At 41.8% G+C, this 72089-nt stretch overlaps 1 protein-coding gene across 1 annotated transcript; it reads left to right on the top strand.

Moving 5' to 3' along the window:
* Positions 1 to 27516: 27516 nt before the first annotated feature.
* NDRG1 (N-myc downstream regulated 1) lies at positions 27517 to 67023 on the top strand. Its single transcript, XM_065054454.1, has 16 exons — positions 27517 to 27662; positions 41212 to 41290; positions 43927 to 43962; positions 50595 to 50700; positions 52292 to 52412; positions 54346 to 54408; positions 56084 to 56144; positions 56604 to 56690; positions 58232 to 58288; positions 59240 to 59343; positions 59723 to 59779; positions 60711 to 60762; positions 61537 to 61584; positions 63067 to 63102; positions 64439 to 64490; positions 65169 to 67023. The coding sequence occupies exons 2-16, from the start codon at positions 41228 to 41230 to the stop codon at positions 65432 to 65434; spliced, it is 1209 nt and encodes a 402-aa protein (XP_064910526.1). The 5' UTR covers positions 27517 to 27662; positions 41212 to 41227; the 3' UTR covers positions 65435 to 67023.
* The last annotated feature ends 5066 nt before the right edge of the window (positions 67024 to 72089 follow it).

Raw genomic sequence — 72089 nt, 5'->3', positions numbered from 1 at the left:
AAAATACTGCGGAGCATGAAAGTTTAGCGTGCTGTGCCACTGTGAAAGCCATGACCTGTGCACCTCACGTGACAGCATTGCTAAACGAGCTTTGGAAAAGAACATTTTTCTAGTGGCCTCTTCAAGAATGTGGGTGGCAAAACAGGGACAGTAATCAGCAACGTTAATTGCAGTCACACATCAGTTTTCATTGGCGTTTACTAACTTTCCATATAAAAGACATTGTTACGCTTGAAAGCTGAGGTCAAGTTAGCTAATCATTCATAGTGTGTTTACTTTCTCCCAGGATTGTCTAGCTGGAGTTGTACCTAGTGTTTTAAAGCTATTTCAAGCAAATACTCTAGAATTGAATTGTTTAATTGATTTAAAGATCTTTGTAGCTGACCTGCCAGTCAAAGTGATTCAGATAACTAGCTGGTGTGCTGCTTGGTAAATTAGACTCAACTCTGTGTTAAACTGATTGATTTGTGGAGGACCTCTGAGGAATTGATCTGCCTTTTTCTGAAACCTTGGTTTCAGTGAAATGATGTTACCATGTATTTAAAACCAGCTTCTAGGTCTGTTGCTAAAAATCATGGGACGGTGAGTCAGTGTTGGATGATTTATGGTTCTGTCACTGATTCACCGAAGATGAATGTCCATAACTACACCCAGCATGAACTGAATTGAAAGCTCAGACGCTGAAAGCAATCTAACCAAAGGGCCAGAGGGTTTGTCACTGGCTAATTAGGGTAAATTATAAGGCTATAGTTTTACAAGTCTGTTTTATAAGGCAATAGAGTTTCCAGTCGCTATCATTCTTGTTCAGAATGAAGTAATTCCTTTATAATTCTCTGCCCAAGGTTATCTAACTGTAAAATGGGTGAATAAATTATCCCAACAGAGAAATGTACAGGCAGGGCAAAGTGTTTCGAAATGAGTATTTTAGTCATTGTGTTACAGTCAGTTTGTTTTCTTTAAGTTACAGAATATGATTTCAACATATAAATGGGAGAAGTTAGGCTTTCATTCACAGTATGTCTGTTTATAAGGCAAATATAAAGTGGATTAAAAAACAAACAACTATAATTTGCATTCAACTATGTGACCTAGTACCAGACTCTGTAGTGAAGATAATAGATTATTCAGTTTTGTCAGTAAATTATACTTTTTCCACCTTCATTAACAACCCAGACTAGCTAATGTCACCTTGTCACGTGCCACCCAGAGGTATGAGTCGTGGGGAGAGGCGACTAAGGTTCATGGGTCCCCTTGGTTGGAAAAGAGCATACAGAATACTTAAGGTCTGTAAACAAAAGGCTTTTATTTTGCAGCTTGGCCCAATTGGCAAATGATTTGGTGGCAGAAGTATTTATGTTTTTGTAGATTCAACTGGTAAACATAAAAAGTTTGTGGCACATGTGGGGCTATAAGTCTTATGTTAATATATTATTTATAAAAAAGGGAAGCAAAACAATAGAAATATTAGGAAAGAAAGAAAAGAGAAAGATTTCACCATCCTTATGGTACTGCTTTGTGTATGATGGGGTTCGTAGCCTCAGGTCCAGTGACGTGTGGCATCCTCCGGTGTATTGTTCAGTTCATGTGGTAATGATGGTGGATGGAATGGTCCTCAGGATGGTGGGTGGGTGCCATCAGTGCCTGTACAGGAGGGTTCTTATAAGCCTCTGGATTGCCTGCTTGCATAATCTTTGGTCTTTCGTGCAGATGTTATTGGGGAGTGACTGCAAAAGACAGAAAAGTCCTGAAGGGTCTCGGGCCATCTGGAAGGGTCTTGGCTTTTCCCTTAGTGCCATGCTGGGCCTATCAGAAGACAGAGCTACGTGCTCTCCAACAGGTCCCCCACCTCCTGTGTCAGCCGGCCGGCCTTTGTCTGAGGCTCATTAGGTTGTCAGTGACATGCAAATCACAATTCACCTTATCACCTTATGTCCCATCTCCTGCTACTAGGGGTGTCCCATCTCCTGTGGCTGGATGAACTGGTTTTGCCATAATGCTTGAACAATTATCCTCTTCATTCTCTGAAACACCTTTTGCAAACAAAGTTAACCTTGTCCCAAAATTATCAGCCAGTTATTAACAGTCATTGAAGGCTGGAGAACTTCTGCCCCCAGGACACTTCCAGGAGCTCAGCACCAAACTTGGTGCTGCCCCTTCTAAGGGGAGAGCTTTAGTTGAGCTCAGGGGTTCCTGACCATCATTACAGCCGGACATCGCTTCAGGATCTGCTCCAGCTGCTGCTTGCCGCCCATCTTCCAAGTGCCTGGTGCTGCCCCCCAACACCCCACAGCCTAGTGTGAGGGGGGCAGAGCCCCCGGGGTGGGCAGAGGAGCCATGGGCAGCTGTAACTACAGTGGCACGGAGTCAGCTCTGCAAGACGGTGGGCGGCAAAACGGTGCCAGGGAGCTCCTGCATCTGCCTCTGCAGCTCTTCCATGTCTGGGGAGCTTGCTGCTGGCTTTCTGTAGCAAAGTCATCATTATTTTAATTTTTTAGGAGCACAGGTGCATGGCCGAGCCTTATGTGTCCAGTAAAATTAAATTCTTAGTCCCTGCCTTACTTTAACCCCTATATAACTTGCCTTCAGGGAGCTAGCTAGTTAGTCCCATCCATACTTCATTGTGCAACACCGCAGTTTCAAGCATTCCCAGACAGAGAATAGGGACAGGATCCACTTCACATTTGGTAGACGTGATTCTTGCCAGGACCCAAATAAGGACACCCTTTCTCATCACTTGAGGAATTCTTGTCACATGCTGTATTTTTGCTTGCTTCCATGTTAATAACTACTTGTGACTGTCCATATGTCCTGTATGGATCACTGTGATAGGTGGAGACATCCTTCCATGCCACAGAAGAGCACAGGGCTCTCTATACCAAAAGTCCCCGTTGGGATCCAGGGCAAGTGGAAGGGCAGGCTTCAGGACAAGGTGCCAGGCAACTAAATGAGTGCAGCTGAAACTTCACGTGCTTTCTTACTCAATATTGTGATAAGACCTTCCTTTATATGTTCTTGTTCAACCTTGACTGGTTGCCACTGCTGCTCTCAGGTTTTCCCAAGGCAGGGTGCGTGTTGCTGTTGATACCACTGCAGTGCTGACAGGTGACTTCTTATTTACAGCCTCTGTACTCGCCTGCTATTTCGCAAGCACCATTCACTGAACAAGTTCTGTGGTCAGGCTGATTCAGGAAGCAAAACATTACTACTACATGGATCTGTTTGTGTTTGCTACAGTCTTGAGTCAGCTCTGCCTCTCTGACGTGCTTTTCCATGCATCTTACTTTTAATGCCTTTTTCTCCTCCTGTTCTGCCCTCTCCCTCACAAAACTATCACGGAGACATTCAGAGAGGAAACCAAAACACAATGCTGATGTTGTAGGAATCCTTTATCACGATCAGTGGAAGGAAACCTACAGTGCTACCAGATCTGGCAATTGGCAGAAAAAAATGGGATTAAAATGCATCTCTGCCCTCAGATATTCCCTCAGGAATGCTCTGAAAAGCAAATTATATAGGACAGTCCCATGGGATTGTCCCTTGTGTTCACACTATGCAGGGAAATGGACTCCAAATTGCAATGGGAGAGGAGCTGAGGGCTCTATGCATTGTCGTTCCACTTCTTGAATCATTTTGACCACAAAGATAGAAAACACTTTGTTTTGCTCAAAAGAGGAGAAGGAAATCTTTGAAAAAGGCGAGTTTAGGCAAACTGTGCTAGTTTTAGTACCTGGTGCAGCACACAATGCAGGGCTTTGTGTACATCCCAAGGAGAAGAACATATGTGTATATTTAGATGGGAAATGAAAAAAAAATGCTCTGTCAACTGGCCAGGAGCTGGGATGTTTAGGGATTGGTTTCCTAAGTGGGTGTAATGGCATGAGACCAGTTAGGAGATAATTCAGACCAACACACAGAGCAAAGCTCTCTGGAAGAGATGTTCGCCCTGTACATATGATCTGTAGAGTAGATCTCAACTGAAACAGATCTCTCTGTGAAGTGTGTTTGGATAAGGAAATAATAAGCAAGAAAGGATGTCTTTTAGTTTTTGTTCTCCTGAAAACACTCCCTTGTAGGCAGAGGAAAGGTTGATAGGGACCCAGACAGAGATGTCCCTCCTTCTGGGATGCAGTTGTGTTAGTAGTTCCCCCTTCCAACTGCTTGTCACTGCCAATCTACTGGATGAGCCACTTGTGGGACTGTTGTTTATTTTACTCATGGAAAACCAGCTGGTTTATTTTCATTGTTCAACTTGTTGGTGTGAGCTAATTTTCACCAGTAGTTGACTGAAGAGTGCTCCCATAAATTGCCCTGCCTGTAGGGTGGTTGGCAGTCACTGATGGCCAGGATAGCAAGGGAAGAAAGGTGGGGACAGCAGACTCCAACAAGAAGAGCTCAAAAAGATGTAAAACCACCAGCCAAAGCCTAGAAACCCCATATTCCCTCACTTTATTCAACCACTAGAGCTCCCCAGAGCCTAGTGCCCCAAGATGTGAATTGTGCACCTAGATAATTGCTTCAGCAAGGGGAGAGAGATTCCTGACATCTAGAAACTAGATAGGTAGAGGGATACTCTACTTTCAGCTTGGGGCACAGTGGAAGGAAAGATGGGATATGCAGGCAGAAACTGTCTTCTAGAGTCTCATAACTCTTCTGCACAATTATTCCTTATAACAGTAGCACTGATATATCAATAATAATGGCAGACATCTGTTATATGTGAACACCTTTTGTATAGCACATTCCTTACCTGTCCAGAAAGTACCCTAAAATAAGTGACCAGACACTTCTGCAAGGGCTACTGCTCCAGTTCTCTTGAAGTTCGTGTCCAGAGACCCATATGAAACAGCCATCTGGCTCTTCATCCCCAGCACATAATGATAACTCCATTTCTCTTCTGCTTCAGGCAGATGAATCAAGAGTAGGACAGCCGTTCAGCAAACTCACACACCTCGTGTGCCTTTTGGATAGGCAGTCCTTGTTCTACACTTTTAGATCACATTTATGCACTGTTTAGGGAATCTTATCTCTGGATTTCATTTTGAGGACTGTGTATGTAAAGCCTAGAGTTTGGCATTCCTGAAGACAGGCCACTGTCTGGCCACAGGTCCTCTGAGAGTGGTTTGTTTTGTTACACGGTCACCTCTCATTGCATGATGAAATGTGCTTTTGCTGCCTTGTGTTCAACTATGGAGTTTTTAGACACTGGTTCCACCATGGAACATCATGTTTTTTAATGGGGAAAATAAGAGGATTCAGCTGAAAGTAGGGTATGACTCAGTGGGTGACTGCAGTCAATTACTTGTCACAATATTTCTGCTGTGCATAGAGCAGTCTTTGCCCCTGTGCAGCTGAAATATTAAACAGGCTAACAAGCCGCTCCTGGCTCTCCCGTACATAGAGGCACCCCTGCCCACCACCTCTCCCAGCAGTTAAACATGGTCAGGGAGGACTGGCTCCTTCATAGAGAGCCCACCATCAGGGAGGCCAACCTCTTCCCAGTGTGGCTGAATGAAGGAACCTCCTCCTTATCTTCTTCATAGCAGCAGGGTGTGTGCATATACTAAAAAAAAAAAAAAAAAAAAGGACAAAAAGGAGATATAAACTAAGTTGGCAGAAGCTTTCACAATTTTATAACTCTCTCAAGCAATCCTGCTTGCTTACAACCATCACCACATCAGTCACAGCATTGGATCACTGCAGGAGGTGGATGAGAACAACATGTCCTTCCATTTGCTGCCCACCTCAGGAATGGGCTTGGCTCCCTTACACTGCATGGAGCAGTGACAACCCCACTGGAAGGAAAGCACTGAGACTACTGATCCACCTGATTGCCAGTGGTGGCCCCCACCTTGTCTTTAACACCAATAGATGTTGAGGCTTCTGGGCCACAGCACCATTGCACTACTTACCTACTCAGTGCCTACACCACCAGCTAAAGTATCCATGAGAAAGGGTATTTTTAAACCCCCTGTCAACTGCTTTTCCTTCACAGGTTAACATGTTGCCAATTAAACTGTCTTGAATCAAAGCTGAGAAAAATATGTGTTCTGCATGTGTATCTAGCAAATAAGCCAAAAAAAAAAAAAATCTAGTCTGTTCCATCTTCTCCCTTGTGCCTTTGGGAATCTCTCCCTGATTTCCATGAATTTTCTCACAAACATTTGGAAGTCAGAAAGTCAGTCCTCTGAGGTTACATGGTTTGAGTAACCTGAGATGCTAAGGCCAGGTCTGTTAACCTAGCACATAAAGAAGGCCTTCATGTGCTGAGATGCTTTCCATAATTTTGAATTTATATTTGAATAGAAATTTTAGGCTGTTCTTACAAGGCTATGCACCTCAAACGTTTACATATGCAAAGCCCATGCTACCTGCCCGCCCTTGCTTCATTTTGAGACAACCTTTTTCCTTGCATCCCTCTCATACAACCTTCTGTGGCTGATACTAGATGGACAAGTTAATTGATAGGATTTGTCTTTCTGCCCTTAAAATCTACAGTGGGCAGCAGACAGCCAGTCATGTCACCTTGTGGAGCTGTATTTACATTACTAAATACTTACCTACTCTAGGAAGTGATCCTTGGCTCCTATCACAAGGTCCACTAGGGTGGTGATTTTAAAATAGGAAGCTGAGGGCACATCTCTGTGGGAATTCACAAGAGCCTGGGGGCTCAAAGACAGCAGGGATGATGACAAATGCAATGTAAGGCATCTGGTTCAGTCTCACTCTTACTACCAGTGGGGAAGGCTACCCGGGAGAGTTGTCACTCACACCACGTTGGGGTTGGTGTTGGGCAGAGCTGGCTGGATTGGTCCACAACAAATCCCATGAGAGAAGAAGTCATTTTGCAGTGTGGGCAGTCAGGGGTTCATTGCCTCGGTTTCCTCCCTGAATGTTTTTTATTTAACAGGGTAGACATAACCCCAGAGCATAGGCAGGAGAACCCGTTGTGTGGAGCCTGTTCTACAGTCCTCTGTTTCAGGGACAGAGAAGATACGGTTCTTGCTTTTTGAAAGAGGCTTTCCTGCTTAAAGAAATAACCTCTCACAGTTTTTAGCTGCAGAAACCAAGCATCAGGCATGGGGCCTATAGGCTACTAAAAAAAAGCCCACCCAGCTTGTGGAAGATGCCCTTCACCAAAAGCTTTTCCTTTCCTCCCTCTTCTGCAGCTGGTTGACAGAAGGCCCTAGAGATTAGCTGCGTTCCTATGAGCTATTTATACTGAAATATTTTGTGTTGAAAGATGTAAGCCCTTTGTTTCCTCTGTATGTACACAGTGATCCCTGAAGGCAAGCAAATCCTGCTTTGTTTTGGATTAGATATATTGTGAAGTGCCCTGACTGCACTTTTATGAGTCAGTCTCACCTTTACGTTTCCAGATGTCACCAGGCACTCTTGGATGTCTATGCAGCTTCCCAATTCCAGATTACTCCAGTTAAAACAAGTCTAATCCCCATTTGGGATGACGCTTCCAAAACATTTTCTCTGAAACAATATTTCTTGATAATTTTTCCAGGCGGAGAAAGCATTTAGCTCCCTGGTTGAGTAAAAAAGAAAAACCCTCTGGTAATATGATTGGCCAGTTTGGCTGGCTGATGCACTGGATTAGGCAATCCTCCGTGTAATGTAACCCTGATATCATAAAATAAAATGCATGGAGCTGTGTGGTATTTTCTGCTTCTGTGAACGGCAAGGAACTGTGTTTTCACACATCCCAGGTACATCATAGAATGATAGGTGAGAGGATCTGAAAAGGAAACAGAGAGATGAGAATGGTACAAAAAGCCAGGCAGGCAATATATGGATATATCTCACCTTGGACAACCCTCCCCTTCCTCGCTGCCCACAGCAGAATATCTCATCTGCTGGAGGTTGTCAGGGGAAGAGCAAGATCTGAGATGCAAGGGACACAGGGAACCTGGCACCCATGCCAAGGTGGGGCTTTTTCTCTATATCTCTGCATTGCAGAGAGCACTTGCAAAGATGGGGACCTGAACAACCAGCCAGTTCCACACCAAGCCAGCTTGATGGGACTGAAGACCCTCTGGCCAAAATTCCCACAGGCTCTCCAGCCCCATAAGAAAGGATTCTGCCATTGTGAAAAACCCAGAAGTATGGTGTCTGAATATTGCGCTTGGAAGAGAAGTCATCTGGAAATACAATGCGACCTTTCTTATCTCCAAATCAACACACTTCTCATCCTCTCCTCAGCTCTGCAGTGAATCTCACAGGACCAGTGGCAATAGGCACAAACCGAAAAACAGAGGGCTCCATCTCAGCATCAGGAAGCACTTTTTTACTGTGAGGGTGACTGAGCACTGGCACAGGTTGCCCAGGGAGGTGGTGGAGTCTCCTTCCCTAGAGACATCAAAAAAACCCCTATCTAGACATGGTTCTGGACAAGTTGCTCTGCTTGAGCAGGGGGTTGGACCAGATGACCTCCAAAGATCCCTTCCAACCTCCACTATTATCTGTGATTCTGTGAATCCACTAGAAAGGTCCCTTCCCAGAAAGCCTCCTGCAGCCTGCATGGTAGCAGAAGAGCTCAACGTTACAGTTTCTTAACAGGGAGACAGTTTTATGTGACCCAGTATGAGTCACCGGACTTGCAGGTCAATGGCCAAATTCTTCTTTTTGTTACACCCATTTAGTCCTGTGGGCTGCAGCAAGTGGGAGGGTAATGGAAATGGTCCAGATACATTTTATTAAGCAAAAATGCATTTTGGTCCCAGCTGTCTCAAAAGTGCTCAATAAACAAAGCCCACTTTAAAACAATGCTATGAAAAGGTCACTCAAATCTTTTCCCTTTGGAAGAGAATTAATTTAAACAAGACTTGATTAAGGAATAATACCATCCTAAAGGGGATTTTGCCTTTTCTTGGACAGTATAATTGGCACCAGTTGCTGAATCCTTCGTTGGTTGCACAATTTAGTGGTATAAACACAAAATGTTGTTATGTACTGGGCACTATTTACACTGCTAATTCCCCTGAAATTAGGTTTTTTGCTAAGTGCTTCCACACTTCACTGGCACTTTGTTTTTAAGAAGTTAAATGTGAAGACCTTTCTCTTCACCTTCACTTTGATTCAAGGATTTTATTTTCTGTTATTTGCAAGTTATCAGTACCACACTTATTAACCATGTTGCAACCTTAAAAAGTTTATTCAGTACAATTCAAAACATGCTGAGTATTTTTCCACTTTTTAATTATACCCTTTGGAGATCATATGTTGATTATTTTCTGGATTAAGACAGTAATACATACCAAATGCTCCCATCTCTCCCAAATAAAAAATCCCAACCAAACAAAAAACTTGTCTATGAATGAAGTTTCATTATATGGTCTTTATGAAGCTTTTTTAAGGCAAACATGTATGAAGAAGGATAGCAGCTGAATATGGTCTGCAGTGTAGTTTTATTCTGCATAGTCTCCTCTGTCTACCAGCCCTGATTGCTGGGATTGTGCCTGGCATTAAACATTTAACAGAGACCTTTTGTTGCTAACTGCATGGTTATGACAAATGGCAGATTGTTGAAGCTGTGTTATCAAAAGCCAATCAAGAGTGTGCCAGAAACTCTTGCTCCTTGTGCAGAATTCAAATGTGGAACAGGCATCGTATAGATTGGAGAAAGAGATAACTCATAAACACTAACCAAACAAAACCCTTAGAAAGAAAGAAGAGCAGGGGTGTACAACTGGAACTAGCAAATGTGCCACCAAGTGTGTTCTTGCTTTTGCTAGAAAAACCCTTAAAAGAGAGAACCTTTAAAAGCTGACTGCAGTGAGGTGAGCCCTGAGGATTTATGGAGGGTGAGTGTCGCATCTGCCTTCAAGGAGGTGAAAGCAAAGAGGAACAAATCCAAGGAATTCAGCTGAACTCGGAAAGCTACTGGAACGAATTATGAAATAGCCTGGGAGCACTTGGAAGATGATACAATGCTAAGGAACAGCCAGCACAGTTTTGTCAAGCATAAAACATGTTAAGGGAATTCAGTTTCTTCTCTGACACGATAACTCATTGTACAGGGTTCACATGACAAGGTTTTGGTAGTAGAGGGCTACAGGGGTGGCTTCTGTGATTAGCTGCTAGAAGCTCTAGAAGCTTCCCCCTGTCCGGTAGACCCAATGCCACTGACTCCAAGATGGATCCGCCACTGGCCAAGGCCAAGCTCATCAGCGGTGGTGACAGCACCTCTGTGATAATGTATTTAAGAAAGGGGAAAACAGCTGCACAACAGTGAGAATTTGTGAGAGAAACAGCTCTGCAGGCACCCAGGTCAATGAAGAAGGAGGGCAGGAGGTGCATCAGGTGCTGAAGCAGACTCCCCTGCAGCCCATGATGCAAACCATGGTGAGGCCAGCTGTCTCCTGTACCCATGGAGGTCCATGCTGGAGCAGAGATCCACCTGCAGACCATGGGGGACCCCATGCCTGAGGCTGAGGCTGTGACCCCATGGAGAGCCCATGCTGGAATAGGTTCCTGTCAGGATGTGTGGACTTGTGGAGAGATGAGCCCACACTAGAGCAGGTTTTCTGGCAGGACTTGTGATCTCATGGGGGACCCACACTGGAGTAGTCTGCTCCTGAAGGACTGCACCCTGTGGAAAGAACCAGCACTGAAGCAGGTCATGAAGGACTGTTTCCCATGGCTGAGACACCATGCTGGACCAGAGGAGGAGTTTAAGGAAGAAGGAGCAGCAGAGACAACCTGTGATGAACTGACAACCTCCATTCCCCTGCTTGAGGGGGAGGAGGTATAGGAGTCAGGAGTGAAGCTGAGCTTTGGAAGTAACGAGGATGGGAGGAAGGTGGTTTTAGTTTTACTTTTATTTCTCACTGTTCTACTCCTTTACTAATTAGCAATACATTAAATTAATCTTCCCCAAGTTGTGTCTGTTTTGCCCATGATGGTAATTAGTGAGTGATCTCCCTGTCCTTATCTCAAACTTCTCAGCTCATTTTCTCCTCCTGTCCACTTGAGGAGAGGGAATAAAACAGCAGCTTTGTGGGCACCTGGCAGCAAGACAAGGTCAATCCACCACACTCATCCAGCTGACGATGGGGAAGCGATTGACATAATTATTGCATTTGTAATGAAACTTTGGGTAAGACTTTTCTGTAACATTCTCATAAGGAAAGCAACAACATATGGTCTGGACAAAACTACTATAAAGTAACCATGAAATTCAGAGGTGTGACACAGAGCAGGGTGCAAGAATTGCTGCCCAGCAAGGGTGACACATCTAACAGCCCCTCCCAGCTAGCAATTTATATCACTGTAAAAAAGAATTCCAACCTGCATGAGCAACCAGCACCAACATGTACAGGCAGGTTCAACATTCAAAATGATCTTATTAAACAGAAGAAATGGCCTAAATTAATTAATTTAATAAAAACAGAGGAAGAAGAATTCATAGGCCAAATAGGAAGAGAAGCTCACAAGGAAGCAGTAGCACAGAATAGGATCTACAAACTGAATATGAAAAAGTATGATACTTGAGCAACTAGGCAAATGTCACCCTGGGACATGTCAGCAGGACTACTGTGAATCAGACACAGGAGGTAAACTTTGCTGTTCATTCGAGCAACAAATCTATAGAGAGACCCTTCAGCACCTCTGAATCCAGATTTCAGTGCCAGCTTTGGATACTGCATGCTAAAAAAGATGTAAAGAAAACAGAGACACATGAGTGAAGAACTATGAAGCTGGCAAGCACTTTAGGAAACAAGATTTATGAGGATACATTTTAAAAATAAAGTTTGTTTTGGTTTTCAAAATACTGAAAGCGGAAAACAAGCAATAGAAATGTCATAGAAATACACAGAGAAAGAAAGTAGCAAACCTACTAGCCTTTCTCTATATGGGAATGTTTTTAAGTGTTATGTATTAGAAAGAAAATTTGTTCTATGACTGCCTTCAGTCTTTGATAAGAAAGAACTAACAGGAAGAAAAAATAGAAAATAATTTCCTAAAATAATATATATCAGAAGACATTACCCAGAGAACCCCCAAACTCTATTGCTGGAGGATTTTAAAACAAGTTACCAAAAAAAAAAAAATAATAAGGGATAGCTACATTTACTTGATCCTTTTTCCAAATAAGGAAGCTGATTCCCATTTCAAGCCACTTTCAACTCTGATTTTATATAATTTGATATGAAAATACAGGTTCTGTTCTTTTCACTATAAGCTGCTTGGCAGCCTTCCCTCTTCAAGGTAAAAAAAATGAGTATTTGAAAATAGTGAGTATTTCTTTCCAACACTGGTTTCCTGTCAATAAAACATTGATTCTTACTCAAAGCCTGAGGCTAGTAGCTTATTTTCTCAAATGTATACAGTAAGTCTACTTCCAGTAGTATTTTCACCTAGTATCTCTTTTAATCCCTTTTTATGCAGCAGTGCAGTGTTTTAGGTACATCTTTTTTTGAAGTCTTGTGCTGTTCTAAATGACTACAAACACAAGAACCTGCCCAAGCTTCTCTAATCCTCTGTCTATAGGAAGCTGGCCCAAAACCTTTCTTCTAGTCTCTTGCAGGGTCACACCTCCTGTTTTCCAGGATGCCTGTGCCTCCCTTCTCCATGTGCTTCTGTGATGTTTATGCTATTTTTCTTCTCCAAATATTTACACCATCAGTAGGTTGAGTGCAAAGCAATAAATAAAAAAAGACATTGATCAGCTTCCAGCATTACTTGGTTTGCATCCACTTTGTACAGTGATATATACCCGTCTTCAACCCCAAGCCCTGGTCATCTTGGCTACCTGCTTCCTCAGTGAAGTTTTCTAGTTTTAAAACCACCTTAAATGCTGTTAAACTTTCTCAAAACCAGGACCTATTCCTTGCATTTATCCTTGAAGTGAGCAACAGTCTGAACAAGAAGTTGACTTTTGTGTCAACTAACAGATTTACCTTTTTTTTGTTTTTGTTTTTGTTTTTTTTTTTGTTTTGTTTTGTTTTGTTTGTTTTTTCTTGCTTCCTGTTACTATATCTATCCTTCCTATGATAAGGAAAACAGGGATCTGTCCCCAGCCAAAATAAAAAAGGATTGAACAAAGCATCTGATGCAACATTCAGTTTTTCCTCCTAACTGTGAGCACTTTAAATCTTTGGTTAATCATTCAGGCTAGGATAGATTTGTCATTCCTTTTCCACTTTTATAAGCAAACCTATATTAAGAAACTGATTTATGTTTAAGTATTTAAATGGAAACACATATCAATGACAACAATGAATCACCACTGCTATTCAACTGCAGGATAGACTTTGGGTGTCGCAGCATGAGCAAATGTTTATCAGAAAAAGGTATTTTAAACTAGTGGCTTATCCTAACCTTAAATATTTACCAGATCTGCAGATTTCGTATCACACCTCAGCGCCCTGGCTTAGCGCTTCTGCAGTACCAGGGAACATACTGAGGCCCCTTAAGATTATTCCAGGGAGGTTTGATACTTTGCCAGAAACTCGTGAGTACATAGCTGCTGGATGTTGGCAACGGGCATGTTGACGATGTGGCTCTAAAAATGTCTAGTTCAGTACTCTGCAGCAGCTGGGGAAAAAAAAAGGACACTTCTCCTTTTGGTGAACAAAGTTGTGTTTTGACAACCTTCTAAGAAGAGGTGCTGGCAGCTGCTAAACCGTACCAGTACTTATCATCAGCCACGTTCGTTTTTATTTTTGATTGTTTGTCTGTTTGTTTGGTTTCCCTTGGGCTTTTAGTGTGGTGCTGGCTCTGTGATATCATCCAGGCAGGGAGTACTCACTGTTGAGACAGCGGAGTCAGGCTCAGATTCCTGCATTAATTAAAGAGTGTGCAAAGTCCTCAGTGCTGCCCATCTTCAAAACTCAGAGTATTGAGTTCACAGAATCACAGAATCAAAGCATCCTCGTGACACTCACCTTTTATATATTTATAAACCTCATTAATGTTTATAAATATATAAAGGGTGACTGTCAGGAGGATGGAGCCAGGCTCTTCTTGGTAATAACCAATGATAAGACAAGTGGCAATGGTATAAACTGGAACACAGGAGGTTCCATTTAAATCTGAGAAGAAACTTCTTCAGGGTGAGGGTGACAGACACTGGAACAGGCTGCCCAGGGAGGTTGTGGAGTCTTCTCCTCTGCAGACATTCAAAACCCGCCTGGACACCTTCCTGTGTAACCTCATCTGGGTGTTCCTGCTCCGGCAGGGGGATTGGACTGAATGATCTTTCGAGGTCCCTTCCAATCCCTGACATTCTGTGATTCTGTGAGTACAAGTTACTCTGCAACACTGACAGTGGCTCGTCCCCAGCACCCAGACTGTCCTCTGAAGCCACTTGGATATATGTAAGGACCCACTCTCTGCAGTACCTTCCCTAGACCACCAATTCAGATAAGCTGCTCTTGTGAATTTGCATGAAGGAGGGTCCAAGACAAGGATGTGGATTCTCTCATCTAGAAAAAGCCCTGAAGGATTTAACTTCACTATGGGGCTGCTTTCCAAGGTAACAAATTTTGTCTGTTGAAGGTAAAATACATCAGATTCACTCATAACCCGATCAGTTAGTACACAAGCTTATCATCACATGAGATCTCGCCTGAGCTTATGAAGACATTGTAGATCAGAACTGGGTGGGCCTCCTGCAGAGACACCAGGAGTCCTTGGGACCTTTCCTGGAAAATCATCACACCCACAGAAGAAAGAGCTGAGATCTGTGTTTCGTGTCTCCATCTGGAGCTTTTGGCTTGACCAAGCCTGGAGTTAAGCTAAAAACACTGACTTGATGAAAGGTTAATAAATAACAGGTCTCAGCAGCTCAAGTCTGCTTTCAGCCTTTGTTTTGAGTTTCTAACAGTGACATAAAGGACCTAGAAAAATCCTTTCACCATTGAAAATAAACTGCTGTAAAGCAGCTCCACAGCTGCCCAGGGGGGTAAGATTTGTCCCTTCTCTCAGCCTGAATAAAATGCCACAGATAGAACATAAGATTAAACTTGGCTCTTGTGGGCTTTTGTGTCTTGGAACTAAGGACAATGATAAGCCAGTAGGAAGAATCAGAAAAAGAATCTAGTAAAAGTTTTTTGATTTTGTTCATGCTACATCATATTATTTTTTAAATAATGTTGCGCAATTTACTGTAATCCACAGTTTTAATACTTCTACAGTCAGTTTTATGCTTTCCACAATGTGTTAACTAGTTATGATCAAGACTTCCTTTCTGAGTTACGATTTTTTTCCAGGACTTGTTTCTATATAAGATGGCTCTGAAGTTCTGTCCAAATATGTCTTGAGATGTCATGCTTGAAAATTGACTGTAAAAACTGCAACGGATTTTTGTTCTCTTTCAAATTCTGATAACTTTTAAAGAGCTTCTTCTGAGATGAAAATAATTATGTGTGTGACAAACAAAGCAATAAATGCATTCCAGCAGGGAAAGCAAGCAAAACAGGAAATCTTACATTCAGTAATAAAAGTTCTTCATGTCATCCCTTATCAGCTCTCTCAGGGTCTTTCTGAGCTGAAGGGACATGAAGTGTTGTACAGGCAGTCTTTGCAGATACAGGGCTTCAGAGTTCCAAATGTTTTGTATTCAGTATGTTCATATTATTCTCTCTGGGTGAAGTCAGTATTAATCGTTCTGCTCAAATCTCTAATCTTGTGGCTGAGACGTGTTCATCACCAGAAGTGAGGCAATCCAGTGAAAGCTTCATGATACCAGGCACTGCTTTCTGGTGATGAGAGTATCTCTTTTTGCAAGGGTGCCTGGTACCACAGACCATGCGTAGGTGGATTACTACATTCAGGCTTTTCTACGAAGTGTATCTATGTGCAGTCAAAATCTATTCATCCCACAATACTAATACTTGTGCTAGGTCCAATACTCGCAATTACTGATAACCTTGAAGTACTCAAGACTTCAACTCTGGCCTTGGTCTCCTATCTAGAAAATGATAGGGAATGTCCTCACCATTTCGATAATGAGCATTTTTGCCACAAACTGTCTCTTGAGATTCATTTTTAGTAAACTGAAGCAAAGCAGGGTTCTTAACCTTAGCTCTACCCAGCAATATAATACTCATGCTGATGAATAATAATTAGCTGTGTTTGTAAAGCTTTGCTACGTGCTATTAAACACCTGTGGCCTTGTATGCGTAGATGATGCATCTCAGTGCTGGGTGATGAAAAGTTGAATTAAATCCTCAGTTATGCTGGCAGGCATTTGCAGAGTTCAATGAGGTAATAGGGTTAAAGGCAGACTTGCTGTCCAGCCTTTCTGAAAAGCTGCTTTTTCAATGTGATACTGTTGTTGAGCAGCTCACTGGACTGCGGATATGTCTGTACATGTATTTCACTACAAACTGTGGGAGGTCATGGCAACAGGGCTGTGATCACTGCTGGGCATTACCAGCTATGTAGTGTGCTATGCAGTAAAGAGAAATAATATGTCTGAGTACTATTATCTTCTACCAAGGCTATCTTAGGATAAAAGCTAGAATTGAGCATCCTAGCTAACACACACAACTAGGCATTGAAGACGCATTTTTTCTAGTTACTTTTAACTGTGTTTTTTGGTTTTTTCTTCTTACTCTGCCTGGCCTGTACTTATCATAAAATTGGCAAGCCTTAGGACTTTTTGCAACCTCTGTTCCTTGGATATCCCACAAGACAGGCCTGACAGTGTTCCAACAGTTGTGACATCCTTGTTTTTCTCAGTATATTCACCTTAATTCCTTCTGGCTTCAACTGGTGCTCCCCTGTCTGGTGTCTCTGAATCAAGATCTATTCACCAGTGAACTCTTCTCTTTCCAGTGACAAACGGAGCTGGGAATAGCTGATGTAGTCACACCCTACCAATAACCTTAATCAGTGTTTTCTGACCTAAAGCTCACCCTTAGCTGTAGGTCTGCCAATACTGATCACCTATTTGTTCAAAACAAAATATGATGTTTGCAGGTTTTAAGTGAGGTTGACCTGCTCACATTAAACCTCAGGTGCTTGCTCTGTTAGATACTTGTTCTGAGCATTAAGACATGGGTCTGCAACAACCATTTTTTTTCCCCAAAAATTGACTTTGATTTTTAATTATGAAAATTATTTTCTGATTTTTTTGGTAGGTTCTTGTTTGTTCAGTCTAACAATGACATTGAACGTTGTACTAGTCTCCTGTAGATAAAATCCTGGAATTTTCCACACTCGGAGCTAAACCTAGATCATTCCCCTCTCTTAATACCAAAAGTCCTTTTTTTTAATTTCCAGTATATGTATTTGATCCTGTTTTAGAAAAGCACTAAGTCTGTCTGCCCTTTGGGTATGGGATAACTCAATTTCCATTTAACTGAAATATTATAGTGACTCAGACCTTCTGCCTTTTTAATTTCTGCCTTGGGTTTTTAAAACTCTTAGCATGTATCCCACATCCAGCGGGACATGCTGCACTCACATTTCAGACCCCAAACTGATTGTTTTGGCTAGCTAGATGACGCCTCCAGAGTTCACCTTTTTAAGCAGTCTTGTCACCCTTCATTGTTCACTGTTTTATGGTGGTAATCCCAACATTGCTGGGATCAATGCTATGCCTTCCTGTGCTGGCTTTCCTTTGTGCCTGCTACTTCTACTGAGAAGAACTTAGTTTTATTTTCTTAGCTTTTTCTTAGTGTCTTGAATCTCAGCCTCCAAAGCCACACGTGGTAGCCCTTGCCTCATTATATTCTCTGCCACTACTGAAAAGGGTTTGGTTTCACCATCCCTGAAGTTTTCTTTAATGTAGATGTAGATTGCTATTATAACACCCCTGAGTCTCTCTTGCCAAGACTGAACAAGCCCAGATCCCTTATCTTGTCCTCAAATGTCATGTTCCCTAACCACCTACCTACCTTTACAGCTCTTTGCTGAGCTTTTTAAGGTTCTTGACATCCTGGTAGGTCCAAACTGGCCTCGCTAGAGATAAAAAAAGGAGGTAATAATTTCCCTGGATTTGCCAGGCATGCTTCTCCTGATGTAACTCAATGTGCAATTTGCAGTACCTGTAATTAGAGCAGACTGTTGCCTCTTGTTCTGGCATTGACCACAAGCCCCCGATCCCCTTTCATCTAATCTCAGTCTTTCAGTTCCTAGCATGTGCTGATGCGTGGGGTTCTTCCACCCCAGGCACAGAACTCTGCACTTCTCCGTGCTGAATTTCAGAAAGTTCTTGTTGGCACAATGCTCTACTTTCAAAAAGTCCTTCTAGGTCAAAGCTTTGTCACTTGGTGTACAAATCACTTTCTCACCCTGAGTATCATCTTTAATTTGTTGCAGGGTGAATGCCCCTGGTGTCATGGTCCAAATCATTGATGAAGACATTGGACAATATCAGACCACTGTGGCACTCCACTTGTTACCGGCCTTCAGCTGGATATTAGATATTAAGCCATTGGCTATTACACTCTTTAACCCTGGCAGTACAACCATTTTTCAAGCCACACTTTTGCATCCCACGTTTTCTCAACTTGAAAATAAGAATCCAGTGGGTGGTGGTGTCAAAAATGTCACCAGACAATGTACATTATATTTGCCACTCTCTCTCTCTTCATTCACATAGTCTTTACATCAGCAGCCTTTTCAAATCGTCAAGAACCTCCACTGATGTGATGTTCTGCAGATCATAGACATCAACCTGGCAATCACTCATGTCTGCCAGTTTCAGTGGCTGAATGACTCCTAGAGCAAAGAGCCTTTCTCCTTTTCACCTTTGGCTGGAGAAACCTTTCTCAGGAGGGTGATTTGGATTGCAGTTGCTCTCTCTCTATTCTGTGGTATCTTGAGAACTCCTTCACTTTCCTTTTGCTTTTTCTTTCTGAAAAAAATACAATAGTTATGTTTTCTTTATGGGAGTGTCTGTATATTTCTCTAAAATCTTCTAGAGTCGCTCTTGAGTTAACAGAAAGATGTTTAACACATCAGAAATTTCAGTTGCTGTGAGAAATAAGACTATTGTCTTCCTTTTGGCACCCAATTTCAGGTAGATAAGGGGTGAAAGGTTGCCGAAATTTCCCAGTGTTTTTCATCTACCCAGAGGCTGCCAGCAGAGGTGGTGCAATTCTTCACTGGTGAGAAGTTTTTGAGGAGAATTCGGGGCTTGAGATGTTTGCAGATGTTTGCTTGAGATGTTTGTTTTACTCAGTTTAGTATCTAACTCCAGTTGGATGGATGTGATGACAAAACCCGCAGAGGAGCCTGCTCAGTTCCTCTGGCTATGTCCAGGCTAAAAGGGAACAGTGAGTGAGCTCAACACCCAGACCCTTTCCTGCCCACACTATTTACTATTTGCCTCCCTGCATCTGGCCCAGCCTCCTCCCAGGAGCTTTCACCAGGCAGTATGAAGAAGACCACGTTCCAGCCTACACAGTCCCCCAAGGCTGTCCCATCAGGCTCTGCATCCTCCTGCACGCTCATATGGCCCCATATATACCCTGGAGTACGCGGCACATCCTTTCAGCTTTGTGCCATAAAAACATCACTCTTGTGGGTTGCAGCCCCACCCTTAGATTATTTCAGAGCCTTTGAACTCAAAAACATATTAAAAAAAATAACGATCATGTCTCAGGACCGCAGGGACACCACTTATAGCACAGGGCCAAGTGTCATACAATGTGTGGGGTCAGCCTACCACAGAGGGCTGGTCCTCAGACATGAAGCCTGGGCCAGGAAACGTCACTTAATGTCAGGGCCAGGGATTGGGTTTTGGCCCTTTTATATTTAGCAGTATGGACACTGTTTGAGATGCAGCTCTTACAGGCCAAAACTTAACACCAAAGTGGGATTTTTTTCGTGACTCATTTGATTTGCTAATCTGAAACAGATTTACGGTGTTTTGTTTAATGGGGAACAGTCTTTAAAGCTATTAAACAAATGAATTGCTGATTTAGTGCTGGCTGCTTGATTCTGAGCAACTGTTTTGAAATGGCTGGCAAAAAAAGCATGTCCAGTTTTGCTGCAGGAGCTGCAATCAGCTTACCTATTGCTCCCTACTCCTGTCCCTACTCCCTCCATTATTAGAAGCTACACACCCGGTTTTTGTCAAATGATGCCTAAACTGACCCCTTAACCAGACTGCAATCAAAAACTGCTGTTTATGTCCTATCTTCCCTGTGGCACCCTTTTCTTTAAAATTTCTGTAAGAAATTAGCCAACCTCCATCATCTCTGCCTGAGCACAAGACAGGGGAGAAACCTGAGGGTTTTTTTCATAGGTGTTTGCATTTTATGACCAGGAGCCCAAGTCCATGAAGATGTTGCCAATGTAAAGCCTGTTGGTGTGGTCACAGGGAATACACCATGACCTCTGGGTACATGGTGCCAACCAGCAAAATTACTTTCTGTTTCCTTGGCTGTGGGTTCAAAGCTATATGATCAGCATTTACAACCCGAAACTTTAGAAAACAGCTGTAGCCATCTAACAGATTGCAAGTGATATATGTCATTCAAGGTCTTGTAGAACCGGACTTTCTTTTAGTTGACTGCTTGGCTGTGTTATTGCTACGCAAATGTGTGCTCAGGACAAAAGGACATATACTTTTAAGTGTATTTTCAAGCAGAGGGTACATGTCACTGCTACGTTAGGAAGATTAGACAATGATCAGGCCTTTTACCTGCTCTTCCTTATCAGACACAAGTGAGGACAGAGCTCTGACTTATACTTGCTTAGGTGCTCCTCAAACCTATAGGCACTGGCCAGCCTGTTTTGCTTGAATTCAAGGCATCTCAGCACTGGTGGGTTCAAAAGTTCAACTGAGATGTGAGTTAGATGTTCCTTCAGAGAGGCTGTGAAAAAGGGAGTGGGAAGGATTCTGGTACACACGTATGTTTTTGTGCCTATGTATTTGTGTACATAGCAATGCCTCAGCCAGAATGAGTGGGAGGAAGTGGTGAGAGGGAGGGAATTGCTTTCCAGATTTCTAGCTAGTAGAGAAACTTCTTTAAAAATATAAGAACTAAAAACAGCAACTAAAGTGGAGCACTTTTCAAAAAGAAGGAACCAATTTGAAGTCACAACTGCTTTGAAATTGAGCCCGTCTTTTTGAAACACTCTGTACTTCAGTTTTGGAGCAATTTTGCTCGTTCAAATAATGACCACAGAAAATCAAAAAGATATCTAGTTGCATTTAGTGCCTTCCACCCTTGGTCAGTACAGGAGTTGCAGATATATTTGGTAATGTGACTGGTGGCTTCCAAATCCTGGGATCTCTTGTTCCAAAAGACCAAACTTGTCAGAGGACACACGCATGCCCAGAACCTCCCTGGTCACGGATCTCTGCAAAGTCTGTTTTACATAAATGTCTTGAAATCTCCCAGATTTCCACATGTTGTTTGTGAAGCCCCCAAATTAATTCCATTTGAATGTTGTACCTCTAGGGTGGATGTGTGCAGGATTCTTCTTGCAATGCTCAAGTACATAGAATCCCCATTTCCTAGTATGTGAAAGCAGCTTTTTTGAAAAGACATTTACAACTTAAAAGTACATCTTTGAACTTTGCATTGAATTTGCAGCAGAGGACAGCAGTTGCAATTAATGGTCAATTTTTCCCCAATTAATGAATGGGGATGGAGAGTCCTTGCACCCAATGTGTTTGCTAGGCCGACTGAGGATTACAGCTGCAAGAAGTTTTAGATGACCAGCTGTGGGTATCAGTTGGGTTCTTTTAAATTCTTTACCCATCCAGTGCATCAGAAATAGAATTAGTGACCTGTGTATCTTGTCTTGTTGTAGGTCATGTGGGAAAGAAAAGTAAAGATGGTACTTGAAGGAGGAGAAATGGCAAAGGGTATTTGTTAATGCTGAAGGCAGTACTTTCTAACTGGTTTCCTTTAGCCAGGGTAAACCACTCCTTATAAACGCTTAGTTTCTTGTTGGGAATGGGATGAAGAAGGTCATCTGCCTCAGAAACAGTTGAGAAAAATCCCCTTTCATTTAGAGCCTCTCAGTGTTTCATTTCTCCTGCCTCTGACAGCTGTGTATGGTTACAGCACTGCTTTTAGTTCACAGTTAAAACAAGTGGCTCTATTTCCTCGCCTGCTCATAGTTGGCTATAAAAAGAGTCAACATAAATGAATAAAAGAATAACATCTCATGCCAGCTCAGTAAAGCTACATCTACAAGGGAACTTACTGTGTTTATCTGTGTGTTTAGTGTAGATCCTTAAAGAAATAAGCTCTATATTGTTTTACATACAGGTGTGTATGTGTGTGTTTAACAGGTAGACAGGTCTGAAGAATGCAAATGCTCCAGCAGGTCTAAATAACCTCTCACAAGGAGCAATCGAGTACCAATAAAACCAATTCTTTGATCTCCCAGGAGCCCCAAATAGCTTTTGGTTTAGGCCAGGTGAGTAGCTGATCACTACACATGTCCTGCTGGGGCCATGAGCAAGAACAGGGATCCTCACAGGCCATGGTGCACAACGCTGTGCTGCTTCTTCTGCCCAGTGATGAGTAGGTGACAAAGAAGCAAAACACAAAAACCCCATCTGAGTAGACAAATTGAGACTACATCAGGACAGATAATTACCAGCAGCGCATTACACTTCGATTGTGGTGAATGTGCAAGCTTAATTCACCTTAATCTCTTTAGTCTAAAATTCAGGCTGCCAACAAATCAGAAAGCACTTTTATTACCCACTTGATATGTGTGAAAACAGTTTCATCATGGGAAAAGGAGTTGCTCCAGGTCCTAACTGAAACCCCAACCGGAATTTCTTCCCTTCTGTCTTATCCTGTGCAAGTTTCAGAGAGTCCCTGCTGACTTAATCTTTGCACAAAAGGTAGCTTTGAAAATGAAGGCTCTCTCCATGTACTCTTGGTGCAAGAGACAGATTTTAATCTAAATACTACAATTCGAGCCTTTTCTGTTTGGAGGAGGGGTGGAAGTATGTGGCAAGTCCCAACTGCCATCCCAACCATAGCAGGGATATGAAACTATCTCCCCGCCTTCACAATGACATCTGTGAGCTGCAGAACCAAATTCTTCCTTTTTCTTGTCTATTTTGATGAATTTTCATTATTTTTACAAAATGCATTAGCTCTAACAGGAGAAATTGCAAGCAAAATGTTGTGCAATGGGTATATAACCACCCTCTAAATTGTTAAGACTGTTTCTGGGCAAGCAGAAGAGATGTGCTCAAGCACAACTGAGTAAGTATGGTATCTGGAACCAAGTCCCTCAGATGTCGGTGCTAACTGTGGGTTATAGACTGTGAGGCAGTACTAGAGAAAGCACTCACTGATCGTAGGTATTCATCTCTCAGAAAGAACTCACAGTCAAAAACCTTATGTGGAAATAAGCATAAAATCTATTTTAGACTTTGTCTCTCTTGGCTTTTTCTCTTGGCTAGCTTTAATATTTACCACTCATCATGTTGACTTCTCAGAAACCCGATTCTTAGGTACTTAGTTGCTTGCATGCATTGGACTGAAAGCCTGAGTAGCAAACATGGGGCCAAGCAGCCCTGTCACTTCACAGCTGAGTCTTGCTGTGAATTTAGTTCATAGATCCCAATTAACAGAACATCCTGCAAAAATGTTCCTTTTGGTAAAATGCTACACCAAATACCTCCTTCAGGAACATACCTGTTAAAGCAAAACAAAAGAAGCCCTCATCCCCTCCATTCATCAAATGAACTTACAGATAAACCATGGTCTTCTAAATATATTTTTTAAATCTACTTCCTTTGCAAATGGCAGAAAGTTCGTATTGCAAGACCAACTAAATGACTCACCCCACATCTATGCTTTTGCTGAACCCAATCAACCTGCCAAAAGCAGTTTCCAAACTGGAAATAAGTACTTATGTGGGGATATGAATAATATCAGGAAAACCTCTGACAAGGGCATGTGAATCTGCAATCCATGGTGTTATTTATTTATACTTTTTATTGAGGTCAGTGCCCTTGGTTCAAAGCTGGATTGGATAATTTTTGGAAGGACAACCGATCCATACAGCTACATGTCAGCATCATCAATGGATCCAAAGGCAACAACAAAAGGCTGTAGTAGAAGAAATTTCCCTGTGGATGGGGCGTGATATTTGGTGGGTCACACAGGGAATTCTTTTGACATGAACCAGCGAACATCAAGTACATTTTTCATAAAACATGTAGCTTAATCCAAAATTATCCCTGCTGTATTGTTAGCAAGAACAAGGGAACACCCAGTTACTTCTGCAGTGACTAATAATATTACCACTTCTTAAATGTAAACAGTGTGCAGAGACCTTTCTAAAGAAATGCACAATACTATTTGCAAAAAAAATGCTGTGGTCTTACTTTATTCAACTCTTTTTCCTTCTTTGCTGCTGCAGCACAGCCACTGAAATTTCCTCAGTTAATGCTGGCATGGCAAGAAATGTAATATCAAAGGAAAGAAGAATAGTCTCATAATTAAAATCTGTTTCCATAGCATTGAAATATATGGAATTGCTACCCTTCAGTGGACTGTGGATCAGGTCTCTAGTCTGGTGGTTCTTCATTTACAACACCCTTTTTCCCCTGGAGCCTCATAAGCATTGATTAGTTAATGGCTTTAAAGTGCTATTTAAATGCTGAAATATTATTACTGCCAGGTATTAGAACACATAGGCAGGTTTCTGCTCAGCACAGATGATTAGTCTTCCTCTAGCATGGAAGTATGCCATTTCCCTCCTTTGTGCAAATGTGTCTTTGTGCATGCATATACCTACAATAGCCCAGTTTAGTAAAACAAAATAACACAGTAAATCAAGGACTTGTTTACTTTACTCTTAAAAATCTTGGAGACCGATGCTGCCAGGGGTCATGTTTTCAGGTTAGTTTGAACAGTCTTTTGGCTGGTACAGGAACAGATACCTACGGCTGAGCAAAAACCCCCTATAGCAGTTGTATCAAACTCATTTTCAGCGGGGGCCACATCAGCCTCGCAGTTGCCTTCGAAGGGCCCGAATGTAATTTTAGGACTGTATAAACGCAGGAGTAACTACTGAAAATGAGTTTGACACCCCTGCCCTATAGAGATGCTCTTCTGAAAAGGGCAAGTATGTGCCAGTCGCATAAAGTTGGTTTATTAAATAAAATAATATTTACAGTAGCAGTACTCATTAGGTTTTCAGTGGGCCTGTGTGCATGGCAGCTTGTTTCCCCAGCACAGTTTTTCCTGAAGTTCACACGTCTGTACACGTACAGATGCTGGTACACTCAGCGGCTATGGGAATGTGGTGTGAGCGGTCGTGCAGCCCAGCACGGGGTGAAAGCTCATGGAGGCAGTGGCTGTTGCACTGTCAGCAGTGCCACTCCGGCAAATTAAGCCTTGAAATTCCTGTTTTCCCTACCCGTCTTCTAAGCAGACATTTCCAAGCAGAGGCGAATGATGTTCTCCAAGCTTTCAGCTGTGCTCCTTTCTGGCACACAGCAGGATTTGGCTCTCTGAGTACAAACTTTAGCAATTACATCTTCACATAGTAAAAATACTTCCTAACTTGGGTTTTTGGAATGGCTTTGTGTTCTTTTGCAATCCACCAATCACCCTCCAAAGACACTGTAATGCACCATGTTAGTCTCAGTCATAACTAGCGAAATAGCTGGGAAGTGTGCTTGAGCTAAGGAAGGCTCAGTTTCGATGCACACTAGTAACTACTGACTCCTGGGGGCTTCTATCTGCCTTTCTCCAACATTTTTGAGGGTCCAACATTACATGTGATCTAAATAACAAACAAAATGCCATGATCAAAGCAAAAGAAAACACTGTATTCCAGTTCTCCAGTTCATTCCAGACTCAGTACTTGTTTTTACTGCAAAAGTCTGTATTTAGTGCACAGTGAACAGTTCATTGCATTTGAATCTCTGAAGCTTTCAGCCCCTTCCCCAAAAAGCAGCCAAGCATAGCAGATTGAAAAACTGCTTGAAGATGGGCCAAACCACACAGTTCAGACACTGACCCAGATCTGTTTTCTGAAGGACTGAATGTTTCTGAGCTGGGATTTTGTTTCATGGTCAGATGAAGGAAGGATTAATTCCTTGGAAAATTAGTCAAGCCCATCTTCTTGTTCTAGCATTTGCACTTGTTCCATAAGTTTAGGAGCCACTGAGCTAGACAGAGCTTCCGTAACAAACACAGCAAGCCAGTGATTTGATGACATAATTTTAAAGATGTGACTTCAAAATAGGCTCAGTTGCAAATTAAGTTTTTTTGTGATAGTTTCACAGGTTTCATGGTCTCACAGTTTAAAATGAGTATGAAAAAGGTTAGGTCTTTTATGATGAAAAAAACAAAGCAAACACAGAGAAGCACTCTCTTAGAATGACAAATGCTTCTCTCTTGTTTTAGAAATACTTTTCACCCTTGCAAACATTAACTAATCAAAGCTAAGAAAATATGATAAGAAATTTCCTTTATTCTACACTTAGTAATATTTCGGAGTTACTGCTGCACAACATGGTCTCCTATTATTTTGTGGTGAAAAAGGAATCAGGCTTCCAGGGTTCTTCTTTCCAAAGGCAGCACTTCTCTGACTCAGGTGCAGAAGCTGATTTAGGAAAGAAGCTAACATGGATTTGAACAGCAGCAAGCCTTTATAGACTGGACTTTACAAGCTTATTGTATAGCCAAGAAAACAGAGAATTTAACAGTTTCAAGAATTTCTGATATCTTCCTAAGGCTACTACATGATAACATACTGTGGATTTCATCACTTTGGGTCACAGTAATCTGCCATAGAAGTGAAGTTGTTAAGTGAAATCACACACATGGGGCAACGGTGCTTTACAGAAAAGCCATAGAACAAGCAGTTCAGGCTGTCACAGTTACATCCACCCCTTAGAGGGTGGCTACACGCAGAGCTGTGTATAGGGATACTCTTTACTCAGCAGGCCAGGGCCTCTTTTTGGAATAAACGATTAGCTGTGCTTCTTGCCAAAGAGCTGTTTAGCTGGGAAACTCACACAGCATTTGCAGCACCCTCTGAACTTCATCAGAAATGTGTGAAGACATTATTTTGTTTCTACTGAAATCAGAGTTCCTTCCTAGTAGTCATGTTAATGTACAAGCACAAGATTTTGCAAGTTGGGATCTGGTAAGCAGACTTATTTTTCCATAGCAGTACATAAGTGTGCAAAATTTTGACCACCTTTGCAAGGACCCCACTCTCTCAGTCTTTTGCTCATCTTTTTCCAAGACTGCTACTCATTCAGTCCTTGGGCAAACCCCTTGCACTCACTTGCCTCTTCTCACCAAATTGTGTGAAACCCTTTCTTCCTGTCACTGTAATCCTTTGGGAAGCCGCGCGACAGGTCTCAGCCAAGCTCTGCTCCCAAAGCTTGCCCGGGAAGGGGATGTCAGAAGACAGTCTCCCCAGCCCGCGACCTGGAGGAAGGGGCGACCGCCACGGTCCCCCGCTGATATTTAGGGACCCCATGCAAACCAGGCATCCGGGTTTTAACCGCTGCAAACGTCTGCGGGCAACGGGGAGAGCCCTGAGGCGCAGGGACGGGCGGGCGGAGCCCCGGAACGGGTGGCGCCCCGCCCCGTGCTGCCGTCGGGGAGGCGGTGGCGGCGGCGGTGGCGGGCAGCGCCTCCCGGCGGGCGGGGCGCGGGCTATAAATCCTCCCCTCGGCAGTGGACGGGCGGCGGTCGGAGCGCGGCGACGGTGGCAGTGTAGAGGGAGCGGTACCGCAACAGGTAAGGAAGGCTCCCTCCTTACCTACCTATCCGTCCATCTAACTACCTATCCATACATGCGTTCATCCACTTACCTATCCATCTACCTAACTCTCCATCCATGCATCTGCTTATCCATCCACCCACACCCCGCCGCGGGCATCGCAGCCCCTTCGAGGGCGCATCTTTGCTTCACCCTGCTCCTTTTTCTTGCCGATAAATCCCTTTCCCCCTCCACCTCCTTCCATGCAGGGAGCAGCCGGCGGGGGAGCGGGGGCTATTAGCGGGGTGGTGGCTGCGCGCTGGCGGGAGGAGCAGCGGACGGGGCGCCCCGTCCCTTTTCGGTGGTGGGGGCAGCTGCTGGGTGCTGCTGCCACGGTCCGGGCTCCCCTGGCAGCAGCGGCGTGGACTGGGCTGGAAAACAGCTGTGAAACGAAGGCACATAGTTCTCCTAGGGAAGTTCGCTCCGGGCGCTTGTTGATCGTGTCTCTCTGCTCTCGCAGCCCTGTGCTGGATGTGACGCAGAGGGCAGGGTTGACTGGTGTCCAGCCTTAACTAGCAGTTGTTTTGGTGGGGTTATTGTCTTCGTATTTGATGATAAGTGCAGTTTGCCAGCTGTGCTTCCAGACACTGCTCAGGTTCAGAGCACTTCACAGTGGCGTTTGCAGTGGCGGCACAGCCATGGACTGGGTCTGATGAAATAAGTGATTTCACTTCTGCTAAGGGAGATGTTTTGGTTAGCGCTTTCCGCTGTGTCGTGGCCAATATGTGACTATGAAACACTTGGAAACTGGCATTGCTCGTTGTCTTACCCAATGCTTTATAAAGACCACAGTGCCTGATTTTGCACCCCATCCCCAGAACAGGATCCCTTTAGGCTTCAGATAGTAGTATTTACCAATTATGTTATTGGGAGATTTTTCTCCTCAGTTGTCTGTTTAAATAGGAGCTGTATTTTGAACCTAGAAAATGCAATTGTAGTGCAGGTCAAAGACAACCTGAAGCTTTCTGTCTGGACTCTTTGCAAGGTGTTGCACTGTTTTGATGTTTTCTGGATTTTTGCCTTTTTTTTTTTGGTATGTTGAATTGTGTCACATATACACAGCTGCTGAAAAACTCACCGTTCAGGGCAAGAAGTGGAAATAACCTGTAAAGAGGAGCTATCACATGCGAGAAGCCTGCCTTGCTGGTTTTAGCCTTGGCTGTGTACAGACACAACATAAAGCTTCAGCCAGTGGCATTAAGCTGTTGCACTTTGAACTTGACTCTGGGGACATGTTTTTAAAAATTCGGTGCTTTTGTTACCTAGAGTCTAACATAGTTTGACATAGAATCACTGTGTTTTTTTCACAAGTAGTTGAGTAAACAGCAGGCAGCTAATGCTGTACACTGTCCTGTGCACAGCAAGAATTTAATGACTGTGGATGAAATGGTAAAACTCAGGAGTAGGTGCAGCAAAAATGAAGTATTCCTTAAAGGTTTGTACAGTCCCCTGAGTACTAATAAGTGCTGTGCCTTTCAAGAAGAATAATGCATGAATGTATTCAGGAGGAACTGGTGTGTGTGTTTTGACATGGAAAATACAGATACTGTGGAAACATGATTCAATGTAGTAAGGAGAGACTGCTTAGGGTGTGTATGGTTTCTGACATTTTTCAGTATAAACTGAACTGATGCCATGGCATAACGGTTTGGGGAACTGCAGACCGCAACTTCTGAGTATAAGTTCCTTGCACTGCAGATCAGCAGATACCTGAACGGGATGAATTTCATCTTAGAAAACTTTAAACCAAAATTTCTACAATAAAGTTGAGAGATGAACTCATCATCCCCTTGAGAATGGGCACTGTGCAAAGTGTCTCGGGTGGAGGCGTCTAGAAGGGCTTGACAAGCTGGGGTTTTCATTTGTTTCCCTTAGGAAGAAGGGTTTCTGTATTGACTCCCTACATTCATTGGCCACTTTACCCAAGGTGACAGCGGGACAGAGATGTCAAAGTGTCAAGTGTCCACAGAGTTTGGCAGTGGCCAAAGTCATTACACCCACTGTTGAGGGAACACTGCCACATATGTCTGCCTGTGCTTGGGGACCAGCATCCACACCACCAAAAACAGACCAAGTTTTTCTGGTTTTCCTCTGCACAATGACTTTTTTGTTCTTGTCAACATAAAAAGGAATGCTAAAGCAGTGACAGATCATCTGGGTAGGTTGCATGAGTGATCAGTAAAAGCAGCAGGATTCCCCAATTTTCTTTAATGGGAGATATTCTGCTTTTGAATATTCCTTTTTTGCACCATGGCAGTTACATGGGGAGATCGCACTGCACCCTGGGAAGCACTTTGGTGTGGGAGTCTGGTCCTTAAAAACACTTACAAGGCAGTCGAGTAATTTGCTCTTGTAGTTCAGGTGGGATTAACAGTAACTGTTGTGAGAAAAATTCTTTGATTCAGATTTTTAAATCTAAGTGATTCATTTGTTTGACTGAAGTCCAACATACATCTTCTCATGATCAGCTTAAGGGATTTTGGCAAACTTCTAACTTCCCATAGAAAATACTGTTTTTCCACTTAACCTCAGCAGAGCCTGCGAATCTACTGCACAAAACATGGAGCATATATGTAATGAGACATTTCCTGCTTTTATTGTCTCAAACTAGACAAAGAGTGAAAGAAAGGATACAGAAGTGATGAAATTGACTTGGAGCTCTTCAGAATGAAGACAACCAGAAAGTGTGAAACTCTCAAAAATAATACAAATTCTGCTTTGTGGTGGATCAGCAGTGTTTACATCACGCCTAAAGCTGGAAGCTTAAGGCAGCAGGGTTGAGCACAGCCTGGGAAAACGGGTTCAGTCCCAGCAGGGTGCAGCAAGAGGGACTTTCTCTAGTTGCTCTGGTTTGAAGACTTTAAAAGAAAACATTCCGAAACCCAGGAGATGCAACTGCTTGGTATTAATAGTGATGAAATGCTGGTTCTTGAGACTAAATATGACTTCCAGCTAGAGTTTATTTATATTTAACTTCCGTGTTGCATCACAGCATGTAGAAATCTCAGGCAGAAGTGCAGAAGAGCCCACTTGGTCCTGTCACTTTTTTGCTAAATAAATACCATTTGTATTGTATGTAGACTGCCCTTTTAGGTATAAATTTATAAGTTTACCTAACGTGTGATGGTGCTGCCCCTGCAACCTTCTTAGTTAAGAACTTTCCTGGACTGTTGTCTGGGGAGCAGATCTCCAGCTGTTAGCAGGTCGAGTAAGCAATAGTTACCCCTCTGCCATCTGTCAAAAGGTTCAAGTAAGTTACTTTCCAGTACTGGAAAGGCATAGGAAGTATTCTGAAACTGTTTAAAAGGCTGAGAGGAAGGCAATCCCACTTTCAGGTTTGGTGGCAAGTGTTGCTACAGATGAGTAAAATCTGGGTTAGGCCTCTTGGAAATCAATGGCTATTGAACTTGGTGTTTCTCTCAAATGCTGGTGTTTGGTTTTGTTTTTTCCTATCTGTGTCACTTCCAGAGCCCTGGGTAACTTCAGCAGGACCAGGCAGCAGCAGGTAACCCCTGGTATTAATTCCATTTGGCTGTGGAATGGGAGCAGCAATAAGGAACCATTCAGACCTTCTCCTGAATATGTGATCGTGCATCATTGAAGTGTTATTTTGACATAGTTAAACTCAGTACTGAGTGTCTGTGAGAATCAGTACCATTTTTCACTATTTAATCCAGCACAGCAAGCGCTCAGAGGGTAAAGCCTGCAAGTATCTGAGTTCCAGACTTGAATATGCAAATTCCTACATTGGACAATGAGGGAGATGAGTTTAGTTTTGCTTTTAGCAAAGCGCTGCTGCAGGATCAGGCCTGTTTTGTTTCCCAGCTGCCGTGAGAGTGTTGTCTTTGGATAATGCCCAGCAGTTGGTTGTCAAATGGGATGTTCTCCATGCAGAGGTGCTCCGCAGTGTGCTTGCTGATGCACAACCGTGCTGCCCGTGCTGAGGAAATTTTCCACAGCTGTATCTGTTTGTACAAAGCAGGATGCATGTCAGTTTTACTGCTCTTATTTTGTGTGGCTGATCACACTTCCTATGTTTCTTTTGGGTTTTGCGCTACTTCCTTTCAGTTAATTGTCACAAATTTAACATATCTTTTTCATCTGCCAGTCAGGTTTTTTTTTTCTCTTGATAGGTGGAAGTTCATCAATGCAGATCTTCCTTTTCGAGCCCTGTTTTTTAAAACTGGATATTCTCTACTTTTCCAAGCCTTTAACTGGCTGCTTCCTGTCTGAACTAAGTATAGCTTCAAATGTACAGCTCTTTTAGCTTCTTTTCTACTATGGCTGGGTAAGGCCAGTCTGCTAATACTATATGGATGACGTAAAAAATAATGGAAAGAGCAAACTTTGGGAGTTAGTGCAGCATGAAAAACTGACTGTAAAACAAATATTTTCATGTACTTTCACTCATCCCTTGTTTTTTATGTATGTTGTTGTTTTTTTTTTTTCTCTCTTTGCCATTTTACAGCTCTTACAACTTGTCTACTTTAAGGTACTCCAATCTTCATGAAGTGAAAAATTAAGTGATAAACATCTTAAACTGTAATAGACCTGATGAAGGCTCTGTAGGTGAAGGCACTGGTGTTCAAATAAGAGAACGGTAGCGTAATTTTTTATATATGAGTGTATTTATTGGTAGGCACAAGGTGAAATGGAAAAGTAATCAGCTAAGTAGAATGCAGCTTTTAAAGGAAACCGTATTTGTGAACACAGTAAGCGGACATCCAGACGGGAAATGCACTATTAGGGAAGGAAGGATTGCTCTTGCTATGGGTTATTGCACTGCTTCCTTCAGGAAGCTCATGTGCACCTTGTCAAGCTAATGATGTCGTATTTATTCCTACTGCTATAGTTCTATAATGCGCTCAACATATTTTTTATGCATTGTATGTAACATATCCCTGCTAAATTTTAGGATACATTTGTGTCTTTGGACAAAGTTGTGATGTATTGGGTTATGTGACTATTCTATGAAATAAAGGCATTGCAGAGTTTTATGATGAACTTCATATTTTGGCAAATTCAAAATATTATTTTTTCCTAGATGAACAGGCTGCCTAGAGAAGTGGTTGAGTCACCATCCCTGGAGGTATTTAAAAGATGCATAGATGAGGTTCTTAGGGACATGGTTTAATGCCAGTGTTATGTTAACAGTTGTACTCAATGATCTTAAAGGTCTTTTCCAACCAGGATGATTCTATGATATGATTTAGGAGCATTGCATTTTTTTTTTTTCCATGTGAAACATACTGAAATTTATGAAGTGTGTAGAAAATCTCACTCCTCTGTGTGGTTGCATAACTTCAACTCCTCTGGGAAGTGATAACTGTAAGTTTTCTGCCTGATGTAATAGATGCTAACCTGGAGCATGGATGTGTAAAGGTTTTGGAAAAAAGTCAGTGGAGGATGAAGAATTGCTTTTGGCCCACTTTGAAGAATTTTGAAAGGCCTTATTTTGAGGAACAAGGAGTATTCTGGCACTGGATGGTGCTGAGTTAGAAACTCCATCACCAGTCCTATCTTTTGTGATACAGGCAGGAACATGCTCCAGCTCTTAGGAAGACCATATCGTATCTCTAGGTGCTGAAGCTTGCAGGGAATGGAAGACCATTACCCAGATCTAGTCCCAAGTAGTTCAGCATGTGCAAATGCTTAAATTTGGCTAATTTTATAATGGCTAATTTTATGACTTTCTTGGGAAGAATGTGTCCCTAACACAATGGCCTTTTGTGCAAAGTCTGAGTCCAGATTAAAACTAGAATGCTAAAGTTCATCCTGGAAAAAAGGGATTGGGAGCTCACAGGAACAAAATAATATCCATAAATTATACTTTCCTCCTCAAAAACAAACAAGAACTCTCTGACATTTGTCATGGAAAGCTTCAGCCCAGGCATTTTGGCAAGGATTATAAAGAGAACTTGTAACAGCAATGAGCAAGCAATTTCAATAGGTGGTACAACAAATTGTATATGTACTGTGAAACTGTAACCCATATAGTATGACCTACAGAATAAATGTAAATTAAGATACATCATCAACCTCAGCTGTGATGTTTTGTAACTTATGTATTCATCTTTGCAACACCAACTTCAAAAGGAAAAACATACAAAAATAAACCACTGTGTACTTGCAAGGGTGCAACCTAGAGAGCCAGACAGTGTCCCTCATCTCTGAGAATACTACAAGACTGTCCCTTCTGGAATAATCTCAGTATGTTTTTGCCTCTGACTTGCATAGAACCACCCACTTTTTGAAGCAGTTGCAAGAGAGCAGAAGCTATGAGCTATTAAAGCATGACAGATCGAGAGTGGGAGGGGGTGGGGAGCATGGCCTGACACTGGCGAGCCTCAGGAACAATAGCTTGTTTCTTGTCTGCTTAGACTGCAATCTTTGTGGCAGAAGCCGTCTCTTCCGTGATATGAAATGCTGAATGCAGCTTTGTAGTATTCGTTATTTAATCTGCTCCCGAATCCCAGCCTAGCACCCAGGTGCAAGGCAGGTGTCAGGATCTGTACCAATGCATCGCCTTTACTCTTTGTATTATTTTTGCAGTCAGTTGAAGGAGGAGCGGGACAGATGCAGAGAAGGATGTTGGGAGGGTGCTGAGGCAGTGGAAGGAGACAGGCTGGCTTGGTGGGGTTAGAAAACAAAGCCTGGGAAGGCAGCTGGTTGCTCTTCACACTTTCCATCCTGTGGTGCTGCCACCCACAGCCTGGAGTCGTTTGCAGCTGGAGGACAATATTGGCACCAGTACAAATGGGCATTATGTGTTTCCAGATAAACTTAGGCCGCCGCTAGGGTGTAGGAATTTTTATAAAAGCCCTGGATTCCCCTACCCACCCCGTGCCATCCCGCTCTGCAAGGACTGTTCACAGCCACGTCAGCAGTGAGCACACAGGTTGGGATGACACCACTCCCAGGTGCTGGGAATCACAATTATTTTTAATCTCTTTAAAGAAACTTCACGTTATTGCGTATAACCACTTTTCACAGAGGTATGACTAGAAGCAGTTTCAGGTGCCAGTTGCTGAAGAAACTTAAATTTCAGATAACTTCATTAGGTTTTGTAATGTGTCCCTCATGGAATTATGATATTATAGTGTAGGTAGTATTAAGGATTGCTACAACAGGAAAAAAAAAAGCCCTAAGATATTGCACGCTCTCAATTTCTCTGCTGGCTAGGAATAGAACAACTGCTTATTATATTGGGGTGAGGGAGGAGACAACAAGGGTATCCAGCACAAGGGAGATGGGGACAGCAGCATGTCCTTTGGCTGGCACACCAACCCTTCCCACAGCCAGTTTCTACTCCCATGAAGTTTGGGAGGACCCTGAGCTTTCCAAGGAACATTCTTCATTGCATCCCACAGCGAGAGGATTGTGCAAACTGCTTTGCAACAGTTTCCTTGCACAACATCTGTGGAGGATGAAGGGCTGCTTCCAGCTTGCTTTGTTTTGGTGCTACTATCAACGTGCAGCTGCCAGAGCATATCATGTTGTGAAGAGTAACGAGTCCCTGGTGTGAGGAACTGGCAGTTTAAAGGCTGTGTCCGATACCGGAGCGATAGCAGCCAAACAGCCCTGCGCCTGTACAGGCACTGATGCCAGTCGCACAAGTGAAAAACAGCCAGAAGAAAAGGATTGGAGATGAGCCTGGAGATATTATCTTTCTAACTGCATGGGTATGCAGAGGCCGAAGGCAAGGGTGGCTGTGGGAGATGCTCGGGACCCACACTGGCATGTTGTTCGTGGAACCAGCTGCTGGGTCTATCCTTGCAGTCCTCTCTGTGTGGCTTCACCTGGCTGTGACTTGGCACAGGGCTCAAGTTCTTGGCTAAAACATTTTGGTTTCCTAATTAGATCTGTTAGCATGTAGCATAAGTCAAAACTTTAAAATGGCTAAAACTTTAAGCCCTTCTTGTTTTTTGGCTTTGAAAGTTACTGTTACGCTACATTATGCTCTTAAAAACCCACCTTTTTTTTTTTCTGGATGCCAGCCTGAGCTCTTATTTTCCACTACAGCCTTCACTAAAGCGTGCTGGTGGAGTAGCTCACAAAAGGGGTTTGAAAGGAAATAGAAAGCAAATAGGTTAGAAAGAAACAAGTATATTGAGTATGAGCAGTGTGCTGTGCTTGAAGAGGGCTGGGTGACGGTGATGGTTATTCACAGGACATATGTGAATCAGAGGCTACTGGACAGCCTAGTTGTTTCAGTTCCCTGGTATTATTTAATTTAATGCTTTAGGTCCTGACCTTTTCTGTTTTGAAACTTGAGGTTATTTAAGGTTTACGCTTCTAAGCTTGCTTTGTGTCAGGTTATTAACTTTTAGTTGCAAGTTGAGATTGTCATGTATCACCTAAGTCTAAAGAAACCCAGAGGGTCACAGGTAGTTTAGTGTCTTCAACTTTTGATACTTGCTGTTCAAATGGTTCAGTCAGATGATACTTAACTGTCAAGTCATCTGTTTTGTTCTGTTGTTTGGTTTTTGTTGGTTGGTTGGTTTTGTTTTTTCTTTTTGTTTTGTTTTGTGGGGTTTTGTTTTGTTTTAAAGGGGAGAAACTTCTATTGAAACCTCTTATTTGATTTATTGTGTAGAACTATGTCAGGGAAAATCAGTAACTCAGTACACAAAGGACCTCGTGACAGCAGTGCCTGAACAAAGACTAGCTTAAACAGGGCATAGTGTGGGCAGATGCTAACGCGTTAACTCTTTTGGACACTTGCAAAATGCATTATTTTGAAATGAATCACAAACAGGAGCATTAGATTTGTCAAGTTTATTGTAAAATACCCGAAATGTAAACTGCACTTAATGAGACAGTGTGTTGTGCATGATAACCATACTTGGTTGCTATTAACTGATGTCTACCTGTCTCTTGTTTAGTGGAGACAAGTTTTTACAAGCTGCTCTTCAGTTTACAGAAACCATCATTTTTTATTTTAGGGCCACTCAGACTAGTTTGCAGCACTTACTGTTAATGACTGGAAGGGGTCTAACTGATTGTATGTAAGGCTCAAACGCTGCTCGAACATCGCAGTAACTTTACTTGCTTTATTGTCAGAGGCTTGAGCTGCTTCCTCTTTTTTTCTGACCTGAAAGTAATGGATATCTTTGCTAATCAACTTCTGCACAGCTCTGGGGTCATCTTAGCTCTCCATCCTTGCCTCATCCCTGCTTCTTTGATAGTGTTTTGAGCTGCTTCAGATGCACAAATCCTCAAATTGCCACCCATGTCCTTCCTACCTGCTTTGGTGACTGAGCTCTGAAGTCCCTTGTGGCTTTCAAGTGATAAAGTGCAGAGTGATGTGACAGGCTTGGAAACACCTCCCATGTGTGTCCATGGAGCCCAAGTCTTGCGTGGTGTCTCTCTCTCTCAAAAGAGAGCAACACCGGTGCCTGGAAGCTGTGGCCATCAGTGCCCACGGCTTTCTCCCTCCTCTCTTTGCCATTGGATGCTCATGAGTATTTAATCGCATGTGTAAAGTCATTGTTGTCCCTCCTGCTTGCCCAGCCTGCAAAGATGGCAATGCCATCAGGCTGCTCTGGTGAGGTCACCCTTCTGTATACCAGTATTCAAAAGGAGAATAATCTCTGCTGCCTGTGTTTAAAAAAGTTGTTTTAAGGAAATTACCTCCTTTATGAAACACTCAGGAAGGAGTCTTTTCCTATTCTTTGTTTTCAATTGTAGAATGTAAATACAAAACAGTTGGGTATGAGGACAGAGTATGTAGTGCTGGCGGCAGTTCCTCCAGCACATCATGGACATGAGACCACCTCTGATGATGGACACGGTGGTACAAGCTTGGACAACCATATGCGTGTCTTCAGAATGAAGTTAAAGTGATCTTTGAACTTGTTTTGCTTCTTTGCTTGGAATGAATTTGATCATGTATATTGGGATTACCTAATGCTTGGTACTTATGATTCCGACATTGCTGGTGTTTGAGGATGGATGGCTTGATGTGTGGCTTCTTTGCTCCTTTGCACATCATTTTGCAAAGTCAGGCTGCCCATCTGTTTTGTGTCTCCTGCTCCCAAAACAAGGCTCCAGCGATGACTGTTCTCCCAGCAGTGATGCGCAGAACCTTTAAGAGCAAAATAATCAAGCTCAGTAAAATGATTCCTGAGCTACCCACCTTGGTTATGACACTTGCTCTGGTGGTTTTGGAGCAGTGGATTTTGTCTGGAATGGGTACAGAAAAGCCTCTTTGAATGGAATTAGTGAATACAATATTGCACAGATGACTTCTCCATGTTTCCCTGGCTTCCTAGAGAGTGGTTTGCTGCCTTTCCTGCTAGTTGGAAAATGTAGATATGTGATCAGTTTTAAAACACTTTACCAACTGCAAAGGTGCTTTAAACTTTTATTTTTAATTATTTTTTTCAGTCAGAAGTATGATTGTTTGCAAACTTAATGCTCTGAGCAGCAATTTTAACTGATGTCTGGGTGCAGGGTGGTGGGTGTTCTCCTCTAGGGGAGAACTTGAGACCTCTTAGCAGGCTGCATTGGCCAAGTGGAGTGAAAAAAAGTTGTTTTTCTCCAAGTTGGCAACTTTACAGTGCTGCTTGCAAATATAAATGAACTTTGTCTTTTGAAGACTTCTGTGAGGCAAGTGCTTTGAAATGTGTATAAAGGAATGCTGGTGTGGTTGTCTATTGAGGAGAGTTATGCAGTTAAATTCACTTTGAGCTATCCTGTCACATAAAAGGGGAGCACAGAGCACCTGTTTAGAGATTATAAAATTTGCATGAGCATGGCTGGTACAAAAAGACTTCCCCAGCATCTTTTTCTTTGGAAAATAAGATGGTTTTTACAGTATTGTCAGATAGCGGGGCTTTGTTTGCCAGCTCTCATGAACAAATAGCATGTTGTTGTGCTGCCTTATCACAAGGTTGTTTCTTGTTAGGAATGTTTCAGGTATTCCTGATGCAGAGAAGGAAAACCCAGAGCTTGGAAATACCTGATCTGAAAACATTATGTGGCTCCAAGGTCTGGTATCTTTCCAAAAGCGAGAATGTGGTACATGTTGGGCTTTTGTTTGGTAGACTTTATGACCGTCGTGTAATCTGCTGGTCAGCACTTCCTAGTGCTGGTTCTTTCGGAAACATAGAGCAACTACTTTGAACTATTATGAAAACAGGATTGTTTTTTAAGGCTATAAAAGGCATCCATCTTGTTCCTTTTGGCACAGTTATTTGGTCATTTGTAGTCAATGCTCTGAGTCCCTGAAAATCTGAAACTGTCCCATGTAAACAACTTTCTTCCACAAACACTAACTGTGGCTTTGTTCCCCGAGTGGCTTCTTACTGGGAAACTGCAGGAAACCTGGCTTCTTACTTTCCTTCTGTATAGGTAAAACACAGAACAATCTCCTGCCCTTCTAGTCCCTATTGCGGAATTAGGTGCAAGATTAAGGCGTCATTTCTGTCTTAGCAAAATTTGCTGAATTGCAAAAAGAAAAAACACCAAACCAAAAAAACCCAACCAAACAAACAAAAAAACCCAAACCAAACAAAAAAAAACACACACAAAAAACCAAACCAAACCAAAAACCAAACAAAAAAAATCCCCCAAAACAACTACAAATGAAAACAAACACAAAACCACAACAAACAAACAAACAAACCCAAAACACCAAAACCAAGCAATCGAACAGCTGAGTTAGGTGCAATTGCATGTGAATATTTTTGACCTCCAAATATTACATCAGCATTTATTTTCCGTCTCTGCCATGCCCACTTGCTTACTGTGTGGAATAGCAGATTACATAGATGTGAAAATATGTGACACTGTTTCTAAAATGTCACTTGCAGTTGCTTGAAACTTTGACAAAATTGTTTCTTACTTGTTCTTTGTGATTAAAATCTGTAAGGGGCAAAACTTACTGGAAAACCAGGAGAAAAAGGGAGATCAGAATGACTGGGGAATTAACTCTGTCTTGGGTCTTCAGACTATTCAAGTATCTCTGGTGCCTTGCTATAAATTTGGATTGCAAATTACTGACAATGGGGTCAGTTTTGTTCCTGTCCCCTTGCCTCAAATGATGGATTTAAATATTAATGAAACACTTCTCTAGGCTTAAAATCCCCTGCCTAATTTTTACCAAAATCCACCCAATTGCATACCTAGCAAGAAGGGTTACTAAAACCTGAATCTGTTTGCGTGTGCATGGATGCCAGCATTATTTCAGCATTAACTTTCTTAGTCTGTGTGTGCCACTTAATTCATAACTTCCTACAGCATCCAACCCTCTTGCAAACTTTCTCATTAGAGCATCTTAGCCAGGGAAAAGTGCATTGCGTTAATCCACGGCGCAGAGTAAAAATGATGCTGCTGCTGCTGCCAGTGACGGCTTCTGAATACTCCTGTTGGCTTCACAGCCCTTCTTGAGCACCAGGCCTTTTATGTAGCCAGGGTTGATTGGCTTAAATCAGATTTTAGTCAGGAGGTGGGAAATCGTGGTTTAAAGAATCAGTTTTAATTTTGTTCTGTAGTTTTATACTTATCTTCAGCAATATTGCTAATAATTAAAAAATTGCTGTTGCATTTAGTCAATAATTCTTCAACATGTTTCAGCTTTTTGTTTTGCTTGCAGTACACTTACTCATATGCTTCACTTGAGACAATTCTAAACTTTTCTTAGTAAGTAAATAATTGATATGTGTTTTATTGTTACGTAGTTAAGAATTTGTCCTAAGATGCCCAAAATGAACCTGACATGCATTTCTCCACCTTGCTGTTTAAACAGTTTTGGTATCACTTCTGAGAACAGTTTCTGGTCACTCAGAGCTTTGCAGGGAGCAGCCCTTTGCCTCTGACACCTTGTCTTTGTCGAGAGAATGACAACGTGCCATTCTTCTTTTGAACTCCCCGTTTGGACTGATGTGGTCACTTAACTGAGACCCCTGTTGGTCCTAATGCAGAAGATGCCTTGTACCTGCAGCACAACCTCCACAGTCACCTCTTCTGGGGTTCAGCTGTGTCCGTGTTCCCAGTTAAGCTTTCTGCAGATGAGGGCTGGGTATCACAATGCTGGTTCTTTCCTAGAGTAGGATATAGCAATCTTGTTCCTGGCTTTGACAGTTTTGGAAAAATAAACAAACAAACAAAAAAACAAACACAAACCAAATAACCCAGATACAAGTATTCAAGCTATTTTCAGGAGAAGGTGGTTGAGCAGATTTGGCTGTGCCTGCATTCACCTGTGAAATGACAGTGTCCGTGGCTCTCTGTGCTGGTCCCTGCCCTGTTTCATTCAGCATCCTCTATTTGAAGCTGCCAAACTTTTCTTTGATCTTGCGGCCTTAACATTTCTTTAATCTCATATTGTGCAGGCGTGTGTATATAAATAAAGCAGGGAGGCATTTTACAAGAGACTCATACCATTCTTGGAAAGGTCTTTTAAATTATAACCTGAGACAGTGGGACATGGCGGGGGAGGTGTTGGGTGGAGCAGGATCTTTATTTGTTCCTGTATTTTATCTTTGATGCAAGCTGAGAACAAATCTTTTTTCATCTTTGCAGATATCAGCTACTGACCATGTCAACAGAGTACCAGGATGCTCACCTTGCAGAGGTGAAACCTCTAGTGGAAAAGGAGGAGGTAATTATTTTAAAGCTTTTTATTGCTTATGTGTTTTGTTTCAGGGCTGCTGTTTGAACTGCGCATGTGTTCTTAAATTAGTTCTAACATACCGTATGGAAGAAACAAGTCAAAGAAACTGTAGGTGGGATAAGAGTGGTTGTTTTATTTTGGTTTGGGTTGTTTTTTTTTTTTCACATAATACAAAACTGAGCCTTTATGATTTGCTTTTTCATCATCCTTGGATATACTCTTCTCTAGAGCTAGTCTGGTGGTGACATTTTTTCTTTTCTGCATACTGAAAGCTCTGGGTGGTGCCAGTTGGGCAGCCTCATGCGCATCCATCCATCTGGACTTATCAATGTAGAGCTGGAAACTTTACTCTGTCAGGTGCCTTTCAAGGAGGTACAGAGAGAGCCTTTCCTTTTCCTTTGGGTGCATCTCACTTGGGAGGTACAACTGCTGCTCTGAGCTGAGTTAGAGCCAAACTGCAAGAGGTCTGCAGCATGTTGGATGTGCACAGCCCACAGCCATTCCTCTGAGACTGCAGTGTAGAAACATCTCAGCCTTTTCCTTTTTTTGCTTAATGTTGTTGTGCTTCTTTTTGTTTGTTTTTTTACCATTTTTCTCCAAAAACCTGTGGCTGTCTGACTCCTTGGTGGCAGCAATTCTCTGTGCTATATTCACAGCAAATAATTCACTGTAATATGCGAAGGAACCTCTCAACTTTTTATTTTCCTTGAATCAAAACTAAGATTTTTCTTTTGTTCCCAGTGATTGTAGTTCTTGACAATGATGTATATAAATGTGTTGGGTTTTTTGCTGGTTTTCTACACTTGAACTATTCATGGCTCTATCTGCTACTTTCTTTTTTATTCCCTACCTCTTTTGTGTAAACACTTCAGAAAATCATTTCTACTTGCGACTGCAGTGAAATGGCTAGAGAAACTTTAAACACAGCTCCTTTGCCAAGGACATTGCCTGAAAGCAGAGCTTGTTTGGATACCAATGAATGCAGTGCTTAAACTTTTCAGAAACTAAGATCCCTTTTTAATGCCAATATTGTTCAGTAGTAGCAAAGCAGATACAAAGCAGATGTCCTGTGAGAACTGAAATGTTTTTGCCTCAAAGTTCAGAACTATCTCAAAACGTTGATTATCTTTTTGGGTTTCTGTAGCCTGTAGGTCAAAAATTGGAATCTTGACAATGAGCCCTATATGATTTTATTCACAATGTTACCTTAAGTTTTGTCTCCCTGGGAAAACCAGCAGAGAGTTTGATTTCCTCTGCAGCCATTCTTAACATTGAGTGAAGGATGTTATTTAATGTATTTAGATAAAGTGGAAAAGATCGCCCTGAAAGACACTCAGCACATTCTAAGGTTAACAGTTGCATTCTGGCTTGTGCCCATGTTTCTGCTATAGCTGAGCCTTTATTCCTGGACAATGATGGAGGCTTATTTCCTATGCTGTTTAGACTGGTGCTATATGTACTTGTTCATTTCAAGTCTGGACCCCACTGGAACACCAGTGTATGAAACTAGCTATGCTTAAAAGATCATGATGACAATAGTTTAGTTAGACTAAAACTCAGCATAATGTCTAAAACTAGGGTCGTGTAAAATGGCTTCCACACGCTCAGTCAACTCTTCGGGTACATCTTTATATATAGAAGACATTGCCTAATTACCTAAAGATCATGACTCTTGAGTCCTGTCGTAATTATGGGTTGGACTTCAGTGTTTTGAGGTCTGCCATCTGAGATGGTATTGCCCAAGACAGTAGCTGTATTGCTTCTGATGGCTTCCATCCTTAATTTACCTGGGCTCCTGAGACTACATGCCCTCCCTGCCAGGATCCTGAGTTTTCATCTCTGTTTTTATCTTCTTTTTCAAGTTATGGCTACTCTGCAGCATAAAAAAGTGTTGGATTGGCTATTTTCAGCCCTTCAGTGGAAATAGGAGCTTGACTCCTTCCTTGTCTTTTAATAAAAGGAGGTGACTGTACAACACTTCTTCCTTTGAAATTTTAACCTCTTAGACTATTGGAGATGCGGAAGATGTCACCTTACTCCTTTTCTGGTGGAGATCCTCAACAAGTGTAGGAGCTTGTCAGTAGTAGTGATGGCTGATCACAGGTTGGAATGGACCTGTCTGTCCAGCCAGCCTCCGAAACATGACAAGACCTGTTTTTGGCTGGGATAAAACCTCTCCAACCTTTCACGTTGTGTAACCAAATCTCAGTAATGACTGCTTAGTAATGAGTTGCAAGGACTTAATGCATGTTTGACAGTGTCTTTCCATCCCAGGCAGGACTGAGGCTGGCCGTTGCCTACAATAAGCAATGGAGAAAAGTTCAGTGTTTTACTGCTCCAACTCACCCAGTGATTTAACAATAACTGAAGCTGTACCAGCTTTTGTGCTTTATTTTGCTGACCTATTAATCTAGTGTTTTACTGCTTTCATGTTCTTCATGAAGATTAGTGGGTGAAAGCTCTTGGTTGAACTTTTGACGTTCAGCAAGAGAGCTTGCATTGAGTGAAGGGAACAGGACAGAGCTCTTGGCTGCAGAACTGATAGGTTTGAGCACACATGTCCCAGCACAGATTTCTGTATCTACAGAAGTTACTTGCATTAATACTTAAAAATCTCTTCACAGGCTATCACTCGCCTTCTTCCAGACTTCGATGTTCAGGTAAGTAAAATTATTATTGTTTGTTTGATTGGTGTGGGGTGTTTTTTTTTTTTTTTTTTTTCTTTTGATAAAAGTGGAAACTGAATTGACATTTGAGAAAAAAGCAAAATGTGATCAGAAACGACTGACTGCTCACCAGAAATAGTGTTACTGTGGAAGAAAGGTCTGAATGGGAATCAGATGTAGCAACGTGAAGGGGACTGCAGGAGGTTTTTTCAGACCAAAACTGAGAAAGTTTCATCCAAAAGAGGTGGCTGGGTTGCAAGCAGCTTTATTTTTGCTAATAAAATGAGATTCGTCAGCTGTGTTAGTGAAAGCAAAATATTCCCCGCCCTCATGGACACACACTTTTCCCAATTAATTTGCTTTCATTAGTCATGTGTGTGCATTTCCTCAGAGGAAATGTCCCTCTCGAGGTATCCTGTTATGCTGCTAAAAGTTTCCAAAAGATTCCTGAAGCCTTTGGAGTGGTAGAAAGCATTAAGCAATCAACTTTGCCTATAATAGGAGTGATGGTAGTTTCTGCATGCTTATTTACAGCCAGATTGTAAGTATTCATGAAGTGGACCACTAGGTCAAATGGTGGTTTTCCACTTTCCCCATGTGACATCCTTTTGAGAGGTGACTTTACTCCCCTTCTTTATTTTATCACCATTTGGTCTTCCTACTGAGAACTTTGTCCTCTCTGGCTCTTAAGCTGAGACTAAGGAGATGTAGCACTGGGTTGAACTGGGAGGGAGAGCAGCGAGCCTGTACCTGCCTTGACAAAAGAAGTGAGCTGTGAATTCCAGTTGCTGAGGACAGGAAGGAGTATATGTTGGGAAAGGCGCTCACTGGCTGTATTATTTTTATCAAAGGGGTGTGGGGAGGGAGGTAGATTGTGCGGAATAAGGAAAGCTATTAAACTGTTCTAGCATCTTGAAAGTGCAGGCTTAGGTCCCTGGAGGAAATAACCCTTCTGTACATCATAGCGTCTTGCACTTTATTTGCACCTGTCTATATCTGAGTTCAGTGCTATGCAAATTGGTCAAAAACACAGCACAAACTCAGCAGTCTTTCCCCTGAAAGTGGAGGCAGTTATCCCAAATATCTTTTCCATCTTTCAGTGGCTCTCACTTCTATAGTAAAACTGTAGTTTACATTAATCCTGAATCTTCCCTCACATCCTTTCTAATGATGAAAGCCACTGCCTGAAGTCTTGATAAATGTAAGTTAAAATTGTCACCATGCAGCTTCCTGCAGGATTGTACACAGCATTGGAGCAGCTTTCTGTTTGGTTCCAGTTTGATCACTTGTTCTAAATAAATCTGAATCCTAGATTAAGTCTGCTAACAGCAATACTGCAGTATTTTGATTAAGAATCCTTAAGTGACCTATATTTCATTTCTATTCTTGGAATAAATTTGCTTGGTTTGTAAACCTTGTGTATATATAGATTTTTTAACTTGCAAGATCAAAATCTCTAAGCCTTTTTGGGTTTTTTTCCATGTTTTGGATTAACTGTCACTAATCCAGACCAGCAGTTCTTGTCATTTAGCCCTGTTCTGCCAGCTCTTGCTTTTTTAATGATCTTTCTCTCTTTGAGTTTTATCTTTGGCAATTTTAGTTCAGGAAGGAAAAATGTGGAAGAACAGTCTTAATCTGTTATGTTAAGAACTGCTGCTGCAAAGGAGGCTTAACTTTGGTCCTGGTAACCACAAGTATCCTACCTATGTGTCTTTCAGTTCTTCTTTGGTTGATTTATGAAAAAGGTGGTTTGGAGCCTTGATTACTTGGTTCATTAGAAAAGTTTGTGTGTAGCCCTGGAGGACTCAGGTCACTGGGACTGACACTGAAGCTCATGTGTACTCCTAATGAGCCACCTGTCCCTTGAGCCACTCTTGGGAGTAGGATGGACCTGGCCAGGGAAGATGACCAACACTCGGCAGGATGGAGTTCCTTATTTAATGCCTGTGTATGGATGTGGGTGTCCACCATATCCCTTGAAACTTGCTATGTCCTTTTGGGGACAAGTTATGCAGTGTTAAGTTAATAACTGTCATTCTGCCAGTGGTGAAAGGTAGTGACTGCCTGTGAGGTGTTTTGGTTCCAAGAATAAATTTTATCTAGCTATTCAGACTTGGAAATAAATAGGCTCTACATGACAGTTTAGACAGACTTGAATTAAACATACTTGTATGTGGTTATTCTCTGCAGGGAAACTTTTGTGGAGCCACTAGGGGATGACCAAGACAAGAGGTGGAAGAACTGAGATCTTGTTCAGAGCTCTCTCTAGTCAACACTGTCTGTATGTCTGTCCATATGTCTGTCTGTGGCACCCACATGAAAATTTAAGCGAAGGTCCCGTTTCCCAAGAAGGAGAGCGTTCCTGACCAGACCTGGTTTAGCACAATTAATGATAAACTGGTGCAGGGCAGTGTGCCCTGTGGTGTTTTATGTTGGCTTAATGCCAAACACATTTTAATTGTCCTTGGAGTTTAATGTATTCGCCTGTTCTCTAGCTTGGTGACATTGGAACCAGTGGACACCCGACTGCTTGTCACTGTACATATTCTCTGAGTTTTGTGTTTCAGAAGTGAGCAGTCCATTAGGAGGCTGCTTTCTCACTAACTAAGCAAAAGAAGTCTTAACAAACAAACAAAACCAAAGACAACAACAACAATAAAAAGGAGAAAAATGCCTGGAAAGGTGGGGCATTGGAGTTTTAGAAGAATGTAAGATGAATCAAAGTAACTGTTAGAGTAGAAAAAGCTAGGGAAATGTGCTAAACAACTTCAAGGCAAAGCACATTTGAAACCCCCACATTGCAAAACCACATTAAAAGATCACATGTTGAAAAAAGGAGTGAAAAATAGCATACACAGGTACAAGTATATTAAATTTACTAAGTAATATAAACTTAAGATACAGTGTCTTCTAGCAAACAAAAAGCCATTTAAGTTCTTTTTTAAAGCTCTGAAGCTTTTCCCTCAGTTCTGAGGCAAGAGAAGGGAGTTGTATTTAACAGGCATAATATTACTAATTAAAATAAAAGCATGAGATGGTAATAGAGGATTAAGTATATTTGCAAGCTGTAAAATAATCTTGATGGAATGCAGTATTTACCTTAGGATATAAAATATGGCGGTTTTAGCAAAATGTGCAGTGTATGTGTTGTTTTCCTTTTTAGTTATCTAAAATATTTTGGTTGCATATCCCATACTGCAGAAAATAGCCTGTTCATAAACATGTTCCTCAACCCATGTCTTCCTTATCCTGGGTAGAGAGAGTAAGGAATAAGTGAGTTTTCCTGTGTTAATGACTTACAAATTGCCTCCCCCTTCTAACCTCATGATAAATTTTCAAAAAATGTCACTTGACCAAAAAACCCTCTGCATTAGAATGGATGAGTTCTGTCAGACTAAGATAACCTCTCTTAAATCGCACGTATCAAAAGTAGTTTTGTGTGTGTTTTTAGGGCACTGAGATAAGACGGCACCTCTGTTAAAGTGAGAGATGTGAACAGATGGTGTGTTTGTTTTTATCCTTCTATCGGATTAGTGTACCTTGGATTTTTTTCCAAGATAGTGTTTTAATACAAATCAGTTGGTGAAGAGCCTCTTACTACAATGTTGACGTTGATTGTGATGTGGTGCCATCTGTTTTCAGTGCTCTGCATTTTGAAAACATCCATCCCTACATCCTGTAGACAAATCTCTTGATCTTTAATAGGATCAATAGGGCTGTGAAGTTGTTAGTTTCATGTCACCAAAGAAAATGTTTGGAATTGATTGGTTTTTAGGAGAACGTTTTGGTATTCACCATTAAGAATTTGCACTAATGGAAAATAGTACAACCCTCTTGAGTTAGGGAAGTCTTACTGTGAAGATAATAAGGAATTAAACCCAACTGTTAAACTGACTGTGATTTGTGCCTGTAATTAGGAGTATGGTCACCTGCCACCTTTGAACTATTTTTAGCTGACACTGAGTTTGAACTAGACTCAGGCTTCCAGTCCAGGAAGAATTACATGTGGAGGTCAGTGGGATGTGCAAGGTTCAAGTGTCTGGCTTTATCTACCATGGTCAGATTGTTTTATTTCATGAACAAAGGAAGAGGATCCCAAATCTTGAAAGGTGGTCCCTTCCAAGAAAACACAATCTAGGTTGTCAGTGCTGTTACTGGAAGGATCTAGCAATAAAATCTGATTACATGAACTGCCTCTTAGTCTCTAATGGAGGAGGAAATAATTTCTATATTCCACACTCAGCAGGTGTGTTACACAATATAGTTTGTCCTCATTTCTGGTGTTAAGTTTGCCAAACTATTGATTTTCATGCTTTGTATTGAAAATTATCTAAGTACAGAAGAAAGACAGAATGTAGAAAATGCTAATTGCTATTAGTGTTCTTAATTGCTAATGTTACGAATAACTATTCTTATTAATTGCTATCTATTGTTACTGCAAATCTCTTACTGAATTATTCTATTTCTGCCAAAAATGAAACATACAGTAACATTAGTATGACTGATATAGGAATGCTTTAGACTAAATGTTGCTTATCTACTTTAAAAATACTAGATTTCAGATATCAATTCCTTATTTTTGTCATTGTGGAGAATTATTCTGACTTACACTAATTTTTCAGTCTTTTGTGTTCTCACTGGAAACTTTAGTCCTGGCTTTTAGGAAAGAACTTGCTTCTGATTTCATTTAGAATAAGTTTGGGGTGTTCTACCATTTGTGATAACAAAACCTCAAATGAAGCTAAACTTACCAAAACCTGATAGAAACAGCAAAAGGAAAGACTGTACTAATCCCAGGTTTGAAATTTGGCACTCTGTACATTGTATGTCAGAGACTTAGTTCATCTTTGATGTCTGAGCTCTGTTGAGTAAGTATTTCTCCCGGTCAAACCTGACTCAAATCCTATTTAGAATGACGTCCTCGTGAATTAGTCTGTTTTGGTTTTTCTGGCTGGGCATTATGGGAGTCATAAGCCTATGCAGGGCAGCAGCTTGTCTATATAACCCAGTTTCCTACTTGGACAAAGTAGAAACCAGCTACTGTCCACTGTCTGACTTGCTGGATTTATCACCCTGTTTTGCCTAAAGATGGTGCTGGATGTGGAAGACACAGCTTACCTGCTAAATAATGCAGTGAGTATGCAGAAGAGTGAGTCTCTAAGGAGACATTAGAGCTGAACATTAGTGTTTTTAGTGGAGCATAGTTCAGAGGGTGGTGATACTCAGATTGCAAGTGAGTGGGGGAGCTTGATTTGTTGCTATGATTGTACCTTAAAACTGATGTAAGTGCGTAATTACAAAGAAAACAAGTGAAATTTGGAATGGTGTTGCCTAGTGGCCTTATTTTCCACAAAATGTGTGGTGTATTTTGTGTATTGAATTAACAAGGTGAGATTTAGGTTGAATTAATACTTCAGACATCTGAAGAGCTTCTCTCTGCTCTTGTAAAGGTTTTTGCAGAGGCTGTACGGTCCTGATTTCTACAGTATAATTTGTAATAGATTTAAATTTAACTTGGACTTTACCTCCGGACATTACTGCATGGAGCAAGTCAAGCAAGCCCAAGCAGTGGCAGACAGTGCACTGCACTGAATGACCTGGATATCTGTGTCCTGTACAGTAAATAAAATATTCCGATGAGATGCCAAGACTGGCTACTAACTATATATTGACTTGACTGTTATGTGAGTGTAACAGTACTGTAAATAAGTGTCATAGGTAACTATTATTTTGTGATTCGCTTTATACATGTTGGCAAAGTAGCAGATTGTTTATACCTCTCTGAAGTTCAAGTGCAAAGGAAACAAAACTGTTCTGTATGTTGTGGATGTTAGTACAACCCAAGTCACGTTTAACTTACATGGATATCCAACAGTTAAAAGATGGTACTCAGGGAGACCTTAATTTGATAATAAATGTGTCATTAGCTTTGAGATCATTAAATAGTACAAACTTCTGTTATGTCAAATAACAGCAGTATGCTTCTATATGTTGTTTCACGGAAATGCTGCTCTATAGCAAACTTTAGACAGCTGGGTTTAGGCTCAGGTCTGTACATAGCAAGCCATAAAGCTAACACATGTGGCTGTCATGTTTATCAGGGAACGCTACTATAATCACAAGACCCTACAGTCTTTATGGTGAATGAAGGCTAATTAATACTGCTTTATTTGGGGAATAGTAGCTATTTGCTGAATTAAAGTCCTTTTTCTAGAAAACATAAGTATTTTCTTTTGAAAAATTGCACTTTTGCAAATGTTGACAGTCATAGTTGTGAGCTGTTGTTATTTTAGGTGTCATTGCACCAAACTAAACTGCCTTTTTTTTTTTTCTTATGCTGCCTTTTAATGGAGTTAACAACTACTTAACTACTCCTGCAGCATCTAGTTAAAATAGTTTATGTGCTTCTGTAGTTGACAGTGGACTGGAACAGGTGACAGCTGAATGTAATGCATCAGCAGAGAGTCCCCACCATAGGGAAGAATGGGGTGCATTTGCATGGGAATTGAGGAGACCCCCCAGAGGTGGGTCAGACCTTGGGATGGGGCAGGACTTGTGCTTGTGGTCAGACAGAGGTCTGGAGCACTTGGACAAACCCTTGAGAGACTCCTCCTGTTCTTTACCAGGAGCAAGATGTGGAGACTGTGCATGGCTCGGTCCATGTTACCATGTGTGGGACTCCCAGAGGGAACCGGCCAGCGATCCTCACCTACCATGACATTGGGCTGAATCGTAAGTAGACTTTTTACTTAACATCACAGCTATGGCCTGTTTCCTTAGCACTACTGCCCTAATCAAAGGTGTGGAAGTGCCGACAGTTTGGAAACCTTTCCCAGGTCCTTCCTTGTTCATGTGCGTTGCAACCTATTAGATGGTACCTAATTCCTCTCTTACAGCAAGTTGAATTCTCAGATTTTTTTAATCCTCCTGAAGTAAATAATTGGAATGTTTCACTTAAAGGAGCACATCTCTGGTAGCTCATAGTGACCGTGTATAAATGCTGTAAAAACATCTGCAAGGGGTGGCTGAGGGTGTATTGCTGGTAGGGTTGAAAACAACATTGCTGGTGCTGAGGTTCCTGTCTGATAACCAGTCTTATGCCACTGTGGGTTTATATGATTTACAGGTCAAATCAATATGACAAAATGAAATCTGGCATTGTGTCCTTAGCCAGTGCTAAGAAAATAAATTTAAGTGACTTTTATCTTATCTATCATATCCAAGAATATAATGACCTAATACCCAGATCTGCTCTAATTTGTTCTCTTCACCAGTACTGTTTGTTACTGTTTCTTCATCAATATTTACATTTTAAACCACCTGCACATCTTTAAAGTCTGGCTATTGCTGGGCAGCAGATATTATTCATAAGAAAAAAAATCTGTTTTCTTGCCTGTTTTTTTGTGGAGCTGCCTTACTTTATTTTGAACTTTCAGTGGATCAGGGCAGAGCTTAATCTGGGTCAAATCTTTGAATAAGACTTTTTTCTTCCTAGAGTTAGTCTGTCTTTAAGCTAAATAAACTTTCTCTCCCATTGAAAGAGGAGAAACCTTTTCCCAAACCTACATATTCTCCTAAAGCTGCTTTTAGCTAAAAAAAAAAAAAGTGTTTTATATTCTGCAGTGATTTTGCTTGTATGTTGGTCTGTGAGGACATTCAGAATATTGAACCGTTTTCTAAGCATCTCAAAGATGCTGCTACAGAATTCATGCTTACCACTCCAGGAGGAAAACAAGCTAACCCTCTCCCCCATTAATATTGCTTAAAAATCAGAACTCAGATCACGTCAAATTCGGGAGCCTACAGCACTGAGTATCCCAGAAGGACACTTTTGTTTATCTTGCAATATTTGGGCAGAAGTCACGATCGCAGCCTGGGATACCTTTTTCCTCCATCTGACACAATCCAAAGGAAAATGAGTGGGCAAGTAAATGGATAATTTCATCTAAGCCAAAATCAGGGATGAATACTCCTGACTGCACCTTATTAGTAATTTAACTTTGCATTAAAAATATATATTTTTTTTAATTTTGGAGTACCAAGTAGGTACTTCTAAACAGGTACCAAAATAACGTGGATAATGCTTAGCTGGCCATGGGGAAGGAGTTGCTCAGGTTTCCTGCACTGACTGCTTTGTAGCAGGGCTTTCATGGTGTTCCCTTGTTAGAAATATAGAACTGCCACTTTTCTGAGACTCATAGCTCATGTGATTGAACGAACTTTTCATTAACCTGCAGGACAGGTTAATACATGATGTTATTATAGCTGCAAACTCACTATTCCCTTCAGCATAATTATTCCACATTTTCTTTTCCTTCCTAAGATAAAACTTGCTTCAATCCTCTCTTCAACTTCGAGGATATGCAGGAAATCACCCAGCACTTTGCAGTCTGCCATGTGGATGCACCTGGGCAGCAGGACGGGGCACCGTCTTTCCAAGCTGGGTGAGTTGTCAGGGAAACAGCCTTTCAGAGTTATCCTCTTTCTGGGAAAAAAGGTCTCGATCTGCAGTTCAATTAAAGAGCACTTGCAGCAAACGCAGCCGCTGGCTTTTGAACTCTAAATTCTGACACTGTTTCTAAGTTACTGGAGCTCTGTGAGCTCTGTTCTGTTGTGCCAGTTTGCTGTAGACTTTCAGACTGTAATTTGCTGGTTTATCTCTGATAAATAGACTGCTTTTAAAGCAATTCCTTGACAGATGTCTACATCTGTCAGTATAAATATTGAGTTGCCTTGTTTCGTTATGACATTCTGAATACAAATGTAAAACTGAAACGTTACTGTAAACAAGATTGCAATTGGCCACTATATAATGTCTTTCCTAAATCCATGTTGTTTTATGAAATGGCAGTGTCACAGATGCTGATAAGTAGACTTGATAACCTAGCTGGAAAATCTAAGCTGTTGGACAGTAATAAAGTGTATAGAATGTCACAGATAGCTGCATACTCCTGACTGTGTATCATGTATGATGCTGTAGTTCTTGGAAACCTTTTGTGCATAAGCACTCTTTGCCAAAATGTTTGTCCCATTTAGTTGAAATGAGATATGTTTGCTTTAAGACGCACCTTGGATAGGAATCAGCTTGGTTGAGGAAGGGAGAAGCCAACACGCTGAGGAGAGGATACAAGGCAAGGAACATTTGTTCTGTAAGAGCTGGGTATTAAGGGGCTTATATGTACCCATATTGCATGACCCAGTCTCTTTCCCTTCTTAATTTTTAAGCTGGTTTGATGCTGAGGAGGTCAGGATGGGCCAGGTTCTCAGCTCGTGTTAACAGCAATGGCCCAGCTGTCTCCCAGAACAGCCACGAAGCTATTTCAGTCACTCCCCTTTGTAATTGTTTGAATCATGAGTTTTTAAGTGCCTTAACCCTCAGGTTGTGAACAAGCATTAACACTCTTGAATTGTCAGCTGAGTAGGGCAGCCATCATGGCCTATTCTAGAGAAGACCACTGCTTAAAAACGTCATGATGACAGCACAAGTAGCTGTACTATCTCTTAGCCCTCCAACTGGGAGACCAGCATGCTCAAAGTTGAAAGTCATATCTGTCATGGTGACACTAGCTTTGGTCATGACAAGGTTTGGTTTCCGCCCAAGAAAATAACTTAAAGTAGTTCTGTACTGTTTGTTTGGTTGGTTTTGTTTTGGAGACTAGAGAATCCTTAGGTGTAGTCCTGATGGGAAGCAAAAATTTGGATACATTCTAGGCAGATGTTCTCCAGCTACTTTGGGTGGATTTTTTTCATGTGTTGCTCAGCTGAGATTTTGTTCAGAATTTCCTTCCCTCAAAACTCTCTTTCTGCTCTGCAGAAGACCAGGAGCATTAACAAACAGCTGTTTTTATTGAACTTCCTCATGTGTTTCATAGCCCTTCCTATGACTTCATTTTGTCCATCAATAATAGAAAGGTATCCTCATTCTACAGCTGTGGAAACTTGTGTGTCCCTGAAAACATGCATGCAAATTTTTTGCCAAAGATCTTGATCTCATTGCTGTAGTCTGTGGTCCTGCAGCACAGGGAAACTTTTTTGTGGTGGACCAGAAGTACAAATGTGGTGAATGTTATTGGAAACTCACCTCTCAGGTTCAAACTTTTTCTTAAGCTTTCAGTGTTAACTTTTACTGAAGGAGATTAATTATGACCTGTTTTGCTCTAAACCAGACCAGACATCTTTCATCCTGTAACTCATGTAAAGTACCATATAGATTATGCTTGTATTTCTACTAAATTACTTAAATTCAGCTCATACTGTCAATGGTCTTGCAATGAGTATATTTTATATTAAATCTACCATGAACACTTTGTCGCCAAATATCCCAGCCTATGCTACTAAAAGTGGTATAGTAACTCCACAAACATGAATATGTTGTAGGTACGTGTATCCCTCCATGGATCAGCTGGCTGAAATGCTTCCTGGAATCCTGAAACAGTTTGGGTGAGTGCAGAATTATTTACTTATTTTTCTCATTCATGTCTCTACATGGCACATCAGAAAAGCAGGGCAGAGCAGGTATTCACCTGTACTGCCCCTGAAGCTTCAGTTAGGCTATCAGGCATTTTGTTTGCTAAAATTACAGTTGTTTTTTTAATTCCTCTGTTGTAGATGGATGACTTTTGCCTTTGTTTCTGAAAGAACTTTTTTTTTGCCCTTTTTTGAAATGTCGGTTTATTTTTAAACAGGAAGCAACTCTGAGTGAAATCCCATGTGCCTAATTTAGGGGCTTCCTCCAGTATTTTCTATGCATAGCCCTGACAGGAGCAGGGCACTGACAATCTGTTCTTCCCACTGTGACAACCCACGTTTTCCTGTGTGGTTAGCAGAAAAAAACCCCCCATAGTCTCATCTGAAGTCACTTACTGTTTTGTTTCTGTGGCTTGAGTGTCTCGGGGGGTCAGTCCAACCTGCTTAAACCTCTTCTACTATCAAGTGCAGATGGCAGGTTGCCAGTGTTGAAGGATCTGGGTGCAGTGTTCCTCTGTCTATCTGCAACAAGTTTAGGTGTGTGTAATCCTCCCTTTAAGCTTAGCTTTAGCAGGAGCTATAGGACAGACAGAGACCTTCTTTATGGAGCTGGTACTACTGGTACACAATGAAGAGCACACGGAGACATCTCTAAGGGGTTTTCAGACCAAGCAGAGAAACCCTGGCATGCAGGATTAGGCAGACAAGGCTGGACTGCTGGTGGGGGATTTAGTCTCAAACTAGCACTCCTGTTTAGACATTGCTTAGCCATTGTAACCAGCTGTTACAATACCTTTAACTAGTTTACCTCACTACCTTCTTAAGAAATGTGTTTTTTGAAACACCTAATGTAAGGCACAGGGTTGCTAGTTCTGCTCTTGCACTGAAGAAAATGCTAACATAATGTCAGTACCTCGAAAATCAATTAAACTGGAGTGCGCTTACAAAGGCGTGGTTTAATATTGCTAATGAGAATGAAACCTATCCTGAGCTATTTTACTGAAAGCATTGCATAACCTGTTTTTCTGAGTGGTTTTGTCTAGTCTTCCCTTCCATGTATTTTCTAAGACCATGAAGACGATTCTTTAAAACCAGTTTCAGTTAATGCAAATATTTGGTTTGTCTCTGCCCTGTTTGGTTATGAAGTTTAAACTTAATGACCCCAGTGGCTGGATAGCATGAGAGGTTTCCCTGCCAGCCCCCTCATAGAAAGGAATCAGCATTCCAGTTGGATATCTGTAATGTGGGGACAGGAGAGGCTGGGGGAGGTGGTGAGTGGACTTTTTATTTAGGCTGCAGATTTCAGAACTATATCTTACCAGTTTTTCTGGCAGAGTGTAGCCGTTTCCTTCCAGGATCAGAACAATGCTATGGTTGCTCAGTATATTTACTTAAAGATAAGTGAGAATTGCTGCTGCTCTGCAATGCATGAGGACCAGTCTCCTGAAAATCTGCCGAAAATAAACCAGCTGCTACATCGAGCTCCTTACCAGGGGCTGGTGGCAGTGCTGAGGGACCATGGTTTGCTTGAGTGACAACCCACCCTTCTGTATATATGTGCTGGCATGTGAAAGAGGAAGGCTGCTGATGTGAGTTTGTTTTCAGTGTTGTCTTGCTCATTTGTCTCTTCCGTTTTATTGCTGCACAGCCTGAAGTCTGTTATAGGAATGGGAACTGGAGCCGGTGCCTATATCTTAACCAGATTCGCTGTAAGTGTTACAGAGCTTCCTTAAAGCCTTGAACCTGATTTTCCTGATGTGTTGTCACCCTCGTAGCGTGCCCAGAGAATTCCTGCACTGCCGTGCCCATTTGAGTAAGCAATTCAGCTTTTAAGTGAAATACCACAATCTGCGGGATAGCTAATCCAGAAGACCTAGATTTTCCATTTTAAGGCCTGGGCTCTACCCAGTTGATTTGCAGAAGGTTTTTTTAATGGGAGTTCTCTATTTAAACTGAGGGTGGAGAAGAAGTTAAATCTTAATGTTCTCCAGCTGCTCAGTTGAATTGCTTTAATGAATTTTTTTTTTTCCATACATATGCTTGTTTTGTGCAAGATAAAACTAGACCTACCGCCTTCCTTCCCAGGAGATAATTTGCTAATTTAAATTTTATGCTGACTGTCAAGTTGCAAAGGATATGTGATGAATATTAAATAATTTCTTTTGCAGTTAAACGAGCCGGAGATGGTGGAGGGATTAGTTCTCATTAATGTAAACCCTTGTGCTGAAGGTTGGATGGACTGGGCAGCAACTAAGGTAAACATTTTTATGTTAGAAGAATAAATCTTACTGTGAGCCTGTTGAGCAGGAGGAGCTGGGAGGGCTTATGTGTCAAGTATGGCTACAGACACAGAATAGCCCAGGTTAATTCCTTCAGGGTTTATTCTTCCATTTGCAAAAGTACCTCCTGCAGGGCTAGTAATAAAAATAAGTACTTCGAGGAAACAGATATCCATGGCATAATGGACCTACTGGGGACAGACAGTTCTTAAGAGCTGGTCACTGCTGGGGAAAACCTGGTTTAAACTGGAGTTTTGGAAACAACTTTCTTTGAAATAAACTCCAAGTGTAGTGTAACATTCAGTTCTTTTTTGTCCATGGTTTTGTTTACCAGCACAGTCCAAAATGTGAACGAGAGCACAGAAAAATGTTCAGAACAATATCTTCCAGGTTTCAATCATCTAGCTGAGTCTTAGATGCCAAAAAGACTCAAAAAAGGGCATTAACTACAGTAACTGTGGGCAGATTGTCTGTAAAACCGGATTTTTAAGTGAAAATGTTCACATACAAAGAAGCTCCTGTTAACTGTATTCTTTTGTAGTTGTAAGAAAGATTGTAATGTGGGAAAACAAGCGCTGAGAAATAGTTTCAAAAATCTCCTTGGAACCAGTATATATAAATAATATAAATATTACGTTACATGTTGTTCAGATTTAACCTGTTAAAACATTTTTCAGGGTAAACTGATGGAAGGCACTTTGTCAGATTCATGGTCGTGTTTAAGTAAATGACAATGTAATGTTATAAACACTCTAAGAAGTACAAGAATTAGTGTATCATCTTTTAACCACACATAGAGTCAACCCACTGTAAGCATCTCGGGTGATATTAAATGTAATGACAACCTTATAATACTAGGAGAAACATTCCAGAACTGAGACGCAATGTTCTTTCAAGGCTTAGTTACTCATTTTTTTAAAAAAATGATTTTGCATGCCAGTTTATTTTGGTAAGTCTGATCTGGAAGTATATTTAGTAACTCCTGTACATTGAGATGTACCAGTTGACCTATTTTATCTCACCCAGTGTCTCACTGTAATTACATTCTTCCATATCTGTGCCTCTGCCTTCCACCTTTTTTAAGTATTGCTGACCTTAGGAGTACTGTGGGTGCCTTGTATCCTTCTCTCCTTCCAAAGCAAGTGCATGAGCTCTGGGGCATGAGCTTTAGGTACCAACTTCAATGTATTCTCAGTGTGGGTTGTTAAGGAGGAGATTTGGCAGTGAGGTTAAATGGCACCCATCTGGCTGGTTTGCTTGGTGTTCTTGCAGGGAGTGATTCCATATATACCTATGCCACTAATAGCAAGTTCCCTATATAGCTGTATTAGTAAAGACATCTAATGAGAGTGACTCAAAGTTGGATTATGGGAAAGAATATCAATCCAGGATATTGCATATATTAAGGACTACAGAGAAACATCTATTGGGCTACTTATGGGTAACTGAAAGGTTTCATTTGTTCAAGGTTGTGGGTTTTTTTTAATATCAGATACTTAGATAATCTTGATGTTCAGATTTCAGGTTGGACAAATGCTTTACCAGACATGGTCATTTCACATCTTTTTGGAAAGGTAAGGATGTTCAAAAGATTCTGCTGATGTATTAAGCACCTGTATTTACCTCCTGGGGCTGGAAGGAGGTGGGAAGCCTTCACTTAAACAACAGAGTATGAAGTTAAACTGTGAGATAGGACTCCTGCTTGTGCCCCCAGTATTTTGGAGGTGGTGTGCTGCCATAGGACTTGCTGTGTCCTGACGACTGAAGTGCATTTCAGTTGTGACATCTCTAGTAGGCGCAGCTCCCTGTTTAGACAACCAAGGCTTAAACATGAGTATAAGCATTGTATGTGCTCATGTTCTGAGCAGAATTACCCCACAGATTTTTATACCATAATACACTTGTAACTCTGGCAAAGCTGGTTATTAATATTGATGGTGCTCTTCAGCGCAAGCCTGCTTTAATGGAAAGTGTTGTACTGTTTTCTGAGGCTAGTTCACTGTGCTTGAAACTTTTAGTAAATGCAGTGGAAAACTTCATTCCAGCAGAACAAGGAGCTAATCTAGAAAGACTTTAGAACCAAACTGATTGAAAATGTTAATGACTGAAGTCCTTGAAGCTTAGTTATTTACTGTTGTGAAACTGAGTTCCACATTACATATGTTTGTAAGCTTTCAACATCTGCTTTACCTTGGAAACATTTACTGAGCTTCTTACCCTGAATCTTTTTTTGGTTTAAAAATCTCGCACTTGTTTGACTGTAACCATCTGCACTACAACTACATGTTTTGCAACCATAAGATCTTGACATTACAACACACTGAAGTTTTAAAGTGAAAAATGTTGTGCTGCAATCAGAGGCTAACATTAATTCTGGGTGACACCACTGGGTGCTAGAAATTGTCCCTTCTCTAAAGGTGCACTCCTGTTGTGTAGATATGAGTCTGAAACATGACTGCTGTGCCATGTGTTCAGATCCTTTCAGAAAACAGCCTCTATTCTGAATGATTCTGTCTTCACTGTAGGAAGAGATTCACAGCAACCATGACCTGATCCATACTTACCGTCAGCATATTATTAATGACATGAATCAAACCAACCTTCATCTCTTTGTCAACTCTTACAACAGGTAAATACATTTACCTGATTTATAACTGGAAACTGTTTTAAAAGGCTATCCAGCTCTTAGAGCTAGTATCACTTGTGTGGTGGAGTTACTTGTGTTCCTCCAGTATAAAGTTCTGCTTGACAGTGACTTTAGGGATCTCTCGTGGTTTGCTTATGGGAGAAGAACCTTGTGCATTTGTTGGGAGAAAGATGGTACACTGGGACTGAACTAAGACATTGATACCTCAGTCTAAGAGTGTTTCTGCATCAGTTGTGGAGGCTACAACATGTATCAGATTAAACTAACATGTGAGTCTGTGCCTTCTCTGAACTAGAAGGAGGTGGAAGTATCTGTAAAATTCCAGTTTATCAAGAGCCTTTGTCCTCTCCATTTTTTTCAGTCGGAGAGACCTAGAGATTGAGCGCCCTGTTCCTGGAATAAATGTTGTCACCCTTCAGTAAGTATTTTATTTCCTACCAGTTCACCTGTACATGATATGAGCTAAGAGGTGTGATCAGTGGGTGCATGGCAGATACTTTACAGAGCTGTAGCTGAATGTGCTTATGTGCTAGAAAAGGATTTGTTACCTTCATGTAGGAGACAACAGGCTACTGCAAGTCAGGGACCACCATTAGGAAGACTACCACTCTTCAGACTTCAAAGTCATATTATCTGAAATGGAAAGCTAAGTAGCTGCTGTCACCGTGTACCTGCAAACTTGAGCTTACAGTGTAATTACTTGAAAAGTATAAATGTACTTAGCTTCACCTGGAAATATGTCCTAGTTAATGGAAACTACAGTTCTGAAAGCACTTCCGCCAAGACTATGCAACCAAGCCAAAATAAACAAAACCAATTAAAGGGAAAGGAAAGAAAGATGGAGCAGGTGTAAGAATGATTATCTGGCAGATCTTCTGTTAATAGCTTTTTACTTATGCTGCAACTTGTACAACAAAACAGTTGTCAAGTCCTTCTCTGCTCAGCTGCTAGTGTTTACACACAGGAGGCTTTGAGACTGCTTCTCTGCCAATCTGGTTGAAATTGGATTACAGGTCCAAAGTTGAAGGTCAGGGGGCAGGGGGTGGGGGGTGAGACTTTGATGCTGATTCCCACATTCAATTTAATCTAAAACAAGGAATAAGAGCCCTGGGGAGGGCTGACAGCTACAAGGTGAGGAAAAGGAGAGGTTCTCAGGCAAGGTTTCAGGGCATGCCGGTAGATCTACAGCTAATACAGTGGATTTGATGTATATTTAAGGTGTTTGGAATAGAAATCAAATAATTTTCGCACACTTGAATGTCTCATCCTTCCAGTGTCACAAAATACAGCCTAGGGCAAGTCTGGGTCAGATCACAGAGATAACACCACTTTTCTGTGCTTCCTTGCAGGTGCCCTGTCCTCTTGGTGGTTGGTGACAGTTCCCCGGCGGTGGATGCTGTGGTGTGTATATCGAGCTGTTTTGTCACCGTGCTGGTGGTCAGGGGAGACAAGACGCTGCTGAGTCTGGCAGAGCTTGTGCCCACCCAGCAGCCTTGCTGGCTATCGATCCAGCCCGGCTGACTCTCCCCTTTCAGACCATGGGAGAGCTGCTGTTAATTCCTCACTGTTTGTCCCCTCTGTCTGTGCAGCTTTATTCAATAGCTACTGCGCTAGGAACAATCGCCACAGCAGTTCCAGTCAACCGCAAATATTTTCCTTTAGAGAGGAATCTGCTGCTGGTATTTTAACTTGTCCTGTGGTGTTGGAGCCCTGCCCTGGGTCACTATGGAAGCGAAGAGCTTCTTTTTGACCATTATAACTCGCCCTAGATGACTGGATGACTTCAAATGTTGTGCCTTTACGGGCATGCCCAGTCAGCTGGCCTGTGGCCATATGGCTGCTCCCCACTTGGGACGCTACCAGATGGCCCCACATCACAAGATAAACAACACTTGTTGCCACTTGTTGCCACAGTCCCAGCAACAGATAAAAAAAATCTCCAATTCCCAACTAATGGGGTTGTTTGTGCATAAAAAAGAATACAGTCAGAAATGTGAACTGACCTACTTGGGTGTAAAGATATATATGTGTATACATAGAGTTTTTATACAAGAGCCTAAGATATCTGTTTGTTCTAGATTAAGCCAGAAAACAAGATATTTAATATGTTTTCTTCCAGCAGTTCATAATTAAAATTTTGTGTATAACGCCTTATGCTGCTGTTCTTTAATACAGGTTGAATGCAACTCAAAGCTGGACCCAACAAGGACCACGCTTCTGAAGGTAATGACAAAAGCTGTTTTCTTTTTTTTTAAAAATAAACTTTCCTCTCATTTAAAATCAGCTGGATTCAATAAAAAAGCAGAACCAGAGTGATATGCTGCAGTACAGATAACACAGTGAGAATCCAGTTTTGATAGGGAAAGGCAGTTCCTTCAGGGTAAGAGTATTTTAGTAGAATAAACTGGACTACGCGCTTCTTGTCAAGGTTAACAAGAGGGAATTTCTCAGCTCCTCCATTTTAAAATGCTATGGGTGAGACTTGGAAAGCTCAGTATTTCACACACCCATAATGAATTTGACTAGAGCTGGCAAAATAGATCTTGAGGTATTTCGAAAGGTTTGGAAAAAGTCATCAGCAGAGCAGAAATGCAAACCAACTCATTCTGTTCTTGGGCTCACCTGTCCCTCAACAGCAGTGTCAGGTGAATGGACAGCTGATCTATCAGACATAGTTTTGTCATCCTGCCTTTTGTGTTTACACAGTCCGGGACATCTTACTGTTGGAAATGACTCTCATTTTCCAAAAACTGATAAAATGCATTTCCAAACAGCAAGGCATTGTGCAAACGCTTTGGTTGATACTTGGCAGTCAGAGTATGCGTGCAAATCTTCAGCTCGTTACTGATGAGGTCAAATGCAGTGAGTGTAGTAGCATGCAAAGGGTGAAACAAGTTTGGTCATGCTTCCGCTGGGAACTTTCAGTACATCTCTATTGAACTGGCTAGTGAAAATGTTAATAAACAGATAATGACAGACTGACCCTAAAGAAAAATCTGACACTATCTCAAATGCTCTATCAGTGGCCTGGGATACAGCTGATGCCAGATACTGCTAGAGGCCTGTTTTGCTGCTAACTAATCCTAGATAGGATTTGGGGTTTCCTGTAATTCACAACTCAACTGTTTTCAGCTTGTGGTGTTCCTTGGAACAGGACTGTTTTTGTTGGGTTGACTTTGAGGGGTGGAGTGGCAGGAAAAATGAAGTGCTCCAAAAATATTGCATGCACTCAAGATAGCTTTTCTAATTTGGCTTTCCCTGCTTCCCTTGGCAAGTCAGGCTGATGCTTGCCATCCGCAATCTCAGCAAATCGTTTTTCCTTCTCACCTTTGAGGTTTAGGTGTTTATTCTCTCTCCTTTGTTTGTCATTCAGGTCAATGCCGAGTCACATTGTTGTAATTCAGAGCTGAACTTGTAACCAGGACTAACAGACTGGTTTCTAAGAAACTGGTGATCACTACCTACCCAAGAACATTAATTTTGTAGCTCCAACCGATGATTTGCCTGAGGGTCAAGACACTTCAGGGTTTTCTGGAGTGCAGTCGTGGTTTTATAAAAGTTTAACTGCTTACTTTGATGTGTTCATCAGACAACAAAAGGAAGTGTTTTTCTGCCAGATAGCTAAAAAGATCATTTTAATATATCCTGAGTATAAATGAGTTCTTCTGGTGTTATGCTAACTGGCTGTTCCTGTCCCTGTTTCAGATGGCTGACTGTGGTGGACTCCCCCAAGTTTCCCAGGTAGGATTTTGGTGACGTAAATCCTACTAATCCTGTTCTGCAGAGTGTCAGACTGCAACAAATGGGTGTTTTCCTGTAGGGTACTAGCTGTTCCCAAATGTCAGCCAAAAGGATGGTTATGATTTCACAAAAAATGATGTCAGTCGGTCATCTGAGCTTTCTCTTTTCTTTAAAGACCAATGAAGCACAAAATAAGATTGGGAGGGGATATTATTTCCACTAATTAAGTCTCTAGCCAAGTAAAGGTCTGAGGTGGGAATGCGTTGGTGTTATTTTATGCCTATCTACTAAGCTAACATAGATTAAGTCTTGAGCATGAGAATTTTAAAAACATATTCTTATTTGGACTATTTATAGTATAGATCAGGAAAGTGGGAGGCAGGAAATAACAACTCTGTGTTTTTACATACACTGACCTGGCTTGACTGAGAATGAACTGGAGTTTCTGAAATATATTTAGGCATAAATTCCAAGGCTGCTAGTAAAACCAGTCTGGGAAAGTTAAGCTTGACCTATGCTGTAGTGTTGCTTCACTAGAAGAGCTGACTGGTAAATCAGCATTAGCATGTGATGTTTTCTAAACAGATTTCTAAGCAATATAACATGGTGTTCTTGAACTTAAGGAAAAAACTGGATTTGTAATTACTTGCAGCTGAGAAGTCCCTGTATAGGCAGTGTGCAGTCTTACAGTGGTGGAGGGGAAAATCTTTTTCAAAGCCACACAGGAGTATTGTGCATTGCTCCTCTGTAATGAAGCCCATTCCTTGCAGTGATTCAGCTAAAATTATAACCAAAATATAGCCAATATTTGCAAGATCAATAACTGAGGTTAAGACTTATTTAGCCATTGTGTCTGCAGCAGAGAAAAATAACAAGCGCCTCATTGAAAGAATTGTCAGTCATGTAGTTCTGCTTGAGTATTCCTGATGAGATTTTTTTTCCATATAAATATACTATCAGCTCTGACTAACTGAATTTCTTCTCTGCTAATTCAGAACTGCTGAGTTACTGACACTGTAAGAACTGTCTTGTATATTTTGTGAGGCCTGTTGTTTTATTTTGACTCATCCGCCTCAGTAACTGCACAAGTGAAGTTTGAGCCAGGCTTAGACCACTTGTAGTCACATCTCTGGAAAACTCATTCTCAAATCAGTGCATGCACTTGGTAAAATAATGGAGCAGGAGAACAAACTAGGGAGGGGAATGGTGAAATTTGCTTGTGTAATTTTAATTTTTCAGACACTCTGTAGAATCCAGAGAAAATTTAAGATGTCCCTATACTGTAATGTAATTAACTTGTTGGGCATTGCATACAATAATGTTCTTTCTTTTGCAGCCTGCCAAGCTTGCAGAAGCTTTCAAATACTTTGTTCAGGGAATGGGATACAGTAAGTATTGGTTTTATGGGATGGTTCACCTGGCTACCAAAGTTTGTTGAGCATCTCAGCATCAAGAGAGCCTTCTGATCTCAGATGTGCGATCTCTTCCCTGCATTTGCAAGGGAAAAACAAAAACACATGTGGTGTCTAGACAAAGAGTTTTCAGACCAAATTATGTTACTAAATAGTAGAGAGCTTCATAGATAGTTTGTACCCACAAATACCCACTTTACCTTGATATTTTTAAGGTGGATATTTGTAATAGTGTCGCCTTGTTGCATCACAGGAGAGGATTCATATGCTGCATACAACATTTAGAACCTTGTTAGTTCAGAGACTACTTTAATTTGTAGCTGTTTGTCCTTCATCTGTGTGCTTCTGACAACAGCTGTTGTTTCGATGCATTGCCAGCCTGGGCTGAAAAGTAACGCGAGGTCTAGTGAGTCTTTTTAGTTTTCTTCTGGCTTTTTGCCACCACAGCAACATGCCATAAAGGCCTGACTTGAATCAGACCTGGCCACCAATTTTGCCTTAGTAACCTGGGCTCCTTAACTGGATGCCTGGAGCAGTGGTACTTCTACATGTGAAGCCACCACAAAAATTATATATTGAACCCTGAAGGTTTCTGCAAAGGTGTTAAGGGCTGAAGAGGAAGGCAAGGGCGTTAACGAAAGACTCTTCTTCCAGTGCCCTCTGCTAGCATGACCAGGCTGATGAGGTCCCGCACCGCTTCTGGCTCCAGCGTAACCTCTTTGGAAGGACAGAGGAGCCGGTCGCACACCGGGGAAGGCACGAGGAGCCGGTCGCACACCGGGGAGGGAACGAGAAGCCGATCCCACACGGGGGACGGTGCCAGGAATCGCTCCCACACAGACACGCGCATTGAGCTGACGCCCAACTCGGCGAGCAACGCTGAACAATCAAGCCCCAAGTCCATGGAAGTGTCGTGTTAGATGGCTCTGGGAGGTTTAAACTGGTCATGGTGTGAAAAAGTAATGGATGCCCCCCGTGTATCACAAAAAAATAACTGGTATTAATCTCGAGCTATTCTGTAGGATGAACTCTGTTCACCAGGGTCTGACAGGGACCAAAGAAAAGAAGCATCTCATTTGCTCTGTCATTATTCTTGTAACTCAGACAGTTGCTGCTATTGTGCCCTCTTTCAGTGGATGCCAAATTCTAAAGGATACTTGCCAAAAGCTGATGTGGTTGTAAACACTTGAGAGTCAAACTAGACTTGCTTAATATCCTCCTTTAAAATCAAAGCTGTTACATGCCCCTTTATCTCTCATTCTCTCGAAGTAAACTGGCACAATTTGAGACAAGTTTCAAAGAGGGGGAGAAAAAAACGCTATTATGGATGGCTTTTAAAAAAGGAAATGAAGCAAATGTGTTATGGCCTCATGTTGAAGCTGGAGTTGAATTCATTGTATATAGCTTGACTTCAAATGATAGAGAAGTTAATGTATTGTGCATTTATAGGCCTTCTAATTCATTAGTATTCAAGCCTGTTTTCCTATGTACAATAATATATTACTAAAATAGGCGATTTCAATGTGACTTTAAGATGAACTAAATCTTTAAGCTTTTTCGTTTCACTTTTTTGAGATTTAGTTCCAGTCTTCCTTTCCTTCCCCCCTCCTAGACCCTAAAACCCGCTTAGCCAAATGAGGACAGGATTTAAATTTAATAAGCAAGGTAGCATTTCCTCTTCAGGATCTTGGGCCAAAGGGTTTACCATACTGCAAAAGTTGGTGTAGTTGTAACAAGTAGGGTAGCTGAACATGCCAGCAAAGCAGAAACAGCTTGATTTTTTTTTTTCCTTCAGACAGCTTCTTTGCAGCTCAAGTTTTTGTGTCCAGCACAATTGTTGATAAATTTGGAATTCTGTAAGCAAAGCCAGATCCAGCTGTTCTTTGTCAAGAGAGATGAATAACTGTGGGATGGCATGTAATTAGACACTGTACATTCAACCGCTACTAATTACCAGATTTGAAACTGATGAGAGCTCAGTGGTGCTGAGAAGTGTATTCCACACAGTGGTAGAGCGGCAATACTGTATCTGTGAAATACAGTGTTTAATGACTGCATAAATGTAATGATCTGCTGGTTCAGCATTTTTATGTAGCCTCCTGATACCCTGGGTTACTTTCTTTGATGCTAGTGGCTTGACACCTTTCTGCCAGTCAGATTTTCACAGTTGGGTGTTCTGAAGTTTGTCCTTCCATAGGTAGTGGGACAGGATTTCCCGAGCTCCAGCACATACCTGCTGCATTGCAGTCCTCACACAAACAAGAAAACTCAAATGCCAAGCAGTTAAATCGCAAATGTTAATACTTTGGGATTGCTTGTTCAGAAGAACACCGTCTAAGTTACTTTATATTGACTAACTTCAGCTCTTGTGTAGAATATCCGTAACAGTTTGTGGGAAGAACAGACAATTTCCAGAAAGAATAAAGCTATTGTGTAAAGTCTATCAAGAAAAGTTTCTTAATGAAGTATTTGTATTTATTTCAAAACAAATAAATTTATAACTTTGCAATGTCTTGTGTCTTAATGTTTTAGCAGGAGTACAATAGTCTTTCTCAGTGAGAGCATATTCCTTGTCAGCCCTTTGTATCAAGGAAATTATTTTTTTTCTCTAATCTGTCCTTCCTTACTTTTGTGCTCAGAGCTTTCTCTTTTTTCCACTCCAGCCTATGATTTATGCTAAGAAAACACAACACACTTCAGTATTGTTACTGGCAATTCAACGTACTAAAGGATATCTGCTCTTCATGGGGAAATGTCACAGGGGCTGGGAGCACTGAGGCTGTTCATTGAGGGGGTGGCTCTGCTGTACTTCCTGCCTTGGTGAGAATATGATGCTCTTACCTAGAGAATGACTGAACATACTGGGCTTTTCAGGGACAGGTGGGTGTGTGGCATTAACGTAACTGTTTTGGGCTGCACCTTCCTCCTGTATCTCAAAAAATCCTAAGATAGGAAGAAGCAAAAGCAAATATTTGGCATGTCTGAGCCAAGACTCTGCTAGATGTGATGATTCAGCAGTCACGATTGGACTGATACCAGCAAAGGGCTTGATTTGGTTAACCACAGCCTGTGACAGTGAAAACAGGAGGAACCGGTGCCAACTCATCTTACAAAAGAAGGGCAAAGTTATGTTCTTCACTGAGCTTTTCTGGGAATGGCTAATCATTCCTTCCGAAAGGACACCATGGTGTGCCTGTCAAGCCTGGGTAGTTTATTTTTGTTTAATGGGGAGGAATGCATCCAAGCCTCCTTGCAGCACAAAAGGGATCTGCGAGCACTTCTGAGCAGCGAGTAGTTGCTAGGACCACTATAAATGTCAGCTTTGCAACAAAAAGTATTCACTTTGCAAGGAACAGTGTGTACCTGTACATAAAAGCTGGAGAACAGTACAGAGGAGCAGTGTCTTACCTTTTACAAGGAGTTATGACTCTTTCCCTGCAGTGCTGGTCTCCTGGCGTCTTTAACTTCTTCTGTAACTGAAGAAACTGAAATGGCATGCGGATTTATTAGAAATTTTTATAAAACCCATTTCTAGATCTTGCAAATACTGACTTGTGCATTATTCTTGGAGACAAAGTTATCTTGGGTACTGTAGTGTCATTAAATCAGAAAAGATGAGCTGGGATTTCACCATATTCTCAAGGTATGAATGGGCACCACAGAGCAAGGAGCTCCTGTGGCATTGGGGAGATTCAGATTGGATAACAGAAGGTTTATAGAGAAGAAATAGTTCACCCCCCACATTGCTTTTGGGGTTATTGAGGGTGGAAGAGGAGAATGGGCTCCCAGGGACCAAGAGTTTTCGTAGTTGGGTTAATGCAGCTCAATAGCATATCATTGCTGTAGTGGTGTTCTTCAAAACCACCAGTAGAAAGGATTGCTGAAATCTGAGTTCTTTCCAGGCTTCAACATCTACTGTACAAAAACCTGGCTAAACTTCAAGATGGCTTTTCCCCTCCCTGTCCTTGCAGAGGAGGAGTAGGGGAGGACGTGCCAATACCATGTCATTGCAGCAGGACATTTGTGCTGAAGGATGCTGCTTTCGTCTCTTAAAAGTCTCTAGAGACTAAACAGCTGGAAGCTTTAACCCAGCTATGTTTTGGGGCTTTATGATTAATATAATGTGTTGCAAGTGATGGACTGAGCTGGAGAGAAAACAGTTTATAGCAAAGCTGCTTATTTTTTTCTCTCCAGTGCTGGAATCCTCCTCCTGTCTGTTTTTGCATCTTGGGCAGTGGATCTGATGCAATCCACAGTGTGCTGGTAACAGTCTGTTGTTTCTACCACCACAAAACATTGAGCAGTGTCTTGCAAGTACTGCTTGTAACTTGGTCCTCCCCCTTCCCACATGCCGTCTGCTTTTTTTGCACTGTTTTGTAATATTTTGCAGTATTTCACATGCAATGAAACTGGAAGTCTCTCCAGGTCTGTATATATAGAGTTGTTTTGATGTGTGGATTTAGTGTTTCCACCGAGCCAAATACAGGCTTTATGTTGATAGCTGATCACTGCTACGCATAATGTTTAAATAACTGAGAGAAAGGATGTCAGGGTATTTTAAAAGATCAGCCCTTCCCCCTCAGCCCTTTGTAACAGACAGACACAGCCTTTCACTGTTTCTATCTATTGCTTCATTAAGGGCTCCATTCATTTTATAAACAACACAGCTGCTGACCAGCATTGGGGAAAGAAAAAAACAAAATAAAAGGCTTCTGATTGCAGCTGCCAAACAGTTCAATGTCTGTTCCCTGCAACCCAGCGTGGAGATCCTCTACTCACCCAGCACCTCCTGGGAGTTGGAGGAGACTTGTTTGGATGTAATTAAAGGGGCAGCCCCCCCTCCCCCCCAACTCCATACTTGCTTTTGGCACTGCTGGCTGTGGGATGTACATCAGACACTGGATGCAGACATCCCTGGGCATCTCCAGAAGAGCCCCAGGGTTGGGAAAGGGGAGAGCAGGCAGCTTTTCCTTCCCACCGTGAGCTGCGACCCCCAGCAGAGCTGGAAACAATATCCTTGGGTGACCTGACGCTCTCTGCAGTTGCTTATGGCTGAAGTGGATTATGGTATTCAGGTCAAGGTCAGCTCTCAAAGGGGGCTGGGCAAGGGAAGATCTGTTTGCCGGGCAGTCATACTCAGGGGGGGCTGGGACAGCTCCAGGCAAAGCCTATGTGAGTGATGGCACCCGGAAGAGACCAAGAGCTGCCACCGGCTTGGATTTTGCACCCCCGGCTCTGTGCATGTGTGTGTACAGGTCCCCACGAGGCTCAGCACCCTGCACACAGCAAGATGGGCAGTGAGAGAGTGGTTGCCAAGCTGTGGTTTCGCCCCACATGGTAGACCCAGCATTGACATGGGACATGGCCAACCTGCTTGTAGGGCTGAGGGAGAGCCTGCCCCAAGCAAAGGTGCCACCCAGCACCTTCCAGTTCAACCCCCTTGCCTTACCTCCGGTTTACACTTGCAACTCCCCAGCTGGGAAATGTCATTTATTGACTGATTGCAATGTGTTTTCATTTATTTTTAATGATAAGTAGAGACCAAATCAAAGAAAATTTTATTTATTTACCATCAGCTCCCGATCTTGAACTTCGATCCTGTGTGAAACCCGTCCATACTGCTCACACAGACTTGGTGGAGTGGGAGACGTTGCAGGGGTAGAGTCATATAACCATAGAATGTAGAGTCTAGCCCAGGTGTCACAGGGTCAGCACTTCATTTGGAAAGTGCAAAGCACTCAGGAGATGATGGGTTTCCCAGCCTAGTCCAAATGCGGTGGCTGAGAAAGCAGACAGGAAGATTTTCATGCAAGACAGCGTGCTTGGTGGCTGCCATAGGATGAGAGCAGAAGATGCAGAGGCCATATGGGACTTCTGGTGCCTGTAGAAGCATGAGGAAAAAGTGCTACCTTTACTGAAAGCTATTGCCAGAAGCACAGTTGACTGGAATGTGCTTAAAAATGCAGAGGACTTCCCAGAAAACAAAACAAAACCAAAACAAAACAAAACAAAAACCAACGCACTGAAGGAGAAGATTCAGGACAGGGTGCTAATGTTCTGGTAGCCATAAGTAATGCCAACACATTGCTGTACCGAATGGGACGCCACTCAAAACGTTTAAGTTCTTATTGAGGCAGGTAACCTTCTTCAGGCTGTGAGGCAAACTTGATTTGTGGGAAAACCTTACAAGTGTTTTTTTTCTAGAATTAAATGGTGGAATCCTTACTGGGGTTAGCTCTGAGGATATAGGGATGTAAGGATTGATGTAATGATTTCTTAGCTTAAATGCTTTCTCCCGTGTCTTTAACACCTTTATTTGAACAGTTTCTGTCTGCATGGTGCTGCAAACAGGCTATTCCTGCAGCCTCTCATGAGAGCTAATAAAGAAGCCATGCTTATGCAGGGTAAGCCAGAAACAGACCAGAATACAAGGACGTGACCTGGGGAACACCTGGATTTCTGAAGCTGCCAAAATATTCACAATTAAGGAAGTGGTCTCAGAGCATCTTTTTTTACCACATTGCTGGCTCTTTATTTTTATTGTCGTGTGTCCTTCAGTTTAGGGCTTTGTCACACATTGGAAAGGCACACTTGGACATTGGCCAGGTGAGAAGATTGGAAAAGGAAAAAGAAATGTCAGCGGCAAATATATTTCACCTTGTTTTGCTTGTCTAAACTTCTAAATGAGGTGTCATTAATTGTTTACCACTTCTGAGGTTAATATCTTTAAACCATAGCAGTGCCATGCCACCTATAGAAGCTCACCATGATGCTATATGAACAAGTAATATGTGTTACATAGTTGGTGTGACTCAGACTGACACTGCCAAACCAATCTGGTTTTCCCATTAATTTTGCCTATATTTCGGCATATGGAGCTTACAGAAATAACTCTGTAAAACTGTTTAAATCAGAAAGTCACAGTTTACAAAGGTATGTGTATGGCTACGTGCCTGTGGTTAATAAGAGCATTCTGTCTCCATTAGTTTAATAAACTGCTTGCCTTAAAACTCCTTCAAAAAAATGGGAGAAAAAAATCCTTGGGGTTTAATTTACAAGATGACACAGTGTATCTGAATATTATGGTCTTCCTGGAATATTACATGTACTCTTCACAATCCTAATGAGCACATCAAAAAAACCCTGCACTACACCCAGTTTCCAGCTGCATGGACACTGAAATGGTGTTTTAAAAAATAGTCAACATCTAATGTAAAGGCAACTTTATAAGTCACATTCTTACTTCTTTTCATCTGGCAGTGAGTGGCTGTCCTGCTTTCTGGTGTTCCCAAACAAGCCATCTTGAGCCACCATACTGACTCTGGTAAAGTCCTTATGGAAGGCTAATTGCTGTGGCCACTGGAGTTAGCTGGAGTCTTGACATTCATACCAGCATGAGATGACCCTCAAAACCCCATCCTCCAGCCTTGTTCCATCCTGTGATGCCAACAGGATGATTGGCGTGAGCAGGGCTTGTGTCAAACTGTCTCAGCTTAGCCTGGATTGAAAAATTGTCACTCCCATCCTATATCAAGCCCTTCCCTGGATCACTGCACCAGAGGGGTCTAGCACCAG

The sequence above is a fragment of the Columba livia genome, chromosome 2 (assembly GCF_036013475.1).
Source record: "Columba livia isolate bColLiv1 breed racing homer chromosome 2, bColLiv1.pat.W.v2, whole genome shotgun sequence".
In the NCBI taxonomy this organism is placed as follows: Eukaryota; Metazoa; Chordata; class Aves; order Columbiformes; family Columbidae; genus Columba; species Columba livia.
The sequence above is the reverse complement of the archived record's forward strand: the minus strand, read 5'-3'. Positions and strand labels throughout refer to the sequence as shown.

Coding starts and splice junctions, on each gene's coding strand:
- NDRG1 (XM_065054454.1), top strand. CDS start 41,228: ATGTCAACAGAGTACCAGGATGCTCACCTTGCAGAGGTGAAACCTCTA. Junction 43,963..50,594: donor TTCCAGACTTCGATGTTCAG/GTAAGTAAAATT, acceptor GTTCTTTACCAG/GAGCAAGATGTGGAGACTGT. Junction 56,691..58,231: donor TGGACTGGGCAGCAACTAAG/GTAAACATTTTT, acceptor CTTGATGTTCAG/ATTTCAGGTTGGACAAATGC.